We start from the raw sequence: 72,089 nt of genomic DNA on the forward strand, positions 1-72,089 counted from the left end.
CGACTTTTCTTTTGTTGAATTGTAGATTTGAACCCTTGCCTCCAACTTCAAAACACAAGACTCTTCCCAAATGAGCTAACTTGTTTGTTTGATCATATCATTTCTCTAACTTTCTCTTCTTGATTGATTCCCTTTTGTTTTCCTTTCCCCTCTTTTTATAAGTATTTCCATGCATATGGTAATGGCATGCATGTAATGCATGAGTTACATGTGATGCATGATCGCCATTTGGCGCACATGCATTGCATGTGATGCATGATAGCCATCATGCTCATTTGAGCTCCCATGTATGAAAATATATATGGGATATGTATAATGATGGATATAACCTTAAAACAAATAACCTAGCTTAGTGGTGTATGCTTTGTGCTTGATGTACAAGGTTCAAGTCCCTCAATTTTACTTAATACAATATTTAAGTTTATTCTTATATAGTGAAGCACATTCTTGACAATATTTCTAAAAACAAATAGCCTACCCTAGTGGTATATACATTGTGCTTGGTTTATAAGGTTGTGGGTTCAAGTGTCTCAAATACTACTAAATACAATACTTAAGTTCATTTTTATATCGTGAAGCAAATTCTTCACGACACCGTCCCTGCACGAAGCTCGACTACAAAAAGCTAGGCTCCTTCCGTATCCTTGAGCGCATTAACCCAATCGCCTTCTAGTTAGCGCTTCCCCCCACATTTCGGCTTCACAATGTTTTCCACGTCTCTCTCCTCGAACCCTACCATCCTTCTCGCATTCCAGGATGACAACCTCCGCCCGTGGAATTATCAATAGGTGAGGAGTACGAGGTTGACCAGATCCTCGACTCCCGCTTGCGCCGCCGAAGACTTCAATACTTGGTTTTATGGAAAGGTTACCCTCTTTCGGACGCCACATGCAATTCGCGCTTTTCATCAACGATACCCTCATAAATCAGTCGCGGGTGTTAGGAGGCGGCCTTAGAGGGAGGATAATGTCATAGACATATGCCACGGAGGAAGGTAGTCTAGGGATTGAACCCAAGACCTCATGGTCTCTATTGGACAACTCTACAAATTGAGCTACCTATGCATCCTTGTACCAAATCTAACTTCATGTAGTGTAGATTGAACATTGGAAGTTTCTAGCTTGCACACATTCTCTTGCATTCTCTATTGCATGCATCATCATGCATTCTCCATTGCATGCATCCTCATGCATACTCTATTTCTAGCTGGCTTACATAGCCCTACCTTCTTGTATAAATACTCAAGTGTACCTTGATTCTAATCAAGGTGAACAACACCAATTACGAATTCTATAATTTGAGTTCTTGTTCTTTTCCTCTCTCTTGTGTTCTAGTCTTGTCTTCTCTTTGCTCTATTATACTTGTTTGTGACATCATTTGGATGTGGATTCAACATTCATTTTTTTATTGTTCTTCTACAATATATGAATAGGCAACATATCCCTTGAGTTACAACTTCGTCTTCCATAAAGAGAAAATGGAGCCGTCCAGAAGGCAAAGCATCGAAATAAAGACATTCCTGAGAGTTTTTATAACCCATGACCCCCAACAAGACATGTAATTTTATATTAATTTCTGAAACCGTGTTCAATCAATGTAATACGTGATTTCGTCTCTTCCCCAATGAGCACAAGTGTAGTGGCTTTTGTCTTCTTCTTCATTGATATCTTTATTTGCATCCCTTCTCCAGATTATAGTGCCAACTTCCATATCTACATATTCTTGGATTTTGATTGCATTAACTATGTTTCATCTATCAGTTATCTCTACCTTACTATCAAGGATTCTCTTTTCTAAAACCTTTTTGATGTCAATGGTATTTTCTATGTCCATGGCTAGCTTAAATGCAAGGGATGTTTTTTGTTTTGACTTTTCTTCCGCATATTGAGGGAGGTTCCAAAGTTGGCATTTGTAGCTCTTCAACAACCAAAGTAGGTCCTACTATACTTTGACCAATGTTCAAATCTGTAGTATCTCCATGTCTTAACACTTATGTCTATGTAGTCTTATGGGCTCTCCAAGTAATATGCATTGTCATAAAAAAGAAATTTTGGATGGTTTGTCACTTAAATTCATTGTTTATATGGTTGAACTACTCTTCACTTACGTAGTTGAAGTTATCTTGTATTTGGAGATGTGGAGTGATTGTATAAATAACAATGTTGAGTTCTTGTGAATGAATGGTTAGCATGAAATTAATAGTTAAATTCAGATAAAATATCACAAAATATCCATTATATATGTCGTAATTTTAATTATATCCTAGTATGTATTTTTCATGGTAGAAAAGTTAAATTTGGTTAACCCACACTAATACTAAGACACGTTGCATCATAATCAATTAATATGATCTAATTAGGCTACATGATGATATAATTAGGTTATAATGTAAATCATTTACTTTGTTTACATCAATAGCTACATTGTTCACATTGTTATTGTTATATTTTGCCTTATGTAATCAAACAATATTCCAATTTAAAATGACCTACTTGCATAATTTGATTGAATTTTGTAGAATAATGAAATATGACTTTTAGCATGTTGGTATATTTACTTTTTGACCAAGGGCATAAGGCGATATTTTTAAAACAAGATCAAGTAGGATCCCACATTGCCCCTGATATATGGGTAGATCAACATTTTTGTAAATGGATGTATTAGGTGATATTCAAAATAATAATAATGTGTAAGGTTCGGTATTACTCTAAGATGAGTGGAAGAAATTTCAATATATGATCGAAATCATTACATGAGCCAAGACAAGAGAGTGTAGACAGAACAAAACACTAAACTTTGTAATCATTGCAATGTCATGAACATTTCAGAAAAAAACGAAATTCGACATTCCTCTTTTTTCATCAAGAAACATTAAATGCACCAACTCTAAGTGGCATCGCCTGAAAAGCCTTGGATGAGTATCTCATAAAATTCCAAATAAAAAACCTCAGCAAGCATCCACATCTCTCACCATCACAATGGAATAAGCATTTTCCAAAGGGCTTCCCCTATTATATACATATGGACATAATTTGTCAGAAAACAACAAACAAAACACAGTTGTTAGTTTCACTCTTTTTCTTATGCATGAAAAGACATACAATAGTTGTTGTGCTCATGTATTTAAGTGATGGAATTGTCTAGTGTTTGGTGTAGGTATATGGCATTTATAAGATATTAAGTGCCAATGCATACATATTGTGTTCATAGTAAAAAATAAGATGCATCAATAAACCACCAATATATTCCCTAACATTCAATATAAATTACTAACCCCTATGTTTTCTAAATCTACCAAAATACTTTTTAAAAACTAAGAAACCATCTCTCCATTTTAAATAGCAAATAATTAGCCAACGTTTGCTCTAGTTTTTGTGAACAATTGCTTCTAAAGGTATGTGTACCACTCATTAGCTTATTGGTCTCTAATTCAACTAATTATGCAAAGCACTTAGCTAGTCGATCAAAGTATTGATCAAGCACAAGTCACTAACTAATGATTCATCACGTTATTTGTAATTAAGGACAAAATAAGCAACCAACGTATTAATCAAGGTGCATTGTGAATTATTCGCGAGTACGCATCGAGTATGTGAATATATTTAGAGCCAAGTGACCTTTTTTTGGGTCAAAAACATCACAAGGGACATGATGGTGGTTGTTATGATGTAATTTCAAAAGTTACGTTGGATATGGTGGTGACTCTCGAATGGCTTTTTGTCCCCATGTTCATGAATATGGGGACATGCACTTTCCTAAAGGTAATATACATCTTTCTCCAAGATTATGCTTTCTTAAATGCATGTATCTACATGTAAATCATATCTAGTAGCTCTTCATTTTGAATTTTCGGTCCATCATATATTAGTTCCCTTTTTTTATATGGTTGTAACTTGTGAATTGTGATGTCCTTTAAGCTTGTCACTTTTCTCTTTTGTACACTTAAAAAGTCTTGGTAATTCTAATTTTTACAAGATGTATATTCGATGCCTTTGATTCAATGGGTCGGTCACTATTTCCTGAATCCTAACATATATGAGATGAATTTGTTCCTACTTACATGTCTCTTTTCAGTCACATGTGCCCTGTTCATTCAATGTGAAATTAGATGCCCATCATGTACTTGGTTATTCAATTTATCAAAAGCAATATGGTTGCATATCATTCAATTTGTCATATTCACCATGGTTGGTGTATGCTCATAATGTTTTCTTAAATTCAACGTTAAGTGTCATATTAATGATCCATGTGTCCTATCAATAGTAAAGTGCATAACAAGACATTACATAGTAAATCACAATGCGAAAGCATTGCACATATACATGCAAGTTGTTTAGACAAATTCCACATTACACATTCATCGGGTCGCATTACTTTTAAAGTTCTAAAATTCTAATTTGTAAGCATGAGGTTAAGGTTGTATCTTGCCACAATAATGTTGCTGGTTAAAGTCTTCAACAATGATTGTGATTTTTTAAAACGGATCTACAAAATTGAAAAAACATTCCATATGCCAAGATTTATAAATAACATGCTCACTTTAAGCAGGGAAAATCAAGGGCATCATATGTCCTAAATTGATAAAGTAGGAATTGGCGAGTCTAGTTCCAAATAAAAAATGTTTCATCGTACAACTAACATTGCACTAGGCTTAGGCTTAGGCTTACGAAATCCTTCTAATAGTGATCTCCGCTCACAATTCCAAGGCTTCATCTTAGTCACGTGTTTTCGAATGATCCCAACATAATCACGGTGACTAATCACATACTTTACCATGTTTTTGAAGGCTTGCTACCACAATTTGTGAACCCACCCATGATCAACGTGACACTTTTGAACACCCAAACCTTCATAATTATAGCATACATTCTTTTTAAGTAATTAATAGCTCAAACATCTTCTAATAGTGTTGGAAGGACGAAAGTTAGATAAAATAAATAAATGTTTGGACAATACATATAACTAGTCTACATGAATGACCTCATCCTCTTTTACTAAAGTGAAAGGTTGTGAGGCCAAGTGAGATATCACGAACTTCCTAGGTATGATTCATCACCCTTTATAAAAAGGGCGAGAGAGTGAAAAGAGATGGTCGAGAGGTTGAGCTCTACAGAACATTTGCTATGGCACATCTTGTGTTATTTGCCTTCTTTTTCATATCAATCCTATTTCTATACATAAGGAAACTAATATTATTGAACAGTAAAGTACCTATATACTTGTTGGATTATGCTTGTTCAAAGGGGACTGAAGAATCCATGGCTTCTGTTGAGCGTCTCCTCTATTTCTCACAAGAGCTCAAGACTATGTCTATAAAGAATATACTATTCCAAACCAAAGTGACAATGAAATCTGGAGTCGGAGAAGAAGCTTACGTACCTAGGGTCAATCTAGTGAAAGGAAGGTCTATGACCCTAATGGATTCACATGACCAAGCCCAAATTCTTTTAGTGGGGGCAGTTGAAACACTCCTTCGAAAAACACGAGTCTCACCACAACTCATCGACATTCTCATTGTGAATAGTGGAGTGTTTAACCCTACCCCTTCACTTTCATCGATCTTAATCAATCATTTTAATATGAAATCCTCAATAAGATCATTCCATCTAAGTGGCATGGGTTGCTCGGCAGGCTTGATCTCAGTCTCACTTGCAAAAGACCTCTTATCGATTAAGCATCAACGTCGAAAAAATCATTATTGTAGTGATGATTCAACCCAATTTGCACTCGTAGCAAGCACTGAGATCCTTTCTAGCATCTATGATGGAAAAGATCGGTCTATGATGGTCACCAATTGCTTGTTTCGTAGTGCTGGAAATGCACTCCTACTTTCAAATAATCCCAAAGATCGAAATCGCTCAAAGATGGAGCTTTTGCATGTGATTAGGGTCAACATGTCAAGCAAAGATGAAGCCCATAATGCAATCATTTTGAAAGAAGATGCAGATGGTATCGTTGGGGCCCAATTGAGCCCTTGCCTCATTGATGTTGCAACAATGACCATACGACAAAATATAAGGCATTTGGCCCCCAAAGTATTGCCCATAATGGAGCTTTTGAAAATAGGGGTTACTGAAGTAGTCCTAAGAGGATCGCGTCTAATGATGAAGAAATATCATATGAAGAAATCGTATGTGCCCAATTTTAAGCTAGTTTTTGACCACTTTTGCATACATCCAGGGAGCAAGGTAGTTATAGAAGGGGTGGGGAAGAGTCTAGGTTTGACCAACTATGATATTGAGCCATCACTTATGGCATTGCATAGGTTTGGGAACACATCAAGCTCTGGGATATGGTATGAACTGGCTTATATTGAAGCTAAGAATAGGCTCAAGGCAGGCGATAATGTGTGGCAAATAGGGTTGGGATCTGGTTTCAAGTGCAATAGTGCAGTGTGGAGGGTGTTGAGGACAATTGATGATAATGAGCTATTTTTAGGAGATAATCCTTGGCATGATTGTATCCATAGATACCCTGTCCTTGAAGACCTTTCCAAGCTCCCTCATGTAGTCAATGCACTTAGCTTTTTGCAAAAATTGACCTAAGCTTGTCGTAGCATGAAGGGAAGGCTTAGTATATAAACTTGGGTGTTCAAAGTGTTGCCCTATCCACTTTTTTGTATAGGTTTAGCTATTAAAGCACGTTGTTCCTTATGCAACACAACCATTGGATTTCCACTGAATATTTAACTCAATGTATATATAACGACAAAGTTTGTAGAAATAAAGTTATTGCTTGTGGTTATTTTTATCAATCCCATGGTCTAATTGTCTAGACCTTTCTTTATAATCATATCACTGTCTAAGGAAGACAATTCTATTTCTTTCAATTCTCGAGGTGGGGAAAAGAACATGTTCTATTCCTACTTATATCCTTAACTTGACCCAGATGAATAAAATGTTATTGTTTTCAATATTGGTTGTGAAACGTAAATTTGTTATGCTATAATTGAAGGGTTGTTTCATAGTTTAGTAACCAATGTTGCAAATATTTAAATAATTCATAGAAGAAATGGTAAGGCAAAGAAAGCATACAAGTTATCAACACAACTAAGATTATCTTCTAAATAAGTAAAAATGGATCGATTTTCTTGACAAGGAATAATCTATGTTAAAACTTTCACTAGACATAAAAAATGACAAAAGGCAATTGTAATACAGTGATACACTATGCGTGCCGAGCCAAATAGTATGGCGAATCTACAAAATTAACTATGGGCTATTTTAACACAACAATTGTCAACAATTCCTCTTGGTATTAAAGCTATAACTAAACCTATTCTTAGGTTGTGGATCTAGAAGCAAAGAATGATAAGATCAAAGAGAGGCAATGCATTTCTCATGTTTGCATGAGACACAATATATTACCTTCTTAACCAATAAATTCGCTAACAACCTAATCTTTGAATTGATTATTGGAAAAGGTAATACCCCTTGGCTTACTTATCTTGTGTTTAAGGAAATACATAATTCTACCCCTTGTATTATCAAATTAATCAATACTCATGTTTAACTACGAATAAGTCTATAATTACTATAATTAACCATATCAAGTTAAGACAACATCAAAAGTCAAGTCAAATATTAAAATTGTAATTGTAGTAATATATATAAAATAGGAAACCAAGTTTGTTTTCAAAACTAAGGTAGAACATTCACCGATATTACCCCTTGTATATTACAGTAATGTGGATCATATCCTTAGTATTTTTAGCATATAGCCATATGGCTCCAATCAAAAACCGGATATGTGCTCCCTTAAAATCATACTTTCAACGTTTTTCTAAATTAATCACTCCACAAGAATCAATCTTGAATTCATAAACGAACATAGTTTTTAATGACAAATGTAAAATAAAAGTTATAAAAACATTCATACCTACAACAAATACAAAAATTTACATAATGTTCATTAGATATCAACATTTAATTCTGAACACTAGGATCAAGCACATATTGTTCGATAGTTATCAACACTTAATTGTTGGCACTAGGGTGTCATGCCAAATTTCACCACAGTAAAACCATAAGATACAAATGAATGTGAAACTCCCATTGTGTATGCATAACATAAATTTCTAATCAATAGACTTTAAAACATTATTGCGGCCTCTATTGAGGCAACAAGAGGTGGTGGGCAAATGATGAAAAAGGAAAAACGAAGTACCTAAAGCACTCACAACTTCCAAATATGCTTGCTTTTTTTGATCCCATCATGAGCTTTGAACACCATATTTCCGTGACATACATCACTTCTCTTTGAAAGCTATAATAATGTACTACTACATCATTTAACTTTGATTCAAAAGCTCACTCCTTGTCAACTCAAAGATTGTTTTCAATTAGCTAAAGATAGCTTATTTGATTATTTGTGTTCTCAACTATTTGATCGAGGTAGATATGGAAGTGCTTTTAGCACTTTCAAGGTGTAACTGCAATATCCTCTTGGAATGAAAAGAAAACAATAGTGTTAAAGTTGATGTGACTTTTATATGAATTGAAGACAATCAATCCACAAAGGAAAATATCAAATAACATTATGTGTGAGGAGATCAACAACATTTCTTTATTCAATCGGTAAACTAAAAATATATCAACAAAATTCCAACATCTCTCATAAAATCTTGGGGTTTTTACCGTTTGTCACCCCATTGCTACATTTTCCTCCTTGTCTTCCCATCCATCTCAAACATTTGTCTTCTAAAACCACATTGTTGTGATAAGATCAAACTATCAATAGTATTGAAAAAGAGAAATAAATAAGTGACAATGCCATTCCTCCCAACTACCCCCAAGCAAAGGGTTCAAGACAATCCCTAAACCCTAACGACATCCCATACCATTGCGTATGGTCTAAAGATGTACCTTGTCTTAGGTTAGATGATAGGCGCCTTGACACGAGAACCTTCAAACCACCAAGGTCTTAGAGTTTCAACAAGGAGATGATAAAATGAGGTAGCTAATCTCATATGTGCTTATATATGAAGGCAAAGGCCCCTTGACTGCCGCGTAAATGGCTACATGTTGTTGATCATGCTAGGTTGTCTCAAACCCTAGGATAATTATCCTTCCTTGCTTATTTATTTATGATGAATTAGCCCTCCCATTCAGACCTAGAGCTATGACCATAACACACATGTATTAACACATTTCATCCACATAAAAATGCCAAAACTAGAAGATATAATGGTCCACCAAAGGCGAATTAAAACAAGTGATGTTCCAAGAGCAATGACATGAATATGACACAAATAAATAATAAAATCCCCAACTCTTATGATCCTTGCTATCAATAAAAAGCCATGTGGATTTAGAGCATTCAATGTTGTAATATGATTGACACACATGTATAATTTATCTTGATATGCCCATTGAGGAGATTTGTGCATAACATTCCCCGACTCTTCAATTACTTTATTGATATCTTCCATTTGGGTTCAAAACTAGCAATCTAGTTAGGTTTCTAGTAGCCACGATAATTGCCATTATTAATTGCCTCAAATTGTTTAAGAGGTTATAAAGGGTTGTATGTTTATCTTTGGCGACCTCGTTGACATCACGAGACCAATTGATGACAAGCTTACATTGCGACGATTGTAAGGGCATTTTGATATTGATATACATGATAATCACATTAACAAATATATCATTGTTAGAGTCTAACTAATTAATTAAATAAGAAATAAGGATTTATAGACCAAAGAAAGGAAAGAGGGGTGCCAAACCACTCAACCACTGCCAACAACAGGATGAGACGGACCCGAACCTCCGCAATGTCCCATATTATCAAGGGTTTAAGCGAGTCATACATTGGGGTCTGTGAGGATCACACATGTTTAGCTAACAAGAGCCATAGCCACATTCATAGTCTCAACATAAGTCAAGCCTCTTCGATAAGAAGGTGGCTAATCTTCTTATATAGGCAGAAAACCTAGGCCCTAGTGTGTTCACATTTGACTACTTTATGTGAAGTGGTCGAGTGATAACACCACTTAATAGTTATCCCACACCTTATAATTGAATATTACAGTTCACACCCTTGCTCCTTTCATAATTAACCCCCACATAATCATCATAAGATTAGGGAAAACTACATAAAACTTATCTAATTATCAATTATCGTTAAATGCACGTTAACAAATGTACCAACATGTTTAAGTTATGAAGATGAGGCCAATGTGGGTCTATGCATGTCATTTCCATTATCTTCAAGCATAAGGATGATTGTCGACAAAAGGTGTCCCATTTAGGTGTAGATGACAACAAAGGTACTTGCCAATATGTTAAACCGAGGAAGGAAAGTCCCATGAGGATGTGTGAAACAAAATTTGATCTCTTGAGTCTTTAGCATCATGAGAAAATGTTGACATTAAGTGTTCATTTGAGTTTATTATAATTACTATATAAGTTATCCATTCATCGATCTAAGGATGTGATTCTCGTCGCTCGAATGACCAACAAAGGAAACAACCATCTTGTTGGCCAAAAATGCCAAAAAGGGCTACCGTCTCTGAAGGATAAAAGTGGAGTATCTTTCTAGCAAGTGATAATTTGGAGATGTTGTGCAATTTCAGCATCTAAATCCCCAATAAAACCATCCCACTATCCCTCTAAAACATGGACCATGTCTAACAAAATGTTACACACCACTTCAACTTGTGAGACCCTAATTGGCATCCATTTGAGTTCAAACACAATGTTCGAGAAAAAGGTGAGCACATTCACCAAAACATAAGATAGACAAAAGTACTCAAAAAAACGGAAAGAAATCGAACTAAAATTACACATATTATTATTTGTGTGACAATCCTATAAACACAAGCATATTTTCACAAACAAAAGGAAATTTGGGTTTATTAGTAAAGGTTTTCTCTTATGATGAGGTTTGGGGCTTATTGTTGGAAGGGATCGTATTGTTGGCAAATACATGATAGTTAGCATTTAAACATACACATGTGCATGCATACATACATCACATGCATGCATCAACACATGTATGGACATACAAACATACATTGCATTGGGTTTCATATAAAATCAAAATTTCAACAGGGTCCTAGAATAGTCGTTCTTGCTTATCAACTTGATGATAAGCTTGACCTTATGTTATATTCAAATAGTATACACAAATACCATCAAGGACACCAAACTTTAGGGGCAATTCATTTGTTGCTTCAAATCTTCTCGACTATATAATCTCACATTGCTAGACTAAAATATCCTAAGATAGATTGGTTGAAAGCTAATCTTTATTCCATGAGTCAATCACCCCCCCCCAAAGACATTCAAGCCAATTTCATATAGCCAGATGTTATACTTCTTAGACATATATGCTAAACAACAATGAGGAAGTCACATGTTGCCTTGTCTCAAAATTGCAAAACCGCAACCCAAAGGTTGTAGATGTCACAACCAATTACTTATTATAATTTTATTCTATAACGTAGCTATAGTATTTTGTATGCATACATCACAATCGATTATTAGAAGAGCTATTTGTATGATGTGTATATACAACCAACAAAAAATAGTCCCAAAAACACCTTAATTTATAATGCTATCCATTAACGTATTGAGTTGCCTCACGCACAAGACGATACCAAATGCACCTTTTCTGATCTAAGTTCTCTAGTATTAGGTCAATACTCTAGAGTCTACATTGCATCAACAAATGCATTTTTACAACAGTTAAGGGAGAAATACATTTGCCGGGATTTGAGAAACTTACAAAAGGTAGTTGATCTCTGTATACCACTTTAACTCATAATATTGGGCAAGATGTTCAAGAAAAACTTACACTCTATGCTGCTTGAATGTCCAATACACATAATATATGATGAGAACTAAAAAAATTAAAATGATAACAAATTATATGTTTAAAATATCCAAAAGGGAAGGGATATGCTGAATTTCATAGAGTTTTTAAAACCATTGACTTGGTTCTGTGTTCAAAATGGTAAAAAAGTGTATGGCAATGCTATCAATTAGAATAAAGAGATTATATGTTTAGAACGAAGACCACAACGACGACCATTGGGACCATATCCAAAATGAAAATAAAGGTTACCAATTGGCCTCTCTCTCTCTCTCTCTCTTCCCCTTAGCCTATGATGTTGCAACCAAACACACAAAGAAATATGAGTAATCTGATTCCATATGTATTTTTTAATAATTATAGTTAACATGGGGTAGTTGTAGGTAGTCTGGTTAGATGGAGGGGCCGAGTTAGAAAAATGATCACTTGGGTTATAAATTTTATTGGCCTGGGTTAGACGTGACAGAGGTTGGTGAGGGCCGGGTTAGAAATTTTATTGGCCCGGGTTATAGATGTGATAGAGGCTGGAGTGAGCCAGGTTAGTTACGGGCGTGCGCTTTTTGTGGATAGAGATATGAGGGTGTAGATCGCACGTGCCCTGCACCGTCTGTGAGCGTGATTTCCTCACCATGCCTCTTTATTATTTGGTTGCAAACGAAAACGAGCGTGCATACATACATACACATACATACATACATACATGATACATCTTGAAGAGAGCCATATGTTATTGTGAGAGGGACAAATGGCTCTCTCAAAGCTCCACCATACATACATACATACATCTTGAAGAGAGCCATTTGTTCTTGTGGGAGAGACCGATGGCTCTCTCAAAGCTCCACCATTGGTTTTTATACATACATACATGTGTAGATACATAGATACATAGATACATAGATACACACACACACACACACACACATACATACATACATACATACATACATACATACATACATACATACATACATACATACATACATACATACATACATACATACATATACATACATATACATACATATACATACATATACATACATATACATACATATACATACATACATACATACATACATACATACATACGGTAATTTATGAAGAGAAATAGTTTGAGCAGAAAATGATAGAAAAATTGAAAGGGAAAATTCTCGTGAGGAAAACTAGGTCTTTTCTCTGCAACATCTTGGGGCATGGCGCCTCAAAATTTAACACACAGCATTTGGTTTGATCCATCATCAATGAAGCTTTACCTTATCTCAGAGAGGATTACGAATGCAAAACTAGGGCTATAGAAAAAACGACCAAGGGAAAAAACCCATATTCAAAATAGGGTTAGGGTTAAAGGAAAAAAGACTCAAAGGATTGCGGGATTTAAGCCATACTCAAAATTAGGGTTAAGGAACATCTTAAGAAAAAAGATGTATGGACGAGAAAGAGAACAGAGCGTATCTGCTTCGATGGATTCTTCACCACTTTTAGAAGTTTCAAATGCTAGACCTTCTTCTTCTTCTTCTCCTTCTTCTTCAAGAAGAGGGAGGATTTCCAGAATAATTAGATTGATGAGTGGAAGAAGAAGGAACAATGGTGGAGCTTTAAGAGAGCCATCTGTTCTTGTGAGAGAGACAGCAGCAGATCATCTTGAAGAAAGACAGAGTGATTGGGCTTATTCTAGACCAGTTGTTATATTGGACCTTCTATGGAACCTTGCTTTTATCATCGTCTCCATTGTTGTGCTTTTCTTGAGTAGGAAGGAAAGACCCACTAATCCTCTTAGGCTATGGATTGTGGTTTATGGTGCCCAGTGCTTCGTTCATATGATATGTGTTGGGGTTGAATATCGACATCGCCGACCTCGAAGGAATAATATCTCGGAAGGATCTCAAAGACCCTCGGATCAAGGTGTTTCCTCTTATGTTGGAAATCCTCAAATAAGCCTGAATGTGGATCAGACCTTTGATGAAACCGATGTTCATTCACAAATAAGGTTAGTGTTCCCTTTCTTTTAAGGCTGAAGTGATTTGAGTTTATTCATAATGTAGTAGCAGAATGAATGTTCATTAGGAACTTTTGTTCTTGGTTGAATTGCATGATTTGATTTATAATGTAGAAGTGGAATGGATGTTCAATGGAAATGTTGGTTCTGACTCTAGGTGATGTTCTTGATTCAATTTACAATCTAGAAAACTCATAAATTTGTAGAAGCAGAATATACATTAGAAACTCTGTTCCTTGTTTCAAGAGCTTGATTTAAATCATAATGTAGAAGTAGATTGCTCATGTCAAATTGTACTTTTAAGGGCATGATTTTAGTTTCTAACGTAGAAAACTCATAAATGTGAAGAAGTAGAATGTGAATCAGAAAGTTTGGTTCTGATTTCAACTTCACAATTCCAATGCATCACATAAAAGTTGATTATCATAATGTAAAAGCTGAATACTCATTAGAAAGGTTGGTTTTTGTTTCAATGTTAGAGTGCTTGATTTAGTTAATAATGTAAAAGTAGAATTCTCACTAGAAAATATGATTTTTGTCTCGTCTTAATTTAATCGATAATGTGAAGAGACAGAGTGTGTTCTATATAGAACATTATGTACCAGAACTGCTAGAACATATTCAGGTGATTAGAATCCATTCCTCCTGAGGGAAAAAAAATCGCGCCCTTTCTCCTCCTTGTCACTAGAACAATCAACTACATTAAAGTGCGTTTTTTCTCCACTATAAGAGAAACATATGCATACTATTTATTTTATTCGACAATCATAGTTTTGAAAGAAAATGGTGAAAAAGAGTGTAAAGACAAGACGTTGGTAGTTAAATTTTTTATTTTTCTTGCAGTATGTTTGTAAAAGGTCTAATGTCTTTACCATGCTTGATATTATGGAGTGATAATGTTTGATGATTTCTCTACTTCTATAAATCATGTTTATGGCATCTTTTTTGCAGTTTGCATTCTTTGATATTTTAAGAGATGGCTAAACCGTTTAGTCCCTTCTTTCTAGTGGATGATTATAATATTAACGCTAAATTCTGTTTCTTTGTTTGAATATGGCATCAAAACATTCACTTTGGAGCTTCCTTTCTTCATGTTTTGCAAAGTGTAGTTGGTACAGCTTTGGAAAAATTTAAAGATTTTTCCTCAAGTAATTTCTTTCTTACAGTTGCAACAAAAAACTAGTCTTCTTAGGCTAAGTGTTCATTCAAGACATTACCCAAAGTTAGAGTCTTCATTCAAGACATTCCCACGGATAATAGCTGTGCTATGTACTTTGCAAACTTGTATCTCTCTTTGTGCCTGATTTTGGCTTCATAGAGTGATCCGTTCCAAAATTACCCAGAAATGGTTACTGCACATTAGCTTATTTTTTGTACTGACAGCAGCTTGGTGTAAGGCATTTCCAGCATTTTTCCAAGGCCAACCATTTACTATTTAGAGAAAAACAATATTTGAATAACTATCAGGTTCTAGTGTACTTTTATTGCTTTTGTTATTATGGCTTCTAGGCATTGTTTAAAATATCTCGAATAATGATTGTATTAAAATTGATTGTAAATTTGTCATTATAAATTTTTCTATATTCTCTCTCACCCTAACTTGTACATAATTGTAGTGTAGCATCAAACAACGTTTTATCTCTTACAGAAATGAGTAACGGTGTATCCAGAAATGTGAAATGATGTTTCTTACACATGTTGAACCGAGAAATTGGATAGCCTAATCGGTTATATTCAGTTGCTATTCCTCTCTCTTTCAGGCTTGATCTCTCGCTCTCTATTATTGTATATATAGAGAGAGATTGGAATTGGCTGTTTCGATCTCATAGGCTATTTCAACCTCTTAAAGACATGTATATCTTTCTTCTTTTTCTTTCACTCTGACTCCACCTCCACAACCCACTACTCCCTCCTTCCATCTTTCCATCTTTCCATCCCTCCATCTCTTTTTTATTTTTAGAAAGCAGGGCTTATACTACTTGTACTTGTGTAAGTCTGCACACAAAATGCTCCTTCCTTGGGATTTTGGAATCCGTTTTGTTGCTTCATGTATAGCTCTTTGTCCAGGTCTCTATGAAGAAAGCTTTTTAAACGCTCATTTGAATCCAATCTGGTTGTCATGATGCCTCAACCTTAATAAAGTCCATAGTGATTGAGTTTTTCTTTTCGCAATGTCAATGTATCTATGCAAGGAAAAGATATGGCCATATGCATTTCGCATTGATTTAAACCATCTTCTTTTCCCCTTGCCTATAAAGAACAAAAAGCATTCTGACGGTAACTCCTGATGATCAGCTCCCTCAATTTATGTACCCTTTGGCTACTAGTAAAGCCTTATACTTGTGTTGACCATCAGAAGTTTTTACCTTATGTAACCACTTATTGGGTATGGCCTTCCTGCCCTTAGGCAGCTTGACAAGATCCCAAATTTGTTTGTGTGGATTTCTCTAATCTCTTCTTGCACATCAAACTTCTCTTATTTGAAGACTCAGATATTCTAGAATCTTTGACTGTGAGAAGCTCCCCCTTGTCTGCAAGAAAAATCTGATGGAAGGATGGAGTATAACACTGATTTAGACGCTTGCTGCTGTTCAGCAGGCACATTAGCACCTTCAGGATTTGGTAAGGTACTTGGTTGTTTGTTGGCTTCAACCTGTTGTCTATCTTCCTGAGGTGTCATTTCTGGGTCAATGATTGGTATTATTGCTGAAAGTTAAACTTTTTCTTTGGTTTTGAGACATCCATATTTTTCGGCAGCTTTGCCTCATTAAACACAACATTTTGGCTCCTGACCTTTTTTGGACTGTGGTAACCTCACTGTTTCCTAGGAAGATACACTTGATGGAACTAGTATCCAGTTTACTCCTTAGCTTTTGCTAGATGTGAACAAATGATGCACAGCCAAAGATGGTGACTGGAGGTAGGTTTGCTAGACCAAACCTCCTCTGGTATGCCACCATTTAGTGAATGGCGACTGATTAAAAACACTTACTGCAATTTGTACAGCCTCTCCCCAAAACTCATGAGAGAGATTAGCCATGGACAATATACATAGAGCTGTGCACATTAAGTTCTGGATACCATTGAGCCACACCATTTGAGGCTGGTTTATAGAGAATTATAAGCTCCCTTTTAATCCCATATTCAGTACAATAATCTGTGAACTATGTCCCAGTGCACTCACCTCTATTATCTGTTTGCAAGCACCTTAGACTTGAATCAGTCTAAGCAGCGGTAAATGTATGAAACCTTTTGAAGACAACAAGTACATCGTCCTTTTCCTTTAGCAAATATATCCAGCACTTTCTATAATAATCATCTATAAATGTGATAAAGTTTAGAGATTCACCTAAAGGCATGGAACATGTGCCTGAATTTATAAGCTCGTGTGGTGTGAGTGAAAGAGTATTGTACTGTGAGTAGTGCATCTGGTTGTGTGATATTGTAATATCAGCAACATCTGTTGCATATAAGATGTGCTCTATGTCAGACATTTCTCTGATGATGACTTCAGAGGCCACATTGACCTTCTCCTTCTCCTTATATTGGGATTCACTCTTCTTCTCAAACTTATCTCTTTTATTCTTCTTCCGTCTTTCCAGCTATTGCTTGTAGAATCTGCAGTCAGGTTTCATATACCCTTGCCAATTGAACTGGAAATAATTGAAATATTTCCTCTTGCTTTTGTTTTTGGGCCATTTTGTGAGGGATTTTTGGAATAGTTTTCCCTCTTATTGTATTGGCAGAGACAGAAGACTTCCCACTAGTTTTCTTTAGGGCTTTTTCATTGAGGATTGCTCCTCACTTGCCATCAAATGTGGGATTTGTATTGCTGGATAGTGATACCATCTATGCATACCGTGAGTCTGGCAATATCATGGGTAAGAATATAGCCTTCATTTTGTTGTCTCATCAAGTGTATGTTCCGCTGCAGATCTAACCTCATCAAGTCATGATGCATAAGCTCTCTCATATCAGTGGTCAACTCATACATGGCCTCGAGTTTGTCCAGACTTCATTGGGTATAGTCAGCCCCTTGATATCTTAGTACCTTATCTGAGATCCCCAGTGTAGATGTTCGTAATGGCATTGTGGTTGAAATCTTTCATGCAGCCCTGTTCACAACATTTGGGGCATCTGTTTCTAGCACCTGTGCACACCCGTGGAGATAGAATGTGCCCTCCATTCTCTGTAACCTTGTGTAAATCAAATCCAGTCCTATCAAATCTCTTGAACTCAATGACAGTATTCGGAGATGTACCTGCCAATGAATGAAGTCTAGGGAATAGAGCTCCCACTTGCTGAAAGGGGGAAATCAGGCTGTGAAATCTTTGAAAGCACAAGCAGGCTTGTGGAAGCAAAATACAACATCAAAGGCTTTCAAAAGAAAGTGCCAGGTACACGGGTGTCTATTCCTAACCTGTAGCCAAGCTTTGATATAGTTCTAGAATGCCGCATTTATTGCAGAATAGGTGGCATCTAGAGCATTTACCCTGAGAGTAAGGAAAATATTGTATTTCTCAAAATGTTCAATTAAACATGCATTCCATTCGGGTGTTCAAAAGTCAGCAATATCATTATAGTCTTTAGATTTGGTATCCGCCTATGCATGGATTATGGAAAACTGCCAGAGAGTAAGATAATCTCTTTGAACATGCTTTAAATATGCGACATGATGCTTTTTTGTATGAAATCAATGCAAGATGAAGTTTTAATATATTCTATTGATTGATTTGACAGTATTACTAAACGGATAGAATCTGCAAATACTTCCTTCTCATTTGTTTGGTGGGTCATTGGATTCTATTGGACCACTACAGGACCCCAATCTCATGATGCACCGTTTTTGTTCTGGTATGTATGCCATTGGATGGTTTATGCTTGCCGAGTTTTGATTTAATTGCGGATATTTGAGATACTTGTATAACATGGTACAAATACTTATGCTTTTCTTATAACGTTTTTTTTTCTATGATTGGGGTTTTGACAGGCTTTGTGTAGCATTTTTGGCGTTTGATGTCTTTTTTGTTGTATTTTGTGTTACTCTGGCATGCATTATTGGCATTGCCGTGTGTTGCTGTTTACCCTGCATTATTGCCATCATGTATGCTGTTGCAGAGCAGGTAAAATATAGGAAAAGCCTAACATTTCATAATAATCTTGAGTCTGCATGCTTAGTTTTGAGAATGCTAGGAACAGGATATTAGGGTATTGCTGGAACTAAGGTATCAAGAGCACATTAATCTATGGATATCAGTATATTTATATCTAAAAGGCATTCTGTGAGATTGATGGTCTCCAGGCAGTCAAAAGTAACAGATTGTTGATGGGTCATGTAGATGGATCATTGTGTTTATTTACATATAATGATAGGAAAGCAATCTATTTTACTCTTAGCTGATCATGATTATGTGTACAGGAGGGTGCTTCTGATGAAGACATAGACTTGTTGCCAAAGTACAAGTTTCGAAGGATTGGGAACTATGTGACCACTGGAGATCTGTCAAACCCATCTGGTGGAGTAATGAGTATACTTGCTTCCACACCTGGAGCAGGTGGAGAGCGTGTTCTGCTTGCAGAAGATGCGGTAATTCTGATCTGAAACTAAACATTTAATATGCTATTAATTGGTTTTATTGATCATCTTGTGGTATGCGTTCTCTCTAACATTTTATCATGGGTTTAAAAGACAACATTGATCTCTTTACACCCCTTTTACTATGGAAGATATTCTTATTGTGTTCTCGGAGATGAACAAAGAGACTTGCTAGAGTTGTTTTTAGTTGACTAAATCTAGTAAAGCTCCTTCTAACCTTGGGTCAAATTCATCTAACCTCTGGGTTAATTGTAGCTCATTGAGCCAAGTTAAATATTTCCCTGTTGAACCACAACGTAGCACATCTCATTGTAGTAATCTTCCTAAGTTGTAATTATCTCTTTGTGCTAGTTCTGGCCTTTTCTAAACTATGAATCATATTGGCTTTTAATGACACATTTAAGTCATGATGCAAAATGCAAGGTTATGCTATTCTATAATAAAAGCAAATTATGGATCAATTTAAGTCCAAAAATGTGTTTTCTGATCTGAATTAAATAAACTTTTCTGATTTATCTCACAAATTTGCAACTATAAATTTGTCTAGATTTGTTTAGCTTACTTATCATGGTGGAAGACCAAATCATTTTTCGTAGAATTGACTTTTTCCTATGCGTTTTTTTTGTAGGAATGTTGTATATGCATTTCTTCGTATGACGATGGTGTGGAGTTGCGGGAACTTCCATGTGGACACCATTTTCATTGTGCTTGTATTGATCGTTGGTTGCGGATGAATTCCACATGTCCTCTTTGCAAGTTAAACATCTCGAAAACCAACTCTACAGGTAGTGAAGATGTATAAAGAAAAAAATGTTCTTGTCTGAACCTGAATGTAAAAAAGCATTTGTGGCTTATATAGAAGGGCTTCAAGTTAAAAATTGAACACTCAGAAATATGTGCTCACAGCAATATTAGCTACTATTACCGCCCTTGTCTTCTTGCAATACTTTTGATATTGAAGCTTTAGTTTGGTTGCGATAGACAGATTTTATAATTGATATCCTCTGTCTTAAGCTACTTACTCTCTTGTAGAAACAATCACCTTGCAATCTCCATATCTTTTATTTCGTAAAAAGTTTTGCTATTTCATGTACCAGTTTCTTCTGCCAACTGTATGCTAATTTCTTTGGTTTGGGTATCTCTTTGTGGTGTTGGATCATAATCTTGTGGAGAATTACATGGTTTTCCTTCGTTATCGAGATCCTGTCTATTTAGTGACTAGGATAGTATTATCTAGAGCTAGATAGGGGTTCATACCTATATCTTCTTTTGTTGAATAGTAAACATGAACATTTATGTCCAGAAATTATTGATATATTTTTTCATACTTTTGTTGCAAAATATTTCATGTCATGTTTAGCAAATTGTTTATGGTTCATAGTTTTGTTATATGTAAGTTAGCAACTTTTTAAGTGCTATGTCATCGATTGACGATATGATCTCAATGATACTATTATGTGGTTGGACAAAAGCAAAGGCTTATCTTGCATTAATGCAAGGTTGATTCATGCTCTAAGATGTCGGGCTTCCTAAATTTTGCTCATGATTGAATATTATAGTAGGATGGAGATGTACATCGTTCCTAAGAAGTTTAGGTCAAATGGTGTCGAGACTGTTATGGATAAAAAAAGACAGGTATGTCATGACCTTGTTCAAATGTAAAGCATGCAGGAGTACTATATATGCCATTTATTCAAATAGAATGACAAGTACTTCGGTTTGAATGTGAATTTCTAAGAACATGTTTTGAACCATCTAACTTGTATGAAAAACAATAGTAAAGGTATATGGATCACCTATATCTTATGAAAATGCCATAACGCAAGTGAGCGAATTGAGCTGGATCGGATTTCTTGATGTGAGGAGAGAGCTTGTTTATAAATGGGCAATATCTTAGTTCCATGATTTATACACCATACTAGAAATGCAACACTTACTTTCTTCCCTAAATCTAATTTATACTAATCCCTATGCTAGAATGTCATGCCAACATATGGATCTAAGAATCTCATTTGACAAGCCTTAAATACATGTCTAACATGCAAAAAGATCTAGAAAGGCCACAATAAAATAATAAAGTTCAAATGTAGGAAATGGATGACCATGAGAAATTTTCCAGCTTCAATGTGGGCCTCACATACAAACATAGCCTTGGGAACATTGGAACACAACAAATATTGATTTGGCTCAAAGATCTAGAAAGGCCACAATAAAATAATAAAGCTCAAATGTAGGAAATGGATGACCATGAGAAATTTTCCAGCTTCAATGTGGGCCTCACATACAAACATAGCCTTGGGAACATCAGAACACAACAAATATTGATTTGGCTCATGAATTCCACTACATTAACATTTTGCACTCCATGTGTAGCCACATAGCCCAACAAGACTTGAATCTTTGTTGCTAGTCTAGATGACGTTTGATACTTACATTGTCACATGATCAAACTCCTTTTCTAACTCATCAAGGTATTGTGTGCAAACTTTGTGCTAGCCTTAGGGTGAGGAGGTCGATGTCTGGAGACATTTGACTCCAACTTCTATTTTGCTTGAGCATGTCGAAGAAAGTGGTGATCAAAATGAACTTTGGATAGTGCAATAAATGAAATGAATAGGGTAGTGGAGGAGCTCCTGCATAATGTATGCACGCATCCACATGGCCCTTGTGTGAACTAACCCTAAGATGGATCCTATAAACTAGTTTAACCAAATTTCTTTGCTACACCAAAGGTTGAACTTTGACTAATCAATATATAACATGTAGTGGAGAAACTTTGACTTTAGTGTTGCCTGGCATCTTGGTAGCCTCATGGAAATTATTCTCATATATTTGTTTCTTAACATTTCTTGTTGATGAATGGATAAGATGTAGAGTTATTGCCTGCGTGGGAGCATCGGTTGTGTGTAGATTTGTGACAACTTGAACATTGAGAGGCACAATTTGGATCAATAATCATACCACCATGTTTATCTTCCCTAAAAAAATTGGCTCACTTCATTGCAATACTAGCAATGGATATGGTACATCTCTAATATCAATAGCTTCACACACACCTCGGTTTATACATAAACAAGACATTATGCGTTAAAACACATTGGCGATTGATAAACAATACATCACTTGCGCAACACAATCTATAATACCCCCCTTATAAATCAGGAATGCATTGAGATGGAGGAATACTACAATGGGTAGGTACATTTCTTTTTTCACAGTTAAACCATCATAAGGAAAATTTGACGTTACTTTTAATAATAGTACAACTCAATTGTTTTCATGCATATGTTTGCTCAATTATTTAAACCGTTAAGTATGCACAACTATATAAAATGCACTTTTATAATATTGTCCCAAAATTGGCTTCTCAGCACCAATATTATAACTCTTCGGACATCTCCCGTCAATTCATTGATGGAAATTTGGTTTCAAGGCTATCCACAAATGTTTCAAATGTTTTATGTAAGAAGATTACACTATTGTGTTTATGGGGTTGACATATTGTTATAACTTATAATAGAATATTAGGGCTTGATGAAACTAGAATGATCAACGTTATAATGTCCTAGTGGATTTTAGTACATTCTTAAAGAAAAGTGGTCCCATGAAAGTACTTGTAAGTTCCCTAATAGAACCCTATGCATTATCCTTCACATGTTAGATAGGGGTCAATGAATGTCCATCAATTATTCAACATGGTTTAGTATACATTTTAATGTGTCGATTTGCCACACCATTCTATGCCAAGCTATTGCAATGTTTTGTTATTTTCATTACAGTGCACATAAAACTAAAATATATTCTTATGCGTACTTGAATTTGATCATCCAAATGGATGGAATACAAACCTTGAAAATAAAAAGAAATTAATCCTTTCTTCGACCTTCCTTATTATTGCATGTTTTCTGTGATGACATTGACTCGCATCCACGTTATGCTTCGCCTAAGAAAAATTTGTTAAATTGTGATGGATCATACACATTGGTCATTCAAATGTGGGGAAATTCGATCTAATATTGCTTGAGTGCAAACTCAATTAGATGGTTACAAGACTTGTTTGCAGTCCTTCCCCCATATTTGGTCAATGCCAACTTGTTTGCCAGTGGGCCTACTAAGGTCACCACTTGTACTTGATAACCACCACCACAAGACATTTGTTAGTGCATACAATCATGATATTTGGGTGGACCAAGGTTGAACCATCTTATTGTCATATGCAACAAAATATAAGGAAAGAGTATGTTTTATGAATCTCACACAAGAACTAAATAATAAAACATAAAAGACCCAAGAGAGCCATTATTGCGTGTTCTCATTACCAAGTTTATAAGAAATTGTTTACATCAATGGGTGTGAGATCGAGTCATGGGCTAATTGCAAGTTGCAACATGAGATTTACCATTATGATCTAAGAAACCTATTAATAATAAATTTTTGGGATGCTTTACGACATAATGTCCCAAATGAATTGTTGATACTAAAATTCTTTCTTTGTCAACAATTCACCAATGACATTGAGAATATCCATATGCTCAATTTTTCATTAAGTTGGTTTCGCCTCAACTAAAATTCTTTATTCGACAATGCTTCACTAGTAGATGCCGAGAATATACATTAGCTCAACTTTTTCTTAAAGTTCTTTTTGTCTCAAAGCATGTGCCCACTATGGGGACCTTGCAATGCGTTTTGTTGGGGAGTTGCTAGTACTTTGGCACTCGCCTTTTGGATGTTAAGGTAATGTTTTGTTCCAAAGATTACCTTTTCTTTTAATGCGAATTTATGGTGTATCTATACCTTTATCTATATCGTGTACATAAACAAGCAAGAAATTATATGCTAAATCATCATGTTAATGCATTGACTTCATAGTGTGGTACATTATATACAAGAGTGAAAGCATGCACATAAACAAAATTTAGGCGTCCTCACAAGCTATTTCTTATCGATCAAAGAGTGGCTTATGTTATTGAAATTCAAAAATTCAAAAATATAAACATGTGGCATGTATAACATAACGCCAATACTATGGGTTGGCAAATATTGACTAATGGGTTTGAATGTTGTATGTATACATTGCATAACATTCCTCTTTTAAATGCAAAGATGATCAATAATATCTACACACAATATAGACATATGATCACATGTGTTTGTGCACGTTATTAGCATGCGCGCACGCACACACACACACACTACAATGTGAGACAAGGCGATGGGGCACAAGTGATGAGAGTGGTTGACTATGCACACTTTGCACAAAACAAGTATGAGAGTTTATCACACCTTTATACAATGCTCAGCCTTTGATCACATTCAACTATGATTTCCACACATCTTCGTCCAAACCCAATCCTTCCATGAATTTCTCTCATAGTCACAATGTGCACTCTCAATTGCAAATTTTTTTGGTAAAAGTCTTGAACATCGAGAATCGTTATTCACTTTCACATGTATTACGAGAAATGTAATATTTATGGTTCATTGGGTATACTTGACCTCCGAAGGCAATAATAAAATCTCTCTCTCTCTCTCTCTCTCTCTCTTTGGTAAAAGCACACAATTATATTAATTGTATGTAAAATCCACTTCGTTACAACGCTTCTTAGTCTCCTCTACCTATCATATGCCAATGCATGGAGAGGGACGTCTTGTAATGCCATTAAAAAAACTTGAATATGCATTTGAGGAAATGACCCCCACATGCTCTAACATTCAAAAATTCCACACGAGAATACTTGTCAACTGCTTTATATAGGCTTTCACCCCATGTCTATTATCAAACATGAAAGCATTACATATATTCCAATTGTGTTGTAGTCCCCAATAACGTAAAAATTGGAACAATATCTCCATCTCATCATGTGAACCATTTTGAACATATTGAGAAAAAATCCATTATTGAGGTCTCAAACAACAACGGTTTAAAACTTGCCAAATGTCTGATAAGTACTTCCAAATGGTACACACTATAGGACATTTCATGAACCTATGTGTACTATCCTCCAATGCAACAATGCAATCACGCCCTAGTCCTCGTCTCTTTGAGGCCGAACCTAATGGGATCCCACCACTCATGACTCTCCATATGAATACCTTTGCATGAAATGGTAGATGGGAATGCCAACCACATTGTAATATTTTCCACCACCTTGCATCCGACTTACATACATTCCACAACTTCTCTACTTTAGGAGATAGCCAAGATAATGATGCCATTGCATGATGATACAATATATTTGTAGTGACTTGTAACAAGCGTGTACCATCTTGTAACCGCCAATCCACCGAAGTTGCAACATTTGTTTTCAATGGCAAAGATCCTTGCAACAATGGTATATCTTGTAATTTCTCCCAAATAAATCCATAATTTGGGGGAATACATAACCATCACTTGACATCTTCAAATTCCGACAACCTTTGAGATTCATTATCAACCACATATTCCAAATTTACATTTCCCAATTGAAATAAATGATTGAATTGAGATCTCAACTTCTCTTTCCCATGCCAAAACAATAGTTGAGAAGAAATGAGCAATTCATTTTTTGCACCACCTAACCTTTTAGGAGTAGTCAAATGGTCCCATGAAATCCATGAAATCCATGTAACTCCTATCCTTTCTCTTGTCTGCCACAACATGAAACGAATAGGTTGTAACATGTTTTGTAATGCCTTCTTAGTCCAAGGTAGTCATGGTAAAAAATATAATAACATGGGTATCAAGATACATTGCACCACTTTGAGTTGTACATAAAAGGGCCATATATTGAGACTTCCAATACATAAATTTGTCCTTCAATTTACTACCAATCCAATCAATCAATTGACAATTTGCAACATCAACACCCAATGAATAACCCAAATGTCGATAAATGGATCCTCGTGTAACCACTGACCCTTGTCATCCCAAACATTCCAAATCACTCTCCGTACAATAAATAAGGCGAAATTTCCTCCAATTTATATACAACCCTGAAGCCAAAGCAAATTGATCCCAAACTTGCATACCCCTCTTAAGATTTTCTTTTGAGGCTTGTCAAAACATAAAAGACAATGCTTGTACCACCAATTTTCCACCAGAAGGAGAGATCCAAACCCACAATATCACCACTGGCTGCAAGATTTGACAACATTACTACCCAAAACTTCCTTGTGGGATGGGTCGCTTGCCACACCCACTACAGAATGAATAAATTGACAATAACAAAGGATGTGTAACAATAGCAAATAACAATGGGCTTAGGGGACATCCTTGCCGCACGGATCTAGTAAGAAAAACATTCGAAGTAACTCCGCCATTAAGCATCCCACGCAAGGTTGCATTTTGCCCTAGCAAAAAGATAAGGTGACACATACGAGGACCATTCCCATTGTTTATTATTAGATAGAAACACACAAACAAACACACGGACCCACACATGTTCGAGTATTTGCACACTTGTTGTGTTGATGTGTTATCATGCCATTTGTTAAACGATATGAACGTTGCCACGATTTATTACAAACACAATATATCATACGTACGCGACATGCCATCATATTTATAAAGCACATTATGGAAGCATTACCTTTACAGAACATATAAAGGATCTAGACGTCCCTACAAATCTATTGAATAAATCATTGCTTATAGTCTCGAAATCTTACCTTTTTATAATATGTCAATTTACCATTCTTGTCATGCTAGAGGCTAACATTTAGTTTCCACGGTGCACCTATTGGAAATGATGGGCATGCCTTTTATTGCACTCCACAACCCAAGGGTTGGTTGAAAACCATAACACTGCATATATCACTTTCCACAACCTAAGGATGGAAAAAATGTCATCCAAGTTTAAAAAAAGGAAAGCAAATAGTGAATTGTTGAGCTACAAATTAAAAACAAAATGTCTCATTAGTTACAACAATCTTAAAGATAAGAAAGGCATTGCAACTTTTATTGGTTTAAAATGAAGTGGTGTCTTGTGAGTTATAATGGTTCTTTTGCTAACTTGCTTTCGATATTTTCCATAAACACGATTCTTTTATACATGTGCTTATGCTCCTTTTGCTAATATGTTATTGAAGTACTATGAGATCATTCATGCTAAATATTCACTTCTAAAAAGGTGGCTTTATAAGTTCACTTTTCACAACGTAAGGGTTGAACCAATATCACAACCTACATCTAGAAGTGATAACATGGTGTACAAAAAAAGCCACCCTAATAAAATATATGACACGACACGCTCTTGTTTGAAATGAAGTGGCATCTCATGAATTATAATGACGTTAGAGTCTTTTAGAATGGATTTGTGGGTAATGCCAAGAGCTGTTTTTCGCAAATAGGAAGGATTTTTCATCGATGTTATGATGTTTCCTGCATCAACAAAAACTTAAGAACCAAAAGCATTACACCAAATGCCACATGTTTCTCAAAGCAATGGTTGGCATGATATGATATGATTGAGCTAACAAGTGAGTCCATTCTAGACCAAATTGTGTGTGCGCATGTATGTTGAGTGTCATGGGGCTAACAAATGTATAATGTATATCCTATGATAATACATCTTATCCTTTCCAAAATTTATATACGTCAAACGAAAGTGTGCGAGTATGTTGATTCTCACGGGGTTAACATTTGGACCATGTATTGCCTACAGTAGAAAAATAAACATTCTTTCACATTTAACATGCGCACATATGGATCATATATCGATATTCATACAGAGACATGGCTAATAACTTCAAAACACACTCAAGTTTCTCCACAAAACGTCGTCCTCCCTCTAAAGGGAGAAAAACAGATGTGTATAGCATTTTGTCCTCGAGTGTACACGTATATAGTATATGTATAAAACAAATGTATACAGATTTTCGTCCTCGAGTGTACACGTATATAGTCTAGATATAAAATAGATGTATATCGATTTTCGTCCTCGAGTGTACATATATATAGTATACAAAATCCATGTTATGTATACATCGATTGTTGCGAGAGGGAGGGAAAGCTTTGAGATCCTATCAATGCGAGCTTGGTGCTGGGTCAATGGACGTACCTGGGTCAATGGACGGGCAAGAAAAGGAGCCGGATAGGAGGTGGATGGTGTGGAACGAAGGGGCAATTCGGGGAATAAGGAAAAGATTGGGAGGGGAGTATGTATATGTATATGTATATGTGTATCTGTACGTGCATGCATATGCATATGTATATGTATATGTGTATGCATATCATATATGTATATGTGCACAATGCATGTATATGTGTATGTGTATGTGTATGTGTATGTGTGTATGTGCATGCATATCATATATGCATATGTATATGTATATGTGTATGCATATCATATATGTATATGTGCACAGTGCATGTATATGTGTATGTGTATGCGTGTATGTGCATGCATATCATATATGCATATGTATATGTATATGTGTATGCATATCATATATGCATATGTATATGTATATGTGTATGCATATCATATACATATGTATACGTGCAGAGTGCATGTATATGTGTATGTGTATGTGTGTATGTGCATGCATATGCATATGTATATGTATATGTGTATGTGTATGTGTATGTGTATGTATTTAGGATGTACATGTGTGGTGGAAGAGAAGAGTGAAGAGAAGAGAAGAGAAGAGAAGAGACTGATCGAATAAATGAATGAATGAGGAGGCAGGGGAGGGGGGGGGGTCCCTACCAATGACTTGTGAATAATGATGATGAAGAAGAAGAAGAAGAAGAAGAAGAAGAAGAAGACGACGACAGCTCTCTCATCTCCCCATTTCCTGGGTATTTCCCTCTCTGTATTCACTGTTCCTGAGCAAGAAGAAGGAGAAGGAGAAGGAAGAAGAAGAAGAAGAAGATCTGATCCTCATCCTGAATCAGATTTCTTACAGGTACTGCTTGTTTTCCTTTTCCTTGTGTCTCCTTCCTCTCTCAACTTTTTGCTCTGTTTCCCCTCTTCTTTTCTATTTGCATACAACTAACTGATGATATCTCTTATATCTCTCTTCTTGGGTTAACTCTTGTGTCTTGCATTTCTCATATTCTTGAGAATTAGGGGTTTTCCCTTCTCGTGTTCATGTTTATTTTCATTTTCTTTACAAAAACATGGTGTCTTTACATCTCTGTTTTGTCTTCTTTGTATTGGAAGTGTGCCGTCAGAATGGAAAATTCATACCGTTTTCATTGTCGCTTCTGTTTTATCCTTTTTTCGACATAAACATGATCCTTTGCCCTCCTCGGGTAAGATGGTAATAATGTATCGCGGCATATACTGTGTGCAATACCACATTGTGAAGTTAGATCCTTTTATACCCAGTCCATTATGGCACTGATAGTATGTATAGTAGACCCAATTCAGATTTTTGAAGTAAGATTGTAGACATAATGTCTAGTTTCTGGCATCCAGGCTATGGAAATTATTACGGCTAGTTCTTTAGGCTTTTGTTTTGAAGTATATGACCATGAATCAGAGGAAACTGTATGGGTTGGGCTAGGTTATGTACAAGTTATGTCTAGTTTTTAGAGGTTTTTGGACCATGGACATGAACCAGCGGCGATTCTCTTGAGGAAAATATGTAGTTGTGAAGAAAGAAAAAACTACTTTCCTGTATCATCTGCGACTTAGGGAATGGTGACCGTAAAGGATGTATTATTGATTTTCTGGAATCTTGCTTGGTGTTTGTGTCTTTGTATGCTGCTTGGTTCTCAAGCCACCATACACTATGGTGGTGCGATGGAACAATATGTAATTAGAACTTTTACTTTTTAAAAATTTCTGAATCACCTTGGTTTTCAATGTCTGATCAGAAAGATAGCCGAAATGCCTCATAGACACACTCGTGTATCAACACAAAGCAAGCCTCCACCTTCGAGGTGGATGGTTTTGGTCGCTTCAATCTGGATCCAAGCATTCTCAGCAAATCCATACAACTTCTACTCGCCCACTTTGAAGACAGTGTTAAGCATTAATCAGTTCAAGCTGAATTTGCTTGCATTCACGAAAGACTTTGGTGAGCATGCTGGTATTCTTGCTGGAATCTTATGCAACAAATTGCCTCCGTGGGCATTGCTTTCCATTGGTGCATTGTGTGCATTTGTAGGGTATGGTTCGATTTGGCTTGTAGCTGGCCAACAAATCAGCTTTTTGCCTTATCTCATGGTAAGAACAAGTTATGGGCAAAGCACCAAAACACTTTTAACTTTCAATTGTCACAAAAAAGTCCCGAATACCCCTATGTAGTAGAAAAATCTTGCATTCTCCTAACTGTTGAAAATTTAGGAGTATTCTGATAAATAACCAGTAAACTGTAGGGGTATTCCTTGTAAATTGGCTAACAATTCTTAAGTATTTTCGCATTTTTCACAATATATGTGTAATAGCCTCTGTTTCATTGTGTAATCAAGAAGCAGCTCCCATGTGTTGCTGTTTTAAATAAAAATGTGATTTGCTTTGCTTATCAGAGTACTCTGAGAGACTATCCCACTTGTTTGCTGACCTCGGCAGATGCTCATAGCGATCTGTATTGGTCCCAACAGTGCGACGTGGTTCAATACGGTAGCACTCGTGACATGCATGAGGAACTTTCCTCACAATAGAGGATTGATAGCTGGTTTTCTTAAAGGTTTTGTGGGTCTAAGCTCTTCCATTTACACTCTCATATTCACTTCGTATCTCTCCAAGGACCCACTGAAACTACTTTTGTTCTTGGCAATTGGCCCTGCTGTTGTTTCCTTGATATTGATGAGCTTTGTCAGGCCGATCAAATCAGATGAGATGAGAGACGAAGAAGAAGAGCAATCCAACTTCATTTTCGTGTACATATTGTGTATTCTATTAGCAGTTTACCTTCTCATTGCAACCGTTGTGGAGGAGCAGGTATCTTTCCCGACCCAATTAGTGCCAAATGTGATAGCGGGGGTGATGCTTTTGTTCCTTATAGTTCCAGCCTTTGTTCCCTTCCGTTATTATATCGAATGGTCTTTCTCTAGGCGAAGGGAATTAGCACATGCACAGAATGATTCTGCAAAGCATCTTCTGTTATCTCCTGGGAGTGTATCAAGGAGGAGACGAAGAGGAAGGGAAGGTCTTATAAGGCCCCGCCTTTCTGACATTGATGAAGGCGATGAAGAAGCGTTTTTCCTTGCTTTGGCAGAGGGTGCTGTGACAACAAAGAAAGGCCCCAGGAGAGGGGAGGATTTCAATCTAAGGCAAGCATTGGTTAAGGCAGATTTTTGGCTTCTCTTCCTTGCATTCTTTTGTGGTGTTGGGCCTGGTATTGTTACAAATGACAATCTTGCACAGATCTGTGAGGCCTATGGCACAACAGATGTCACAACATGTGTTGCTCTCCTTGGCATTTTCAATTTTCTTGGTCGTCTCGGAGGAGGTTTTGTATCAGAATACTATGTCAGGTGAGCCTTTTTCTTCATTCTTTACATGTTTTATTATGTGCATGTGTCTATAATATATATATATATATATATATATATATATATGGAACTTAGAGAGACCAATGTAGCTTAGTTAGTATGGTTATCTGATGGAGACCAGAAGGATCTTCAACCCCTCCATTGCCCATTAGTGAAACGAAAAGAAAACGAGAGAAGTATATAGCCAGGGAGAGATGCCTCACAAGTGCAAGTTTTGAAGGTTTTTCGGTGGTTCTATTGCAGAATGAACACTATCCCTCGACCAGTTTGGATGGCTATTGGTCAAGCCCTCAATATAGTTGCAAATCTCCTCTTTGCGTTCGGAAGACAGAGCTTCCTTATGCCCGCATCAGCAATCATGGGATTTTGTTTCGGAGTACAGGTTTCGGTTATGATCCCAACTGCATCTGAATTGTTTGGATTGAAACATTTTGGTGTGATCTACAACTTCATCAATATGAGCATTCCATTGTCGTCATTATTATTCTCAGCTCTACTTGCTGGTCATTTATATGACTCGGAAGCTGGACCAGGTAATCATGTATGCTATGGTATGCAGTGTTTTCAGCTCACCTTTGTTACATTGGTTGTTGTGTGCGTACTTGGATTGCTGGTTAGCCTCATTTTAAGTTATCGAATCTGGCCTGTATATAAGACTCTTTATCCAAGTGCAATGCATGATGTTATTGTTCCACAGAGTGATGTCCCATCGTCTGCCCTTCTTCCAAAAGATGTAATTTCATCAAGCCTTGAAGACTTGCAAACCTCTTAAGCAGTCACTACAATCACGCGTATACAACATAGAAATACACACACATTTGTGTGCATTAATGGAGCAAGAAAGATAACTGTTAGCCAGCTAATCTAAGATGCCACTGTAAGGGGCCACATTTTTGGCAAATAAGTAAAGTATCCATTATTGCCTAGCTGCAAATCGAAGCAAGAATTGCTGTAACATTGATATTTTTTGTACTGTGTATAGATTTGTTTCTCCTTGATGAGGAAATCGAAGGTTTGATTAAGTAACTAACTTGGGTTTAGATTTAAATCTCAGCCTCAAGAATCTCACTGCAGTAATAAATTTCATGAAACAATTGATCTTTGAATCTGCGGGAATTCTCTATTGTTTATTCAAAGAAGTACTGATTTACTGCACTTCTGATCAGCTAATCATTAATTTATGATATTTTTATTCTGCTTTTGTATCTCCTGGTTCAGCATGGGAAAGGATTGGGTGCACTGTGCATATTAAGGGATATTGGTACTAGTTTTGTTATGAGATAAACACCATTGTGCTCCAACAACACTCTTATAGGAAATAGCATGAATCATTGCTCTGGGCAAGGCAGTGCTAGAACAAACTTGCGAAAAAAAAGAATGGAATGTGCAATATGAAAACATTAGTACAAAGAGAATTTACATTTAACTCAATTGCAATAACAAAAACTCATATAAAGTCATGTAACTTTATAATAGGGAATTTTGATAATTCAGTCTTACAGCAATGAAATGTATTTACAAAGAAATAATCAAAGAAAATTGCACATGCTTACATTCTTTTTATCCATGGCTTACTTGCACTAAGATATGTTACCATCGACAACTTTCTCCTGGACTAAGGAACTCATTTCCAACACTCTACCTTCCTCTGTGGCATGTTCTTTAACATTGATGGCTGTATCATAGGAAGCATGCAAGCCAAAAAGGAAGTAATACACGAGCATTATTAGTGTCCACACAGCAAACCTTATGAATGATAACTTGTCTATCGAACCCAGCAAGAAAATATTCATGATAATCGAAAGGGATGGAAGCCAAGGTACGAGAGGGCAACCCCAAACTTGTGGTTTCCTCGCTGTTGGGACAAATACTGACAACCCTAAAGTAGCAAGAAACCATATCGGTAATGTGATAGCATAACCAATCCATCCATCGCTCACGGCCCAATAGTAGGCAGTTCCAGCTGACGAAAGCATGATAATAATCAGAAACAATTGGAACTTCCGGAGATTAAAAGCCGTGGTAACAGTAGAAACATAGTACCGCCGCACGAGGAGGGCTACGGCCACCAACATGAATATGAAGAGTGTGCTAATGGACAGCAAATTCGCCAGAATGTCAAGATCGCTAAAGAAGCCAACTACGGCACTGGCCAAGATCATGACTGTCGTAGCTCGTATGGGGGTGCCGGTCTTTTCGCTCACGTGGGCAAACCACGGGCTTATCATATGGGTTCGTGAAATGTGCGTGAGATACCGCGCTTGACCCACGGCACTAACTAGTAGGACGGTTGTCATGCCTTTTAGCGCGCCCAAGGCAACCACATACCGAGCCCAATCCCATCCTGCACGTGATGCAAACGCTAGTGTGAACGGTGCATCAGGGTCGATATCAGTATACTTTTGCATCATGGATAATGTCAAGGCCATAAGCCCATAAAGCACTGTTGTGATGACCATGGAGCCCAACAGCCCAATCGGAATGTCTCTCCCTGGATTCTTCGTTTCTTCGGCCATCGTAGCAACTGCATCGAATCCGATATACGCGAAAAAGAGTACCGATGCTGCCTTGAAGACGCCTCTCACACCAAACGGTAAGAATGGGGTCAAATTCGAAGGTTCAGCTTTCGATAAGCCCGCGATTATGACGAATAGAATGATGAACATATTGGCTAGAGAGGCTGTCCAGTTGAGGAGGGAGCTAGCTTTCGTGCTCCATATTGCAATGATGCCGGTTATGATGAGAATCGCGACTGCGATCGGATCGAGTTCGTTGAAATTCTCTGCTAGACTGGTCTTGATCCGAAAATCATCGGGCAAATGGTTACATAGAGTAGCAAAATAGGAGCTCCATGACCTCGCTACGGCCGCCCCACCGATCACATACTCTAATATGATGTTTCCGGCCGCGATGAATGCGATGAAGTCTCCTAGCTCCACTCGAAGATAGGCGAAAGAGCCACCTTCAAAATAAAAACAAAAACAGATTGATGAGCAGTAAGGTGAAAGAACAGTCATCTTCTTCATTTTGGAAATGATATGGGAGGAAAAGGAGATAGAAAAAGTTTATTGACTCTTGCATCAGGAAATATCCAGTCAATCATCATGGAAACTGGACCCAAAATGTCTACCATGTCCAGAAACTCAATGGAAAGTAGTAAAGCAGAAGAGGTGTAAAAGTCATCTGATAACAACACCATTGAAACTAGGAAACAGAAGGGACATACATACTGATACATACATCATTGAAACTAGCAAAAATCCTAAAGAGGCGGAAACAAAAGTCCTCTGCAGGTGGCCCCATGGAACTAAATCCATCCATCAAATCCTCATTGACTATGCTTGGAAACCCTAAAACCATCACTGAAAGAAAACTAAGGAAAATATGAAAGTGTCATTGAATACCTAACATCAGAGAGAGAGAGAGAAGCCCCAAAACGCAACCTGCATGCATGATGTCTATGTAACTGGTAACGCTACCATTGAAATTCAGAAGAAAATCGATGAAAAATTCCCCATAACGCACCCAATGTTAACTCTGTAACCCTAAAACCCATAACTGAATTTAGAAAAGTAGAGCCGAAACAGCAAAACCCTAAAACCCATAACTGAAGTTGGAAATGCGCCCCATGCAAAACCCTAACAGCAATGTTGAAACTTGGGAACGCAATAGATAAAAGCTTTGCATCCCATTAGATCAATGCCCAGAAAACCCTAAAATCAATGTCATTAAAAACTAGTAGGAAAAGAGATTCAAAAGTTCCTTAAATGTGAGCTGCAAGCAACTATTTGCATCCCATGCCAAACCCTAAAAAGCAATGTTGAAACTTGCGAAAGCAATAGATGGAAGCTTTGCATCCCATTAGATCAATTCCCAGAAAAAAACCCTAAAAAACAATGTCAGTAAAAACCAGTAGGAAAAGAGATTCAAAAGTCCCCAAATGCGAGAAATCCTAAGACCATCATCGAATCAATCAAGGGGGCAGAACAAAAGAAGAAGAAGAAGAAGAAGCAAGCCCTTACCGGCAACAGGAATCTCAATGGCAAACTCGGTGTAGCAGAATACGGAGAGCATGGCGGAGATTCCGGCAGCGGTATACGAGAGGATGACAGCTGGACCGACCGTACCGTGCGCCTCCTGGCCGGTAAGGACAAAGATTCCCGCCCCCACGATCGCACCAATACCAAACCACATGAGGTCCCACCAATTGAGGGTCTTCTTCATGCTGTTGGAGCTCCTCTTCACCATGGCCTCTGTTTCCTGGGCGTCAGAGGATCTGGAGAGGAGGCGGTTCCAGAAGCGGGTGTGCGTGGAGCCAACAGCTTGGCGGTACGCTCCCCATGACTCGAATGATGGCTCCGGTAGGAATGCCGCCTTGAATCGGTTGCGCAGACCACCACCACCACCACCACCGATCCCCACCACAGTCTCCTCCATATATATATATATGTATATGTATATAATTCGATCAAGGGAAACCTAAAAACCCTAACAAGAAAACAGAGGGTTTAACCACAAAATGGTAATGTGATCAAGGAAAAACCTAATAAAGTAACAAGAAACAGAAGGTTTAACCACAAAATGGTAATTTGATCGAGGAAAAACCTAATAATCTAACAAGAAACACAGGGAAAACCCACCACAAAATGGCAATTTGATCAAGGAAAGCCTAAAAAATCCTAACAAGAAACAGAGGGAAAACCCACCTCAAAATGGCAAGTTGATCAAGCAAAGCCTAAAAACCCTAACAAGGAACAGAGGGAAAACCCACCTCAAAATGGCAATTTGATCAAGCAAAGCCTAAAAACCCTAACAAGGAACAGAGGGAAAACCCACCTCAAAATGGCAATTTGATCAAGCAAAGCCTAAAAACCCTAACAAGGAACAGAGGGAAAACCCACCTCAAAATGGCAATTTGATCAAGCAAAGCCTAAAAACCCTAACAAGGAACAGAGGGAAAACTCACCACAAAATGGTAATTTGATGAAGGGAAACCTGAAAACCCTAACAAGAAACAGAAGGAAAACCCATGTAGGGGGGGGGGGGGGAGGGGTAGATGGAAATATTATAACTCAATTAATTTGTTTTCCTTATAAATGCAATTAGGTTCAATGGTTTGGGACAAGCAGGAAAAGCACACAGTGAAGGAAGGAAGGAAGGGTCACTGGGGAGATACATACATGGAAAGCTTCTTTTCAGTTATATAGCAAAGGATAGCAGAGCAGAGAGTTTCTTTGGGGGGTGGTCACTGGTGGTGGTGGGTCATCTTTCACTCTCTTCATGCCTTTCTGGTTTACTAAATTTGGAGGAGTCTGCATTTTTCTTTTGACCATATATACATATGGTTGGTTCTCACATACACACACACACACACATACATGGAACCTAACTACTTTGCCCATTCTAATTCTACAATTGCCTTCCCTACCCATCTATGATGTATGTAACTTGTAAGTATATATGTATGTATAATGTATGTATGTATGTATGTATGTATCTAACTCTGTGTGTGACCATCTACCTATGTATGTATGTATGTATGTATGTATGTATGTATGTATCTAACTCTGTGTGTGACCATCTACCTATGTATGCATGCATGTATGTATGCATGCATGCATGCATGTATGTATATGTATGTATGTATCTAACTATGTGTGTACAATGTGACCATCTATCTATCTATCCATGTATGTATGTATGTATGTATGTATGTATGTATGTAATGTATGCATGTATCTATCCATGTATGTAATGTATGTATGTAATGTATGTATGTATGTAATCTATCCATGTATCTATGTGTGTGTGTGTCCATCTATCTATATATCCATGTATGTGTCTATCCATCTACATATCCATATGTCTATGTTGTATCTATCTATGTATCTATATATGTATGTATCTATCTCTACAAAGGGAACCGCTCCTGGTTTCTACCAAGTCGATTGCCCAATCCATCTACCCCTTTCGTATGGACATTGTCTTCTTCCTACAATTCCCCCATCATCCTAACAAACATGCCATGTTTCCTACGACCCCGCCATCTGGTATGTTTGTTGATGAATTTGCTATGCCGTCGTCTGTCCTCGAGATTATCGCTCTATTCGTTGTGTCTCAACTACATTGTCTCATGTTCTTCTAGTAGAAAATCATTGTGTTCCTACGACACTATCACCTACCTATTCAAAGAGAATTGTACTACGATAACACTTGAACATTAATATTTCTCTCTCTCTCTCTCTCCTTGAAGTGTGTACCGCTGCTGGTGAATGAAAATCTACCTTTTACATTGCCCTTCTCATTGAGCAACTCTCACAACCCCAGAATCTTGATTCAATACAACTTGTGTTTTGAATCTCGAGAAAGAGAACAATGTTTTTCCATATAATTTGGCGCAATGCATTCTTAAAGCTACATACCTATGACTCATGCATTGCACAAGGTCTTTTGTCAATAAACTTTGCGTCTTTGAGGATAAGGGTGACGTGTAAGACGATGACTTTTTTTAACATGCTTGAGATTTTGTGAAGGAATGAAGTTCCCACATGCCAGTGACATACATTTTCCTTGTCTTTGACTCATATCACTCTTTTGGAATTCAACGGTGTTAATGAATTTAAGAATAAAAGGAATAAAGCAATACTATACACTAATCAAATATATTGTGGCGTTTGAGTGTGGAACTATACCATTACGAAAAGATGGTGTAAACATGCTTATATATTATCACATTCACACCGTTAGCATTAGTTGTGGAGTCGGAACATGATGTGTAATGCGGGGACACTATTATGTATGAAGGCTAGTCTTTCACAACGTGCTTTACCATGTAATGTTTTGTCATTACGTTAAAGAAGGCTTCAATGTTTGTTTTTGCTCTTTCGCGTGCTCGTGTTTTTGTCTCATTGACCTTGAAATCAATTTAGTATTAAATACATTCTTCGAATTCAAAAACTTCCAAAGTTTCTGGAAAATGCATTAAAAGAAGTCGTGCGGTTGTGTTTGAAGTTGCTGATAAAGGTCAAACTTGGAAATCTCGACGATCACACTAAGAAACCATAAAACATATAATAACAAGAAGTCTCTTGTTTATAGCAATGCTCGTGCATCACATGGGGAGACTTTGTTCTCGAGACTCAAGCGATGTATTAATTGATGACACGTATAAAGATAAGAGCACTTAACACATTTTCTCTCAAATTTAGAACACAAAATAGTACATCTCCATTGCTAGATAGAATTATGACATCAAAACTAATAAAAACATTGAAGGACTTTTCTCTTGCATAACATGGCCAAACTCTCCTTCTGAAATAAGCAACCTATTAAAGGATAATCGTAAGAGAATTCAACACATTTCCACCCACTTTCAAAACGCAAAATAGAATTTTATTTTTTCAAAAAAGGAGTTGCTTTCCCCTTTAGTTAGGATAGTTTTTTCTTTACAGAAAAGGTTGCACAACTCACATCAAAATTACTGATCGTGCTGTCTGTTAAAGAGACTATTCACCTTGATTGCTAACTAGAATTATGGGTTCAAATTATTACAAACTCATTAAAAAAATCGAAGGACTTTGAAAGTAACCAAAGTCATTGCTTTTTTTTTATCAAGATTTCCAACTTAGAGTAAAGAAGTTAAGGTCCATGGCACAAAAAATATATTTATGAGAGATTAAAGTATTATGGTATGTCCATGCAAGATGAGTGTAGTTCCTGTACATGTGTAGTCAATTTTCTTCTAGAAGGTATGTAGAAAAATCAATAAGCTAGCTAGTTGAATTGGTATAGGCCTTCAACATTTTTTAACCTTCAAAGAGAGAGATCTTTACAAACCTTCAAAAGTTTCAAGGAGTTATGTACTTAAATCCCATATAGAGGCAAGGGATACCACACTAATGGAAAAGGATGAAAACTTATGACATTAAATAAATGTGCAAACGAAAACATGTATAAATACACTAATTTCATCGGCTATTAACTATTGTTTTTGAGTATTGCATTGTTTTGAGAGACTTTCTATTTGTCACCTTAGTATAGAAACTTCATATTACAATGGTCACTATAATGGCATTGTTAGTTGTTCTCATAGTATTTAAAAGCAAGTTTTAGCATAACAACCCCAAATCCCCCCCCACGCAATTCATCTTGACTCCACAATTACTAATAATTGTTGAATAATAAGGACATATTAAGAGCACAAATGCACATGCAAGATACAACAAATAAATTTTCTCCATCCAACTAAATCTCCCATTTTTAGGCCTAGTAGGTGGTATAAGTTATTCTCGTAGGAGTGAATATACTTAGACCTCGAGAAGTGCTTGTGCACCTTCAAGGAAGAATGTTAACCTTGCTATAGGGAAATACAAAGTTCAAAATGTCAAACAACAAGAAAAACCACATGTTTCGGCCACAAAGACCTTGTCTTTTATACAATAATTAAACCGGGTCGATGTTTTGATCCAATGTTGATGGTATTTTATGAGCACATATACATTGGATTTGGATGTAAAATTGAACTTGTATGTACTTTTAGAGATGTTTTATGCTTGGAGAAATATTTTACAATGCATAACTAGAAATATTCATTTGTGTTTTATGAAGGATCATTTCTAGTGGAGCATTGTTGTGTAGTGTTTGGCACTTGTGGTGAACAATGATGATATTGATGGTTTCACGTTGAGTTAAAAGGGGTGAATGGAAAGAGGAGATTTGTAGAAAACAAGGATAGCAACCATGAAGATGGACATCGTCTTTCTTTGGCTTGTGCTTGCCTTTTGTTCGGCTTCATTCAGCTGGGCCACCACCCTTATTTCTTTAATGACTCTTGTAGTTTATGCTAAGACAATGTGCGAGGGTGCATGGTTAGGTGCTCACAAGCTACCTACTTTTGTATTCAAATACGTGCTTAAGGTACCTCAAGACGAAAGTAGCTAGGTGAAAAGGAGTTTGTATAAATAAATAGAAAGGACTTCAAAGTAAACAACAAACCAATGATACATTAATTTGATTAGTTCTCTCAATATTTCATTTTAATAATAACCAAATGTGAAGTGACTCCGTTTAGGAGTAGCCAAAAAATAACATCTTTTGACTCGGTTAAACGATTAAAAGAAGGCATTGAGGAAATTTGGTCGATGCTTATCTCAATTTTAAAAGGTCAATATGACTCATTCACTAGTAACGAAGATATCATTTTTCTATAACAACAATCCTTTAAAGGCAAGTGGAAAGATTTGTTCGTCTTTGTAGAGAGAAATCATCAAAACTTAAACTTAATTAAGAAGTGCATTGAACGGTCACCTTATTCTCAACATGTAGGATACTTCTTAATGCTTTTCCTACTTGTAGGAGCTTGCATTATATTAGTGTTTGCTTGGTTGTGACTCCTCCCTACTTGCAATTTGCCACACAACAAGATGTAGCCAATTGCTTTTCTTTAGATAGTTTCCTTTCTTGTAACCTACTTTAAAGATTGTTTGATTGTTGTGAGTCCTAATGTGAAATTTATTCTTTCAAAGATTCCTCTCTTTGAAGGCTCTTCATAAATCGTGGAGAGTTTCTTTGGGATTGGTTCTTTCTCGCAAGTGAATGTTCCAATGGTTAATATCTTTTCTATTAAATGTATGTCTAACAATATTTCTTCTTGTTCTTTTCCAACATAATCATAAACAATGCTACTATTGCTCAGAGAGAGAGAGAGAGAGCGGGGTGTGGAAGCGGAGCAGCAGAGTGGCGAGCCAATCCCTGGTGGAGGTCTGCAGTGTGAGCGTCTCACTAGGAGGCCCGACACAACGGAGCAGTGGCGCAGGAGGTTTGACCCGCGCCAGTAGGCAGCGGAAACGGAGCCGGATCAAGAGCTGTTTTGAACTGCGAGAGTGCAAGGAGGAGGTCTGCAAATGTGGGGGTCCAGAAGCCTCCCACTGCTCATTTCGACATAGACGCCTCTCCTCCCCGCCGCTGCTGCATCGCCCTCCTCCAGTTTGAGGAGTTGATCATTTAGGGTTTCCCCTCCCCCAGTTCAAGGAGTGGGCACAACTCGAGGAGTGACCCCACCTCCCCACCCCCAGTTCGAAGAGTGGGACACACGTGACACACTCCCCCTAGCCCCTAGTTCGAGGCGTGAACCCCTCCCCCCCACCCACAGTTTGAGGAGTGGGACACACGTGACAGACTCCCCCCAGCCCCCAGTTGGAGGAGTGGGACACCTACTCCCCCCCTATCTTGAAAAGTGGGTCCCCCCCACCCCTAGTTCGACAAGTGAGAACCCACCAAACACAGTTCGAGTAGTTGGGCCCCCACTCTCGTAACCCCCCCCCCCCCCCCCCCCCCCCCCCCAAAAGAAAAAAAGAAAAAAAAAAGAGACGCAGTCCGACTCTGTCACTCATGGCACTTTCGAACATTGCCACTGTCGAACACATAGCACAAAACAGGCCCCTCGAGCGATAACGGAAAAATGCAAGATAAAAACATCTTTGATAGCGGGGGTCCTGTTGAGATTATTTTCAATAATGAAGAGATGCTTCTACTTGAGAAAGAGATAGAGCGCCTTGAGTGAATAACGCTCATATGCTGCGTGATGGGATCTCAACCAAACAGAGGGTTGTTGCGAGATATGTTGCAAGCTAAATTTCATTCACAACTACGTGGTATAAAAGAAGTCCAACCTCTTGGTAAAGGCTTTTATCAAATCATACTAGAAGACAAGGATTCTGCAACAAACCTCATAGCACTATCTCCCTGCCAGGTCCGAAATACATGGTTGTTCATGCGTAAATGGACACATGGTTTTAACCCAGAGAAAGCCACACAACAGGATGATTCCATGAAAAAGGTAACAATGTTGTTTCCTGGACTATCCTTAGAATACAACATGTTACTTCCTACGATTGGCAACTCCTTTGGTATGATGCTGGATGAGGAACTAACGCTAGCAGACAGGCTAAAGAAGCACCTAGGCCCTCCCTCTATCCGCCTCTTGGTGCAAGACATCAATAAACTTCCCTCCAAGATCCTCATTCCCGGGAAAAACGGAATGCGAATTGAACAACGCATAGAAGTGATTGGCGCACTGGGGCAATGTTTTGTATGCAAAAAACTTGGTCATTTAAAAAGGAACTGCCCCACAAGACGTATTAAAGATCCTACAAAGGAGACTCTGGAAGGTCAGGACACCATAAGACATTAGAAGCCTCCCCCACCATGACCTGACAAGGCTGCGATGGAATGGCGAGTGGTGGAAAAAACCCATATCCTTCGAAAAACATCATCGGCACAAAATCCTCCATCGCCTATGAGCCTCAATCGATTTGATCTACTACAAGAGCTCCCCCCCATAAACGAGCATTCCCCTAGTTCTTTCTTAAGCCCCAAGGAATGGCCTAAGGTGATACCAAGCACACAAGAGAAAGTTCTCATTAAAGCTTACAAAACAGGGAAGCGAAGATGAATAAGTCATGTAAAGACCTTAATAAGGAGCTTGAGTGGAACGGCACCCAATGCAGAAGCAACAAACCAAGGCAGAAGTGTGAATGTCACGCCTCAAATCATAGTCTTCCCGGACACAAATGAGTGTGCTTTCTCTAGCCAAGACCTTGAACCACACCTACAAAACGCCTTGAAATGGCTAGGTATAGGGCTCAAGATAGTGGAAAAAATAAGGGTACATGTATCATTAGTACACAATAATGGAGTTCCGACGACCTCAATCTCCTTTCCACTCTTGCTTCCGACACAGGAAGATTGGTCGAAATCCAAGATTAAAGATACGTTATGTAGCCAAGCAACGTGTTTTGTAGCACAAATAAGAGATGATGAGCTCATGAACGAACTAAAGCAACATTGGCATAACACTGAATTCTGGTGCACCATGGATGAAGAGGAACCTCATCTTTGCCACATCCACCTGCGGACTATCATAGACACCCAACTAACTCCAAGCTTTTTCTATTTCTATGAGAAGCATGAAGGGGCGATTGAAGCTCACAGGATAGCCCACAAACTCCACTCATGGATGTGGACCACTATTCCATCCCTGGAAATGACTGGATGTCTAAATAGTGAGTGCTCCCCACTCACGACCTGCTGTACAAAGCACCAGGAACAACTGGCAATCTCCCACCCCATTCCATGAGTATGAAGATTATAACATGGAACGTGCAAGGACTCAAAAGTAGACTAGACCAGCAAAATAGATGGAAACTGAGAAGGGATCTTGAAGAATATTTACTAGGGAGTGGTGTTGACATCATCATGTTGCAGGAACACCACCTCGATAGCACACAATTAAAGGAAGTCAGAGACCTTCTACCAGGATCATGGCGAACGATTTGGGAGCCAGCAATTGGGGAGGATGGAAATCATGGTGGTATTTGCACTTTGATCCAGGAACATCTAGCCCAAGGCCTAATACACCAAGAATCACTTATACCTGGTAGGGCACATTTTTGCACGTTGGCCATCCAAGGGCAACGATGGAACTTCATGAATGTTTATGCTTCAAATAGCATAACAAAAAGGGCAACATTCTGGGACCGCATTTGCATACAAGTAGTGGGTGCGGAAGAGTGGTGCATTGGAGGGGATTTTAATATGATTGAATCCATTCACGATAGCTCCAACAACAACCCCATAGTTCTACAAGGAAGGGAACGTAAACAATGGGAGAAGCTATGTGTCCACCTTAACCTGCGAGACATCTGGCATTCTACCAACTTCCAACGAAAAGGGATTCTCTCCTATTCTCTTGATTAGATGGGCAGACTAGTGGACCCACCCTATCTCGCATTGACCACATTTATGTGGGGAAGGCTCTAGAAGCGAAGGGAGGGTGGTGTCGCATAATTCCAGGCACGACTTTCTCTGACCATTACCCAGTAGCTGGTCATTTTCAATTGCACCAAAAATGGGGTCCATTCCAGACTCGCATCCCACACACTATTTACACACGTATAGACATGAAGGACCAACTATCCAACCAATGGTCATTACCCATCAATGGCTCATCAGCATCAAACAAACTTTTAGCTAAATTAACAAGAGCTTCTACTCTCCTACATGAGATTGTCAAGACCAGAAGCAAGAAGGCTCAGGAGAAGCGACAGAGGACCAAACGGGGACTAATAGCCTTACAACGACTCCAACAGAGATACCCGTCCTGTATTTGGATTGCAGGACAAGTCGCCACGACCAAACATGAACTTAGCATGGCGGAAAAGGAAATATATGACATGGAGTTTCATGGAAGCATGAAGCGATGGATTCGAGTAGGGGACAAAACCACAAAGGAATTCTTCCGCTCCAAAGGCCCGAGGCATGCTAGAATTGTGATGCGCAGCCTCAACCAAGAGGATGGAACGACCACTGAGGATGGCGACGAAATGAGGAATATTGCCACAAGGTATTATAGCCGCCTACTTACCGAAGACATTATAGCTATAGGGGAAGACATAAGAGAAGATATTATCCTCCATAGCATACCCGAGAAAGTCATGCCGGAAATGAATACATCGAGATATGGGAGGCCCTCACTGATTTAGATGCCGATAGCTACCCCGGAATCGATGGTCTCACCCCGCACTTTTTCACATGCCTTTGGGGCACTATTAAAAAAGACCCCCTCCAGGCATATGAGGAGATCGTCACCTCTGGAAGCATGCCAGAGGAATTTTGATAGGGGATGATACATCTCATTCCTTAAAGTGGTGGGAATGCCAACGACATTAGCAAGTGGTGGCCCATAACTCTTCTCAATACTGTCTATAAGTTGCTCGCAAAAATCGTGGCACGCCATTTAACACCACTTCTCCCTCAACTCATTCATCCATCCCAAATAGGTTTCGTTAGAAATCGGAGCATCGAAGACAACCTCTTCTCATTCTGGGAAGCAATAGCCCTTGCCAAGCATACCAACAACAAGGTAGCGGTGGTGCTACTAGATTTTGAGAAAACATATGACAGGGTATGCTGGAACTTAGAAAGTGTGATGAGGAAACTCGGCTTTCAAGAGACATCGATCAAAGGCATTGCAGGACTTTATAGGAATGACAGCAGTTGCGTTTCGCTAGCAGGTGAAAGGGGCCCCTTTTTTCGAATATCCCGATTTGTACAGTAGGGATGCCCACTAGCGCCATCCTTATTTCTATTATACGCCGAAGCACTCTCTTGCTTTCTCAACTTGCGGCATCTCAACCTACATGGTCTTCCCGTACCTCATCCTCACCAAAGCATCCTGGATATAGAATTTCCAGATGACACAACAATCTACTTGCAAGGGGACTTGGAAAACCTCCAAAAGCTAGAAAGTGGGCTAGCTATATTTTGCAAGTGATCCAATGCCATGATCAATTGGCACAAATCTTGCGCAATATGGCTCTCTCAGGAAACACATCCGGCGTGGCACCCACATCCCGCTTTCAAATGGATCAATCAAGGAGCAAGCACCAAATATTTGGGTTTCCAAATTGGTTTCAACATACCGCCGGAGACTATGATTGCACCCGTTATCCATTCCATTCGACAAAAGTTGATACATTGGAGCTCGAAAAAATTGTCGCTAGCAGGCCGCATCATAGTGGCAAATCAGGTAGTACTCGCAACAACATGGTACAGTCTATCATGCTGGACAATCTCCAAGGAAACTATACATCAGATTCAACGACTGGTTCGCAACTACATTTGGTCCGGTAAGGAAGACCATGTAGCTCGCGCCAAGGTGGCGCGACCTATACTCACAACGCCTAAGTCGAGAGGGGGATTGGGTCTTATTGATCCCCTTTCACAATTGAAAGCCTTACTTGCCAAATTTGTGGTGCGAGGACTCCAACCAGGAAATGATTGTTGGAAAATGGTATTGAGGTTACGTTTCGATTACTTTAGGCCATGAAAAAGGGTTAATTGGGCCCCCCAAACAGGATGGATTCTAAACATGGATCTCAAACCTAGTTTCTCCCGCCAATTGGAGGATAGATTTAGTGCATCCATGTGGAAGGCATGATGTGACATATGTCGAGGGCTCAAGTGTGATCAACTGAGATCCGAGCCTGCCTGGCTCAGTCAACGTATCCTATGGAACCCATCTTTCAATGATGAATCTAATCAACTACGGGGATCACGTAAGGGGTTGTCATGGGGATACATTGTAGAAGGTCCAGGAAAAAGTATAGAATGTTGGCGACGGTTTATGTCAATGCCACTACAAGATTAGGCGAACATACTCCATGGAATCAGGGGTGGATGGACTATGAGATCGGAAATCATTAACGCTCTACTGATTAGGGAATCTGCTACTCAAAGGACGACAATGTAGAAATGGATAGGCCATGAGGAGGAGGGATCTCTGATCCCGAGAGGTAGGGGACCACCAGACAGACTCGAAGGCTCTGAATTGCGAGACACTGAGACACCAATACAAAATAACGCAATTCGAGTACTCGCGTATACTGGTGATAAATGGATTGTAGATCCTGATCCGATCAAAGTACAACCCGATTGGCATATATGTACTCATGAAAACACATGGCTACGTAAGGTAAGTTGGGACCCTTTGCAATGGACATGGCGTGATCCCTACGTGGAGCAAGGAAGCAAACCCATCCCTTTCTTCCAATTCACAACTAGATTGGGTCGCCACATTCTAGCCGCTCAAACCGCTCGAAAACCGGCTGTTGCGAAGGTCTAGCACACATTTCAAGTTCCTTCCACAATAATGACCAAGTTTTGGCAGAAAATCTGGAAACAACAACACGCGAGGTGAATTACCACGTTCCAATGGCTATTAATACATAAGTCCCTACTGGTGGGAGCATGGCAACGTGGGAACCTTAGCTCTACTAATTGTGTAGAGTGCCCACATGCGGTAGAATCAATACGACACGCTCTATGGGACTGCCCAACGTCCCATCGAATATGGCGGGGGGTTGGCCGCTTGTTGCAATTATGCTAGGTACAAGGCTCAATCAAGTGGGGAAATATATGTTGGCTATCATGCAGGTTGCAATTGGCAGATACGAGCATCAGGAGGAGGGGATGACTTTGGTGATAAAACCACAAGAGGTCCTTTTCTCCTCCGGCGGCAATGTCCACTCCACTCCTCTTAATGACAAATCTCAAGAGGTGTTGGAATTGGTCAACCCAATAACCCTTTGGATTCTATGGAAACAATGATGTAGGCGAGTCTTCTCCAACCAAACCGTGCATCCAATAAGGTTACTGCAAGAGATATGGAGTGAAATTGTAGCCACTTTGAAGAGCCAATATGATGGCCTTAAGGGCGGCTCCTAGGGAGTTGAAAGACAACGATTAGCCTTCATCTAACAATGGTCATCCTCTCCCTTTCTTGAGTCAGTGGGCATCCACATAAGATGGAACTATCGCATCCCTTCAGGGATTTGTACATAATCGTCTCATTTGTAAAATATTATAACTAATGGAAGGAGTTTTATTTTTGGAAAAAATAAATAAATACACAATGCTACTTCTTGCTTGCAAATTAGTGGATTGTTTTCTCTACTTTGGAGTACATAGATTTGTTTCCTCAACCATTGTCTCACACAAGACAGGCTTGGGGAAAAAATACTTTGAATTTTGTAGCTGTTATGACTTTTTTATACAAGTTACAACTAATGGAAGGATATTTTGTTTTGAAAAAAAAAACAAGGCCACCTCTTTAGTTTGACAAGTAGGAAATTAATGTGTTGTGTTATTCGTCCCAATATTGGGGTCTAAACCTTATTAAGGTGCAATTCATATTGTGACTCATGATAGGGCCATCCCTCCAATTTGTTGGTGTGTGTCTCTTCAATTTCACTTCTCATAGCCATGTTCATCCATTCGTTCTTTTTCATTGGTCATTTAATCCTTTAGTTTTTCTATTTTATTCTCTTTTTGTTTGTTCATTAGTGCGATTATTGTTAAATTTTATCATACAAAACTTTCGTCTCTAGGACTTGTATTCGTCCCCAATAGTTTTAATCTTGTTAGGGACTTTTGTCCGTCCTTAGGCTTTTGTTTCTCTCGAGATTGACTCATCCCTAGAGCTTCGTGTTTGTCTCCAAGAGCTTTGATAGTTGTTTTTTGATCATTTCTAGAACACTTATTCGTCTCTAAACTCTTGTTATCTCTAGAGTCTTTGGTCATTTCCAAAGTTTTGACTTGTCCTTACAAGTTTGATTCATCCCTAGAGCTTGTTATTTGTTTGTAGGAGCTTTGAAGGTCACTAGGACTTTCATTCATCCTTGAACTTTTTTATTGTTTTTAGGACTCTTATTTGTCTTTAGAGTCTATGTGCACCTAGAGTTTTGGTCCCTTGTTTTTAAGGGTGACCATTTATTGGTTGACAATCCCTTTCCTACCTAAACTACTTTCTCTACCTAATATTGGGGTTTGGTAATCACCTAATTAGCTAAAAAATAAAAACCCTAAAGATGGTTGAACTTTGAAAACAAATTGTTGAGAATCAAGCTCAACCTAGTGCAACGTGTGAACACACCCTTTGAGAATCTATGATCACACAAAGGTCAAGAGTCACACCACTACGCTCTACACATTAACTATGATTCTATGACACATAACTAATGAGTTGCATATTTCCCATGACTATGAGTCTTCACATTCCCCAAGAGAGAGTAGATGTTGTAGTGCGTTAATAAAGAGAGAGGGTGACCTTATATAAAGCACCCTTCTCCTACTTCATAGAGTGTTAGTTGTGACTCCTTGTAATGCTACATTTTTGTATCTCATATTCTCCTTGTGAATATACACCTTCTTTTTGAGTATTCTATTTTCCATTCTATCTAATCTATCTTGTGTTTTCTCTTCTTTTCTCTCTTTTCTCTTACACATACACATAGCACATATCTCTTCCGCTACACAAGAATCATATCCGATTCTTTACATGGTATCAGAGCGGTTTGATAGCTCGATCTAGCCCATCCACGTGTGTTGTGTGTTCTACGCCGACGTTCGAGAAGAACCGATTAATTGCTATCGTAGTGCGACTACATAGCTCGTGTTCGAGAGAGAAGGAAAAGAAGAAAGAAAGCTTCATCGACAATGAATACTCAAATGGGGAGCTGTCATGGACATGAAAACAATCATGTCATGATTCAAACTCTTGACCTACTGTATTTAATCGATATGTTTTTAACCAATACATTCAATACATAATCATGTTACCTTACTAGATTATTGTAGATGATCTATTTGACATGTAGGATTTTAGAAGCTTCCAGAAAGCTCTAGAAGCTAGAACATTCTAGAAGCTTGTGCATGAAAATGAGTCTTTGCATGGGGCTACATTTAGAGCCCATAAACATGTATAAATATGTAAGGGTTTACCTTGGCCTTAGTCAAGGTGAACAACACCAATTAGGGAATCATAATTCAGTTCTTGTTCTCTTGACTACTTTCTCTCTCTCTTTCTTATTACCTTGTCTATGATCTCACTCTCACTCTCTTAGTATTGAGCCTCGTCTACTTGTCCGTGACAATTTGTTCAGCTTTCATCTCCAAAGCCTCATCATGTCAGATTCTACCGAGAACATAAATCTACTATTGGCAGCCATGCATCAACTTCAACTTGAAAATGAGAATCATCGGGAACGTCTCCAGAAACTCCAAGCTAGGACTCCAATGGAATTGGAGAATGAAGAACCCAAGTGCCGTCCTACATCAAGGAATCTCCAATCTATAGAGCTTAACCCCTCGTCAATCCTCGCTCCAATTCCTCTTCACCCCACTTCAACTATAGAACCCAATGTTAGTTTACCCGACAAGTTCAATGGCATAAGGGCGTGATTCCGGGGTTTCATAAATCAAATCAAGCTTATTATCCATCTACAACCCCAAAGATATGCGAATGATTTTTGCCGAGTTGGCCTCGTTGGGACTCTCCTCTCAGGAGCTGCACAAAGCTGGTTCGCACCTTTGGTCAAAACATCATCGCCACTTCTTGACAAATTTTTTGCTTTCCTAGATTCTAAAGAGTTTGTGGCGACATTTGGGGATACAGATCAACCTCGAACAAGCCTTACCAAACTCTATTCATTACATCAAGGTAAGCGTCCAGTGTCTGCTTATGCATCCGAATTTAGACAATTGGCATGTGATGTTCAGTGGGACGACCAAGCCCTTTGCAACCATTTTCGTTGGGGCCTTCGAAGTGATGTTAATAATCTACTACTAAACTTCCTGGAGCCGACTTCATTATCGCAAGACATCAAGCAAGCAATCAATTGTGACAACCGCCTTTTTGAACTTCGACAAGAGGAACGAGCGACTTCCAAATTGTCGCCCTTTCTTCACGTTAAACCTATGGTACAACTCCAAGTGACTTCGAGATCTTCTTCAACGACATCGTTCAATGATCCTATGCCGATGGAAATTGATCGAGCTCAAGCCCCACTCACCACAACCGAAGGACACCATCGACGAACCAATGGGCTATTTCTATACTGCAACACCTCTACCCATCTAATTCGTTTTTGCCCACTCAAAAGCAATCTGCGACAAGTCTATTAGGACAATCCAACTATTGGGTCCCAACATTCAGAAAATGATGATGTCCAACTACAGTAGGAGCCATGCGGTTGGACAACGTACATACATGCTGCTCCCAAAGTTCTATTAACGACTTTTCCTTCGAGGTAACTCTATGTTTCCAGTCTATTTCAATTCAATCCTTAGCGCTACTCGATTCCGGGGCCACGACGTGTTGTATGGACGAAACGTTCGTTAGTAAACACAACTTTCCTATTATCCGGTTGTCCAAGCCTATCCCAGTCGAAACTATCGATGGGCGAATGCTCTCCTCTGGCGCAGTCACCAATGCCACGGTCCCCCTCATTTTGCAGCTCGGGACCCATCAGGAGGCCTTATTATTTTACCTCATCACTTCACCACGGCATCCAATCATACTTGGGTTGTCTTGGTTGAAAGCGAATAACCCTGTTATAGATTGGCACAACCACTCACTTACTTTTCAATTGCAAACTCACATGGAGGTTGGAGCGGCTTCCAATGTCGTTGTGTCAGAATGTCCCGAATCATTTTCTGTTGAGCATTCCTCCATTCAACTCGGACCAATGCACTCGGATGTTCATCCCCCAGTCACAATGCACTCCATCTCAATGGGCAATGACTAAGAGTCGAGCACCCTAGCTTTGGTTCCTATGAAAGCTAATCTGGACTCGCTTCCATCCAAATATGGTGACTTTGCTGATGTGTTTGAGAAGAAGAATGCAGATCACTTACCGGAGCATCGACCATATGATTGTCTGATCGATCTATAGGAGGGCACATCTCCACCCTTTGGGCCCATCTATGGTCTCTTTGAACCAGAACTAGAGGCTCTTCGCACATATCTCGATGAAAATTTGGAGAAGGGCTTCATCCAACCATCTAAAGTCACCAGTTGGGCCCCCCATCTTGTTTGTGATGAAAAAGAATGGATCGCTGTGTCTATGTGTGGATTACCGTGGCCTCAATAAAATCATGGTACGTAATCGATACCCTTTACCCCTCATCCTAGAGCTCCTCGATCGCCTTCGTTGTGCACAGGTCTTCTCCAAGATTGACTTGCGGGGGAGCATACAACTTGGTTCGGATTAAACCTGTTGATGAATGGAAGACGACATTTCGTACGCGATACAGACACTTCGAGTATAAGGTAATGCCTTTTGGACTCACGAATGCTCTAGTTGTTTTTCAACATATGATGAACGACATATTTCGAGAATATCTCGATCACTTTGTCGTTATCTATCTTGATGACATTCTTGTCTTCTCGTCAAGCATTGAAGAGCACACTCACCACGTTCGATTGATTCTCTCGAAACTCAAGTAGCATGACCTCTATGTGTCATGGCAAGACTCGAACCCATGACTTTATGCTACATGGGTCGAGCTCTTACCATTAGATTAGGAATTGTATTTTGTAGAATATTATTTTCATTTATGCTTTATCATAGAAAATTGTTGTATATTCCAGATCTCTCTGGAACATTCTAGAAGCTTCAAGATTATTCCTAAAAACACTATAAAAGGAGGCACAAGGCATTGTTTTGAACCAAATTGGTTCAACACCAGTCTTAAGCCTCTTAGCCGATTTGTACTTATCTTTCATATAATATAAGAGCTGCTGTCATCATCCTATTTCTCTCTCTCTCCTCTTCTCACTTCCTCTCTCTCGGGAATCTTACGCAGTCCTGTCTTCTTAGTACTAATAGTACTACTCTTCTTAGTACTAATTCCATCTCTGCTTTAGTACTATTCCTGACAGTTTGAACCAATTTTCCCTCTAGCCTACTTGTCACTCTCCCTCATCCTCCTACCCTTTTCCCTATACTATGGCTACTGTTAGCGCCCAAGAATACCAATTCGTTTTCTCCGAGCTACAGTGCCTAAAAGAAAAGTTTGTTGCCCTGGAACAAGAAAACCAACGGCTGATAGGGGATCTGCAACAAATCGCTCTAGAAAAACAACAAACGCAACAACAACATGGGGAGTTAGCGTTACGGGTACAACAACTCGAAGCAGCGTTGCAACAACAAGGATCCAGTCCCCAAGGATTTCATAAAGAGCCCAAGATTGGACTTCCTGTGAAATTTGATGGAACGCGTTCGCAATTCCGGGGATTCCTTAATCAGGTACGCTTAGTCATCCAGATGCATCCTTCCCGATATCCCACTGATGCATCTCGAGTCGGCCTAATAGGCACGCTACTTAGCGGCTCAGCCTTGGCATGGTTTGCTCCGCTTCTAGAAAAACAATCACCCTTACTTAATAACTTTGAAGATTTTATTGGTGAGTTTAAAGCCTGCTTTGGAGACACCGACAGCATCAGGACGGCGATCAACAAGATCCGGCGATTGCGTCAAGGCGATCGTCCAGCCTCTGCCTACGCGGCGGATTTCCGCCTACTTGCTTCAGATATACCCTGGGATGATCAAGCACTAATGGAGCAGTTTCGCTATGGCTTGCGAAACGATGTCAAAGATCTACTTCTAACTTTCCCCGAAGAACCAAAGTCTCTTACGGAGGCAATCAGTCGAGCAGTTCGATGTGACAACCGCCTTTTTGAACGGCGTTCAGAACGTCAATTACAGATACCACGCTCTAGGCCAGAGCCCACTTACGCCGCAGTCGCGGCTAAACCGTTTGCACGAGACACACCTCAAGCAAATACTTCGACACCGATGGAGATCGATACCATGCGTCGACGCGGCCCGTTATCGAAAGAAGAAAAGCAACGACGACGTGCCAATCGATTATGTCTTTATTGCGGTGGACCAGGACATATCGCCATCAATTGTCCCCATAGGCCAAGAAGACAGGTAAATCAAATCGTCGCCTGTACTAAACCCGAGTCAATTCTTCCCTTTGGAGTGTCTGATAGTATTAATAGTACTAATAGAGTGTCAGATAGTATTCATAGTACTAATAGCCCAAGTATCTCAAATAAATTTGAAATCCTTAGTCAATTAGATGAAGAGTTAAACGATTGAGTCCAGCCAAAATAGGAGCCATTTGGTTGGACAGCAGCCCTAGATCTGTACAGCCCATTAGTGGTTCCATTCCTTCCAAGCAAGTTAGCAATGTGTTCCTAGCCCAAGTCATTGTTAGTACTAAAAGTACTCCCCCAGTACCCGTCCTAGCACTTTTAGATTCCGGAGCTAATTCCTATTTCATGGATCGAAATTTTGCCCAAGCTTCTCAGATATCCTTAAGAAAACTTCCTTGTCCCGCATCTGTAGTGGTCATTGATGGTCGTCCCATTGCTTCCGGGAATATTGTAGAAGAATCAGAACCCATTCAAGTTGTCCTAGGTAGTTTTGTGTGTATAATATCATTTAATATAATTAGTAGTCCAGAGCATCCCATTGTCCTAGGATTACCTTGGCTTGAATTACATAATCCAGCCATAGATTGGAGAACAAGAGAAGTCCGATATCGACCACCCCAAGAATCAACTCACCGAGTTTCGACCATTTCACTCCATCAACTACGCGAAGAAGGACCCAAGGAGGCAATGTTCCTATTTTCCATATCAGTACATCCTTCTAGCACTATTAAGAAGGACTCCTCAATACAACTTCCGGCAAAATATCATCCTTATGCCGATGTATTTGACAAGGTAAAAGCCGGTACCCTTCCTCATCACCGTCCCTATGACTGTCCCATCGATTTACAACCAGGAACCGAGCCACCATGGGGACCAATTTACAACTTGTCACCCACCGAGTTAGAAGTCCTTCGAGCCTACATAGAGGAGAACTTGGCAAGCGGGTTCATCCGTCATTCGAAATCTCCGGCCGGTGCACCCATCTTCTTTGTCAAGAAGAAAGATGGCTCACTTCGTCTTGTCGTTGATTACCGCGGATTGAATAAAGTCACCATCCGGAATAGGTATGCACTTCCTCTTATATCAAGTCTTTTAGAGCGAGTTAATGGTGCCAAGTTTTTTACTAAAATCGACCTACGAGGAGCGTATAATCTCGTGCGGATCCGACCGGGAGATGAGTGGAAGACCGCTTTTCGCACGCGGTATGGGCATTTCGAGTATACTGTTATGCCGTTTGGCCTAACCAATGCACCCGCAGTCTTCCAACACATGGCAAATGATATATTCAGAGACCTCTTGGATATCTGTTTGATCTCTTGATTTATTCGAAGACCCAGGAAGAGCACGATTCTCATGTACTATTAGTACTAAAGCGACTCCGCGAGAATGGTCTTTATGCCAAGCTAGAGAAATGTAGCTTTGACTGCAAGCAAGTGGAATTTCTAGGCTACGTCATCTCCTCAAAGGGCATCGCCATGGATCCAGCTAAAATCCAAACTGTACTAGAGTGGCAAATTCCACGGTCGGTACGAGATGTACAATGTTTTCTAGGCTTTGCTAACTTCTACCGTAAGTTTATACAGGATTACTCGAAGATTATTTTACCTCTCACACAACTTACGAAGAAGGGCCAAGCATTTCTTTGGTCCATCGAAGCAGATATGGCTTTTCGGCATCTTAAGAAAGCCTTTACATCAGCACCGATTCTAGCTCATGTGGATACAAGCAAACCATTCATCATGGAGGCCGACGCATCAGATTTCGCCCTCGGTAGCATCCTTTCTCAACAAGGCGATAAAGAAGAGTTGCATCCGGTGGCTTTCCATTCGCGCAAATTCAATGTCGCAGAAATCAACTATGAAATACATGACAAGGAGTTATTAGCCATCGTGGATTCATTTGTACAATGGCGGCATTTCTTAGAGGGCTCTCCACATCAGGTCATTGTCTTTAGCGATCATAAAAATCTTGCTTATTTTCAGAACGCTCGCGTACTAAATCGACGGCAAGCTCGGTGGGCGCAATTCCTCACGCGTTTCAACTTCGAAATCACATATCGACCGGGGAAGCAGCAAGGAAAAGCAGATGCACTATCACGGCGTTCATATCTTGCACCTCGTCCTGGTGACGCAACATTTGATAATCAAAAGCAAGTAATCTTGGGACCAACACGATTGCACACGACGCGGATTTTTCACACCCCGATGGATTCACGGATTACCGATGACATACGTGCAACCTTGAAGACAGATAGTTTTGCTCAAGACATCCTGGCGCACATTGATACTTCTCGGGCATCCTGTTCTCAGTCTCAACAACCAGGTATTGACTACCGACAATTCGAATATCATGATGGTTTGTTATTCTTTAAAAAGCGCGTATATGTCCCCGATTGCTCCTGTCGCCTTCAAATCGTCCAACATTGTCACGACACCCATACGGCGGGACATTTCGGTAGTACCAAGACGTTGGAGTTAGTGCAGCGATCTTTTTGGTGGCCCCACATGCGCCGTTTTGTCGACGACTACGTTCGGACCTGTGATGCTTGCTGCCGAGCAAAGATGCCACGACACCATCCATATGGCTTGTTGGAACCTTTACCAATTCCAAGTAAGCCATGGCAGTCTATTTGTCTTGATTTTATTACAGATCTGCCGGTCTCGAAGGGGTTCGATGCTATCCTAACCGTCGTCGATCGATATACGAAGATGGCACATTTTGTGCCATGTACTAAAGCCATCACTAGCGAGGAAACCGCCGCTCTTGTTATGCGTGAGGTATTTCGGCATCATGGCCTACCAGACAGTATTGTCAGTGACCGAGGCCCGCAATTTGTCTCCAAATTTTGGCAGCATCTCTTCAGGATGCTCAAACTTTATTACTTGGTCGATTGGCTCGGTTATAGTCCGAGCGAACGTACTTGGGAACCCGTCGAGAATGTTGCCAATGCACAAGATCTTCTTGCTGATTTCCACCGAAAGTATCCGGACAAACCCGGTCCGCAGTTAGCGCCGACTCGTTCCACTCGTCGTCTTTAAGGGGGAGATAGTGTCATGGCAAGACTCGAACCCATGACTTTATGCTACATGGGTCGAGCTCTTACCATTAGATTAGGAATTGTATTTTGTAGAATATTATTTTCATTTATGCTTTATCATAGAAAATTGTTGTATATTCCAGATCTCTCTGGAACATTCTAGAAGCTTCAAGATTATTCCTAAAAACACTATAAAAGGAGGCACAAGGCATTGTTTTGAACCAAATTGGTTCAACACCAGTCTTAAGCCTCTTAGCCGATTTGTACTTATCTTTCATATAATATAAGAGCTGCTGTCATCATCCTATTTCTCTCTCTCTCCTCTTCTCACTTCCTCTCTCTCGGGAATCTTACGCAGTCCTGTCTTCTTAGTACTAATAGTACTACTCTTCTTAGTACTAATTCCATCTCTGCTTTAGTACTATTCCTGACACTATGCCAAGAGAGAAAAATGTGAGTTTGATTGCAATTCCATAGAATTTCTTGGTTATGTTATCTCCCCCTAGGGCATCACCATGGATTCAAGGAAAATCAAGACAATTCAAGAATGGGCCTCTCCAAAACAAGTAAAGGATGTACAACCGTTCCTTGGTTTCACAAATTTCTATTGGCAATTATCAAGGGGTTCTCCGTCATAGTCTAGCCCTTGATTGAGCTTACTCGTAAAGGGATGTCGTTTCAATGGATTCCATCTAGTCAACACGCCTTCGACCTACTCAAGGGAGTTTTTTCCTAGGGTCCAGTCCTCCTTCATTTAGACCATACTAAGCCTTTTCAAGTTGAAACAGATGCCTTTGACTTTGCCATTGGTGCCATCTTATCCGAACCTGATGATGACATCCTACATCCGGTGGCGTACTACTCCCGAAAATTTACAGCTCCATAAATAAACTATCCCATCTATGACAAGGAGCTCGCGACTATAGTGGCAGCTTTCATGGAGTGGAGACCTTACTTGGCTGGGGCGCAACATCAGGTTCAGATATTAACAGATCATAAAAATTTATTGTATTTCTTAACAACCCGTACTTTGAATCAGTGGTAGGCCCATTGGTCAACTTTGTTAGCCGACTATGACTTTGAAATTGTCTTTCGGCCGGGGGCATAAAACATGAAGCCTGATGCTCTTTCACGACGGTCGGATTTTGAGTTGAGCCCAAGGGATGATGCCTATGCTCAACAATCTCAATATTTGCTTAAACCAAATCAATTCCAGCTCTTTGCCACATGCATGCTCCATGACGACTCTCTGATTGAGGAGATAGCCAAAGCATTTCCCACTGACAAATTCGCCAACACAATTCAGGAAGGTCTTATTGATCCGTCAAAATCCAAGACCAAGGAAGACCTTGATCACTTCATATTTGAGGGGGGATTGCTTTACCGAGAACAACTCTTATATGTTCCGGAGGGCCGATGTCAAACTCAAGTTCTCCAAAAGTGTCATGATGACCTCTTGGCTGGTCATTTTGCCGTTACAAAGACACTCGAATTAATCTCATAAGGATATTGGTGGGCTCAACCATGGAAGTTCGTCAAGGAATTCATCAAGACATGTGATACTTGTGCTAGATCCAAAGTCGTCCACCATAGGCCATATGGGTTGCTCCAACCACTTCCCATTCCCAACTGGCCTTGGGCATCAATTTCCATGGATTTCATCACTGACTTGTCTCTTGTCCACGGATATGACACAGTGCTCGCCATGGTAGATTGTTTTACAAAGATGGCTCATTTTGCCCCTTGTGCAAAGACTATTTCAGTAGAAGCAACAACCGATCTATTTTTAAAGAATGTGGTGTGGCTTCACGGGGTTTCGGATGATGTCACCTCAGATCTCGGACCCCAATTTGTCTCTCATTTTTGGCGGCGTGACTCCTTCAAACATTGGGCATAACAGTGAATTTGTCTTTGTCCTATCATCCTCCAACTGATGGCCAAACGGAGCGGGTGAACCAAATTCTTGAGCAATACCTTCGATGCTTGCTTAGCTACCAGCAAGATGATTGGGTTGACCTCCTACCCTTGGCAGAGTTCACATATAATAATACGCTACATGGTTCAACTGGGATCACCCTATTTTTCGCCAACTATGGTTTCCATCCTCGCTTCAGTATTTCCATCCTTGGCAACTCTGTCAACCCATCAACGGAAGGACGTGCTCGTATTTTAGCCGACATTCATCAAGACCTCTCCCTCGAACTCATCCTTGCAAGGGATTGGTATAAAGCGCAAGCTGATCGAAATCGTTCCGCTACACCCGCCTTTGCAGTTGGTGATCAAGTTTGGCTCTTACGTTGCCATGTTGATACTACTGACCTTGCAAAAAGTTGGATTACAAGAAGTTGGGGCCTTTCCGCATCATTGAGTGTGTCAATCCCGTCACTATTCCTGGAAGACACTCTCCACCTCCACCTCCAATTGAGCTTTCCACAAGTGAGGAGTATGAGGTGGACAAGATTCTGGACTCTCATTGGCATCGATGACAACTTCCATACTTAGTCCTATGGAAAGGGTATCCCATTTTAGAGGCAACTTGGGAACCAACCGAACACTTGGAGAATGCACCGGATGTTGTTCATGCATTTCATCACCAATATCCACAAAAACCGGGGAGGCATCTTCGGAGGCGGCCTTAGCAAGGGGATAATGTGATGGACATGACAATAGTCATGTCATGATTTGAACTCTTGACCTACTGTATTTAATCGATATGTTTTAACCAATACATCGAATACATAATCATGTTACCTTACTAGATTATCGTAGATGATCTATTCTACATGTAGGATTTTAGAAGCTTCAATAGATTGTGGTATTCTCTAGGAATCAACCACACAAATTCGACTCGAAGGGTACACATATGCTGACTGGGCCGACTATAGAGCCGATCAACGATCGAACTCCGGATTTGTCTTCTCGCTTGGCAGCGGAGCAATATCTTGGAGTAGTAAGAAGTAGCCTATCGTCACACTTTCTAGCAAGGAGGCCGAATATAAGGGCGCAACCGTGGCTGCATGTGAAGCCAAATGGCTCAAGAGGATTTTGAAGGATCTGGGCATTCCCATCAAGGATCTGACTCCCCTTTACTGTGACAACATGCGCAATATTTATCTGGCTCGGAACCCAGTGTTCCACGCACACACAAAGCATATCGAAGTGCACTATCACTTCATTCAAGAGCGCGTTCAGGCTGGAGAAGTCGACCTTCAACACATCAACACGAATCTTCAGACATCTAACATCTTCACCAACGCCCTAGGAGCCGACAAGCCTCGGCAATTCATGTCAAACCTTGGATTGACGATCCCTGACTTTCCAAGCTTGAGGGGGAGTACAAGAGAGAACCAGATACTATTCGAATTGGGTACGAGCCGAAGCGGACACCGGAGATCCTCCGAACCGGATACCAGTCGAAGAGGACATCAACCGAAAGGAACCGACTTGAGTTGAGCTTGAGGGGGTGTGTTGAGAATCAAGCTCAACCTAGTGCAACGTGTGAACATACCCTTTGAGAATCTATGATCACTCAAAGGTGAAGAGTCACACTACTATTCTCTACACATTAACTATGTGTCATAGAATCATATTCTATGACACATAACTAATGAGTTGCATATTTCCCATGACTATGAGTCTTCACATTCCCCAAGAGAGAGTAGATGTTGTAGTGCGTTAATAAAGAGAGAGGGTGACCTTATATAAAGCACCCTTCTTCTACTTCATAGAGTGTTAGTTGTGACTCCTTGTAATGCTACATTTTTGTATATCATATTCTCCTTGTGAATATACACATTCTTTTTGAGTATTCTATTTTCCATTCTATCTAATCTATCTTGTGTTTTCTCTTCTTTTATCTCTTTTCTCTCACACATACACATAACACATATCTCTTCCGCTGCACAAGAATCATATCCGATTCTTTACACAAATAAACCATTGAACATTTGATTAAAAATAAAAAAATAAAAAATGAAAAGAAAACATTTCTCCTCTTGCTTGGTGTTCTTAGCCTAGGGAGCTTAAGACAATCTTGATCCATTTCTTACAAGCGTTCGTTGAGTCCTCAACAGTAGTGCCAAGTGCCAAGTGCCAAGCACCGTTGCAACTAATTAATGGTTTTCTTCCGGTTTAAATCATTGTCAAGTTTGGGAAAACATACACCCACACCCTCTTGTTGGAGAAGGATGGGTGTCCATAAACCTTCAAGCGTATTTACTAATCACCTTACGTTTGTTGGAGATCTTTTTTATTTATAGCGCTTAACCTTTTCATTTTTTTTCTTGGAAAATATCCTTCCATTGGTTATAAATAGTTATTACAAGAATGTTGACCTACTGTCAAGCTACCCTTGGTATGTTGCACTCTTCCTTGGGTCTCCATCCCTAAAGGATAACTAGTATCAACACTCCACCACTCTATAACCTAGTGTTAATAATTCAGTAATTAACTAGGGTTATGTGTGTAGTTAAGTAGCGGAAGGTTATGTGATATGTGTGTGTATGAGAAAGAGAGAGAGAGGAAGTTACACTTATGAACAATAACACAAATGGAGGATAAAGACCTTTCCTCTACATTAATAAGTATAATCAAATACAAAAATACCCACAATGATGTACATATAGATCTTATGTGTAAGGGTGCACATTTGTGAGGAGAGTATAGTGTGAAAGTGTTTTTAGAATTCAAGCTATTGAAAATTAGAAGAATATAAGGTATGGAGCATTCACATTTGGAGGCTAAGAACATGAACCAAGACCTTAAGAAGACGTCAAAAGTAAAAGTAAGAGACATAGAGAAAAGTAAAAAGAGAAAAAGTGGGACACAAAAAATAGTAAAAAAGGAATGGTCATAACTCTTTCGTTTGTAACCCAAATACCATGTTGAAATATGGGTTAGAAAGCACGTAAAGAGAGCTATCTATAACGTTTTAAATCTCTAAATTTGGAGCTTGGATGAGGGAGACATGACGATTAGAAGGTCATTGTGTCTTAACTAAAAATAGAAGATAAAAAGCTTCTAAAAATAGCGTGAACGAGGACGAAGAGGAAAATTATAAAAGAAGAAGTGATATCTTTAAAGAAAGAGTTTGAGTGGAGAAACGGTCTTAGTAGTGGGAAGAAGGAAGCATAGTTGAAGGAAGAAAGAGCTTAAGGTAGAATAGTGAAAGACATTTGTAGGTTTAGGTGATTGGAAGTTAAGAAGTTGTTTGGTTTTTAGTTGAATTTAGAGTCTATCCCCTTTGTATGGTCTTGATAGTTGAATATTATAACATTCTTATCTCTTTCTCATCTTCTCTATCTTTTTGTATGGTCTTGATAGTCTCCCTCTCAAATTCATAGTTCCCTTGGTCTTTATAATCTATTTTAATTCACAACTCTCTCTAATCGGCTTGGTCAAGCCCTCATATTGTGTATGACTATCCTTTGTCTTATATACTCTATCATTTTTGGCGCTCTCGGGAGGGTGAATCCTTTCCGTTGTCGTGAAGATCCGTCACTACGCGCGGATCGTGAGGCGGAACCGCCGGGGTTCTGGACCGGAAGGATTCAAAGTCGGTACAAGCTTTGGCGTAAGCTTTAGTGAGAAAGTACTTAAGATAGATTGGGAAAGAGAGAAGTTGAGATCACATGATTGAGAGAGATTGATTGAAGTTTTAACTTTAGATTTAAGAAACAAGTTACACGATCAATTTGATAACGAATTTCTTCCTCTTAATTTTCATAAAAAAAACCGTGTTTTTTCTCCTCCCCCTTCCCTCTTTTATAGATGCTCTCATGCATATGATGCATGTGAGGGTACAAGACATGCATAATTGCATGTTTGCCATTTGGCGCTTAAGTATTACATGTGGTGCATGATAACCATGTCACTCATTTTAGCTCTCATGTATGAGAATTTACATATAAAAGTACAATGATAGAAATATAGTTTCAACTAAATAGCATGGCTTAATGGTAAGCCAATTGACTCCTAACTTGGAGGTGCAAGGTTCGAATCCTTACTTGCCCTCCTTGTATATGCAAATATGTATATATATTTATATATTTATTTATCTAGTCGCCGGTTTGCCGGATGCCGTCGGTTACCGGTGCCTCACCAGATGCCGTCGCCGCTGGATGCTGTCGGTTCACCGGCTCCATCGCCGGATGCTGTTGCCGAATTGCCGCCAGATCACCGGCTCCATCGCAGGTCCGGTTTTGGTTGGCCAAAACCCTTTACGAGTAGCTAGCCCACCTCCACTCTTAGTTCAAGTTACCTTGAACTCTCTATGCTCCACACATAGACACAAAGATAATATCTTTTGCTCTACCTTATATATGATGAGAGCTGTATTTGTCGTGCTTATGTGGGATATCTCATAATTTTCTCTTTTCCTTTCACAAACTTTATACCCTCATATCTTGACATTTAGTTGTCCGTTTCTCGTGTAATAAAGTGCATTCGAAACCTCCATCATTTTGTACTTAGATATTAAATCTATTTAAAATGTTATCTTCACAATTATTGTACTATGTGATTCATACTCGATTTCGTACGTTTTATGGGATTTTCACACTATTGCCGAAAATCTTCACGACACCGTATAGGAGGGAGGTCCTATTCTTTCTTGGTGTTAGTGTATTACATTAACCTAGCAATGCAGTTCGCGTTTTCGGGTGAAAGAACACAAGATGTTGGTGTGTTTTTGGCATCCTTTGAGCATCATGCCATCTCTATTGAACGCATAATCGACAATGAAAAGTTGTCGTTGTTGGTAGCTACATTCTATGGTCGAGCTCGAGATTGGTATGACTCTCTTCCAACAAACGAACAAGGAGAATATCAATTGTTGGTACACCAGTTTCTTTCCAGATACATTCCACGACGAAGTGCAACAGAAGTAAGGTAGGAGCTTTTTCAGCTAAAGATGGAATCACCTTTTGGTTTCATACAATATGAAAGAAATTTCAAGGATTTGTGGATGATGTGGATTCGTCTTCGTGGTGGCATTGAAGATGAGTGGTTTAAGATGGAACAATTCAAGATGGGCCTTGACATGCATTTCTGTTTGGAGGCAAGCTTGAAGGATCCAACAACTTTTCAAGCTCTTCTCTAAGTTTGTCAATGTTATGATTGGCAAGTGAAGATGCTGAGTTCCATGGGGTTTCCCCAAATGACGGCTTTGGATGCAAATTTGATGCCTCACACCAATCTTCAAACCTCATCTTTAATTGTGCATGGTGGACAAATGTTTCCAAATGTGTATACAGCCACAATATTAAATCCGAAAAGTGTATCTCAAGAAGTGGAGCAAGGAAAAAGTGAAGAAGTTACTATGGCCTTGGTGAATCAGCGCTTTGACGAAGTGATGGCTCATTTGCGACAATCCCAAGCAATTCACAACTCTATTCCCAAGGGTGGTGGCTCTAGAGGGCATCAATGAGTAATTTGTTATTATTGTCAAGAGGAGGTACACATCTCAACAAGATGTCCTCATCGACTACAAAGAAGTATGGGAAGAGGCATGTATCAAGTGCAAAGGAATGGGCAACGACCTATCAACAATGGAGTAGAAGAAGGCGATGCCATAACACTTTCTATGGCTTAGGTTCCTACAATTCCTCATAATGTGAATCTTCTTAATTTAATTGATGATAGTGATAATGTTTCCGAAGTAGCCCATGTGAAAAGGACAAGAGCCTCTCAAAAGGAGAAAGATGTAGAAGGAGGATCTAGTGCATCAAGACACATGAAGAAGTCGAAGGAGAATGAGGAAGAGGAAAAATTGAGAAGGAGACACTCCAAAAGGAAGATAAAGATGGAGGATATTCCTATGGGAGAAGGTGCAGAATCTTTCAATCTGAAGCATGAATTGATATCAAGTGGACCAAGGATAACATGGCCACAACTTCTCCAATTATCTCCCACATTACGAAAGGAGTGGGGAAAACTTGCAAGTATAAGCCAAAGTCGGGAGACCGTGCATTACGTAGGGATCGTGCGAGTAGAAGATCGAAAGGAGATACGGCCAACCATACCCATCTCCATGAAGGGGTTTCACATCAAAGATGTCTTGGTTGATAGTGGTGCTAGGGTAAGCTTGATTTCTGAATTTGTGGTAAACAAAGTGGGAATTCCTATTAGTAGGTCATCTTCAACAAAGGTGGTTGTAGCAGATGGTGGAGTGGCACATTGTATTAGCATAGTGGAAGATGTGGTTATCGAGTGTTTCAGAATAAGAGGAGAAGATGGCATCAAACACTACATCAAGCTGAAGGAGAGTGTACCAATTTCCCCAAATCTTCGGCAATTGAGTGTTGAACAAAAGGAAGAATTTATGCAAGAGTTCAACACATGGTTACAAGAAAGTTCCAATTATAAGATGGAAGATTTGAAGTGTGTGTCATCTATGGTTTTGGTTCCAAAGAAGAATACGATCGATTTCAAACCCTTGAATGATTCAACCAAACAAGACCAATTTTCACTTCCCTTCCGAGATCATATTGTAAATGAAATGGTCATTTATACAAAACAAGGTAGTGTGGACAATGTGCTGTGCCAAGAAGGAATTCATGTGGATGCTTCAAAGATCAACGTAATTCAAAAGATGACAATTCTAACATGTCTCGAAGCTTTGAAGGTATTTGTGCAAAAGGTTCGCTCGCTCGAAAGATTCATTCATATGTTGACATGCTTACTTCTATCAAGAGTTATATATCCCATGGCCCTACTTGTGTTTGGAGAGTTGACGAAGATATAATAATTGTGGTAACCTCTTTCTATGTGTTGACAAGGAGAAAGATGGTGGTGAGAATTGTCAATGTGTATGTGTGTCTAGAAGTGTGAGATTTTTTCCTACAACGTAATGGGGGTTTTTTCTCACACAATAATTTGTTATATTTTTAGTATTTGTACTCCTTCATTGTCTATAGACTACCATAAGGCGAAGGAGATTCTTTTTCTTTTTTCTATTCGGCTCACCATAAATGGTTCACTCAACAAGTAAGGGGGAGGGCTAAAGTACATAATATAAGGGCTTGACCAAGCCGATTAGAGAGAGTTGTGAATTAAAATAGATTATAACGACCAAGGGAACTACGAATTAGAGAGGGAGACTATCAAGACCATACAAAAAGATAGAGAAGATGAGAAAGAGATAAGAATGTTATAATATTCAACTATCAAGACCATACAAAGGGGATAAACTCTAAATTCAACTAAAAACCAAACAACTTCTTGACTTCCAATCACCTAAACCTACAAATGTCTTTCACTATTCTACCTTAAGCTCTTTCTTCCTTCAACTATGCTTCCTTCTTCCCACTACGAAGACATTTTCTCCACTCAAACTCTTTCTTTGAAGATATCACTTCTTCTTTTATAATCTTCCTCTTCTTCCTCATTCACGCTATTTTTAGAAGCTTTTTATCTCCTATTTTTAGTTAAGACACAATGACCTTCTAATCGCCATGTCTCCCTCATTCAAGCTCCAAATTTAGAGATTTAAAACGCTATAGATAACTCTCTTTACATGCTTTCTAACCCATATTCCAACATGGTATTTGGGTTATAAACGAAAGAGTTATGACCATTCCTTTTTTACTATTTTTTGCGTCCCACTTTTTCTCTTTTTACTTTTCTCTATGTCTCTTACTTTTACTTTTGACTTCTTCTTAAGGTCTTGGTTCGTGTTCTTTGCCTCCAAATGTGAATGCTCCATACCTTATATTCTTCTAATTTTCAAAAGCTTGAATTCTAAAAACACTTTCACACTATATTCTCCTCACAAATGTGCACCCTTGCACATAAGATCTATATGTACCTCATTGTGGGTATTTTTGTATTTGATTATGCTTATTAATGTAGAGGAAAGGTCTTTAACTACACTCTAGTTAATTATCCGCCTTTTGTGTTATTGTTCATAAGTGTAACTTCCTCTCTCTCTCTCTCACACACACACACACACACACACACACATCACATAACCTTCCATTGCTTAACTACTCACATAATTAGTCGCTAATTAACCCTAGTTAATTACCGAATTATTAACACTTGGTTATAGAATGCTCCATATCTTATATTCTTCTGATGTTCAATAGCTTGAATTCTAAAAACCCTTTCACATTTAGGTACGAATATGTAAGTCCTATATTAAATGTACTTGGGAGTGGAGGATCTAGAATGAATCCCACTTAAGTATAGAATCCTATTTAAGGCTTTATAGTCAACACTTCTAACTAGATTCTATATAGGTAACCACTAAGTTACATGGTTGACTAAATAACTAAACCTAGTTGAGCTTGATATCTCAACACCTAGGTATGTGATTGGTGGTGGGAACAACCATACTGGTGGTGCTAAGCACCACACGGGTCTTGCATTATGTAGTGTGAGAAAAGGGGTCTTCTTCCAATAGGCAATAAATTTGAGGTGTTGCAACACTGTAACATCTGTCTCGCCTTTAATTTCATCATACCGCCCTTTCAAGGTACGCACAATCTATATCCGGACATTTCGTACACTTTCCACTGGATGAATAATAGTATTATCAAACACCTTAGAACATCTAGCAGTCCAAATAAACCACATCGTGGTGGTGCATAACAACTACCATACCTCATGCATTGCCTTTAACATGTAAGGAGCTTCCATATGACTTCGTTGCACCACCTTATCCTTCCTCTTTGAATTGTAATAATCTCATAATTTGGATATGCCTCATATGGCCACATCATTTGTGCCGTCGTAGCCCATACCCCACGAAAAACTGTCATCCCTAAACATAAAGGTTAGAATTCAGATCACTCGTCTCCAAACTTGTTTTGTAGCTTGACATTCCCACAAGCAATGTTTCAATTTCTCCATCTGGCAACTACAATAGATCCATGTAGTCAGTCTAGTTGATTGTTGCAGTCACTGGCCGACTGGTAATGCTCTATGTATTACTAGCCATTGGAAGACATTTATTTTCATATCTTGTTCCCTTTCCCATAATGTCCTCCAAAACTTTGCTAACCCCTTGATGGGTCCAAAATTGATGTCTTGATGGGTCCAAAATTGTGACCCCTTGATGGGTCCAAAATGTCCTCCATTTAGATGTGACCCCTTGATGGGTCCAAAATTGTCTAGCCCGTGATGCAGTCCAGCGTTGAGCTGCCAAAATGTGTCATCCAATCTTAACGATGTTGTGAAGATTTTCGGCAACGATGTGAAAATCACGTGGAAAGGAGAAAAACGAGAAGGTGCAATGTGCACATTCATGAAAGGGGTGATGGTTACACTCGTATATTAGCACATTAATGTGCACATGGGTTTTGAACCTTACACCCCAAGATAAAAAACAATTGACATACCATTAGGCTAAGATGTCTCTTTGAAGTTTATTTTCATCATTATAGTTTTCACATGTAAATTCTCATACATGAGAGCTTGGATGAGTGACATGGTCATCATGCATCACATGTGATGCATGAACACCAAATGGCAAACATGCAAACATGCATTCCATGCATTGTATGCATGTCTTGTATCCTCACATGCATCATATGCATGAGGGCATCTATAAAGGAGGAAAAGAAAAATCATGAAGGGGAAAAATGCTAGGTATTGAATGAAGAAACTTCTAATAAAAAATCTAGCTATCTTATTGGTGATGTATCTTCTGCCTCAAAATTGAAGTCAAGGGTTCAATCTCTCTCTCTCAATCTATCTCAGAATTGGAATCTCCGTCTCTCTTCATCTATATGTCTATCTATCTTCAAAACTTTCTCGCTTACGCTACTAAAAGCATCGAATCCTTCCGGTCTAGGACCCCGGCGGTCCCGCTTCATTTCACGAATACGCAAGGATTTTCTTGACATCTTTCTTGGTGAACCCGACGTGAAGAAGGGGTAGGAAGTATCAAGACGAGGATCGAACGATACTTCGAGATGGCATCCTCAAGCAATCAAGCGGGAGAGTTCGAAAGGATGATGGTAATCATCGAACAAATGATTAGATCTTGGGATAACGATGTGAGCGTGGAGAAGGTTGTCGACCGTGTCGTGGAGATCGAGGGTCAATTTGATGGAATGAACATTAGGAAGTTCCTTGATTCATACAAAAGGGAGACGAATCAGTGGGACGCGTCTGAAGCACGTCAAATCTCAAGTTTCAAGAGAGTTGTCGCCAACAACGTCCAAAGGCAGGTCATCGAGCTCCAAGAAGGGAAGACAACGTGGTCGGAGTTCGAAAACGCAATATTAGCGGAGTTCGTGACTGAGGATTTGTCGAAGATGACTCGACATGTCTTGATGAAGGATAGAGAAGAAAAATAAGAAGATGAGCGCCTCGAGGGTGTATGACAAGTTTGACCAGATGTTTAGTCGTCTCCCCACCACAGACCAAGTGTTGCTTGAGGAGGACAAGACTTTGTACTTATTGAAAGTTGTGGAAATGAAGGATAGACAAGAATTGGGGACTCTCCTCGAAGATGATGCCCAATCGAACGAGCTTGTGACAAACTGGATTGTGGTGAAGCGAGCATGCATGCAATAGGCTTGACAAACGTCGTCAATGGCTTGATGATATTGACTTGGTAAGGCCAAGCGTAGAAAAAACAAGACCATCTAAAGAAGTCGAGCCGTCTAAACAAAGCAACTGGGATGAAAAGAAGATTGATGATCACTCAAGGACGGCGAATGCCACTTCAAGAGAGGATGAATGTTTTGGAACACGTGTCGTGTTCCAAAACATCGGATGATGAAGGAGGAAGCCTAATGGAAGCTTGCGTCAAAGGAGATAAAGAGTGTGAGGCTGGCATGATTGAGGATCTAGCTACTAAAGACGACATCAAGGAGGTGGCTATCAACAAGACAACAAGGGTGGCCAACGAACATGGTGAGACTTTCTCCACACTTGTTCCGGAGACTTGGGCAGTTGCATCTACGAACCAACGTGAGACCCAAGGGACGGATGGTAGCAAAGAGGAAGAGAAGGACCAAGACAATACAGACAATGACATCGGCCTGAAGATGGCAAGAGAGAGAAACGACCATGGAGAGGATTCCTCCACACTTGTTCCAGAGACTTCGGCAGTTGCGTCCGAGAGCCAACATGAGACCGAAGAGACGAAAGGCGGTTGCAGGGAAGTGAAGGATGAAGCCAATGCGGATAACAACATCAAGGTGAAGATAGATATGGACGAGTCGATGGTGAATGGTGGTGACAAGACTTTCCCCCACACTAGTTCCAGAGACTTGGGCAGTTGCGTCCGAGAACCAACATAAGACCCAAGAGACGGAAGGTGGCAACGAGGGGAAGTTCAAATCCGATGTGAAAGATGAGATCAAGACAAAGGTGTCAGAGGCAATTGACCAAAGACAAATGGATTCCTTCGCACATGTTCTAGAGACTTGGATAGTTGCGTCTCAAAGCCAATGTGAGACCCAAGAGACAGAAGATGATGGCGGGGAAGCGAAGGTCCAAGCCGATTCAAATAACGATGTCGGGGCATGGCCGACAAATACATATGGATCTCTCCACACTCTTTATGGAGACTTGGGCATTGACCGATGTAAGACCCAAGAGAAGGACAATGACGACGAAGAAGCAAGGGTTGAAGCTGATGTGTGGGAGGAAGAGGTCAAGCAAAGCATAGAGGCAAAAGTTGATGCGTACAACAAAGATTCCGAGCAAAGTATGACAAGGGATGATGATGGTCATGCGAGCCATGAGGATCCGAAGGATGTGATCAAAACATCTAACAAAACCACTAGTGTGAAGATTGTCAACTCTAACATGAGATTGTATCATGAAAGTGGACAAAGTCAGAAACACAGAGCATGGTCACGTAAGGATCTTGAAGTGGGCATGCACTTGAAGATACTACATGGGGTAGTCAATGTCATTATACATATAAAGGCTTGGGGAGAAAGACAAAACAAAAATGTGTGACGGGTCAAAGTGCCTTGAGTAAGGAGATGATCGGGACAAAGGTGGAACATGCATAAAGCCTAAAAGGTTATGCTCGGAAGGAGAACAAGGGCCCATGACAACTGGTCATGGTAAAGCAAAAAATGAGCGAATGATATGGTGGATTGGGTGGCGACAATGGTTCGAGTGAAAGGAATGGACATGCTTGAGATGGAGGAATCGTACTAATTACTGTAGCCAAAATTTCACACACTCTCTTCTTGGCACATACTAGAGGATGTGTGGTTTGGTGGGGGTGGATGTCATGAAGATTTTCGGCAACGGTGTGAAAATCATGTGGAAAGGAGAAAACTGAAAAGGTGGTGTGAAAATCATGTGGAAAGGAGAAAAATTAAAAGGTGCAATGTGCACATGCGTGAAAGGGGTGATGATTACACTCGTATATTAGCACGTTAAAGTGCACATGGGTTTTGAACCTTACACCCCCAAGATAAGAGATAATTGACGTATCATTAGGCTAAGATGTTTCTTTAATGTTTATTTTCATCATTGTACTTTTCACATGTAAATTCTCATACATGAGAGCTTGGATGAGTGACATGTTCATCATGCATCACATGTGATGCATGACCGCCAAATGGCAAACATGCATTCCATGCATTGTATGCATGTCTTGTACCTTCACATGCATCATATGCATGGGGGCATCTATAAAGGAAGAAAAAGAAAAAGGATGGGGGGTTCAATATGTAATATCATCATCATCACCATCAATATCATATCCTTCTTCTTGTTTATCTTCTTCTCGAGTGTACAAATTTCCGATCTTATCAAGTGTAGCATTGTTTCCTCGAATCTTACATTCACATCGTCCTCTTCTCAATACCTTGCATATGTCCTCCCTGGTTCGAGATCCCGGTGGTCCCGTTCAAGAGAAGCATGCACGCACACGCATCTTCACGACAAAGGATCACTGAA

General features: G+C 39.2%; 3 protein-coding genes and 1 pseudogene across 4 annotated transcripts; 3 read left to right on the forward strand and 1 right to left on the reverse strand.

The window, feature by feature from the left end:
* Positions 1-5,258: 5,258 nt before the first annotated feature.
* On the forward strand, positions 5,259-6,545 carry LOC147852511 (3-ketoacyl-CoA synthase 13 pseudogene; annotated as a pseudogene).
* Positions 6,546-12,917: 6,372 nt separating this feature from the next.
* LOC147852512 (E3 ubiquitin-protein ligase At1g12760-like) lies at positions 12,918-20,499 on the forward strand. Its single transcript, XM_087334037.1, has 5 exons — positions 12,918-13,801; positions 18,551-18,664; positions 18,801-18,933; positions 19,230-19,397; positions 20,035-20,499. The coding sequence occupies exons 1-5, from the start codon at positions 13,236-13,238 to the stop codon at positions 20,206-20,208; spliced, it is 1,155 nt and encodes a 384-aa protein (XP_087190163.1). The 5' UTR covers positions 12,918-13,235; the 3' UTR covers positions 20,209-20,499.
* Positions 20,500-29,080: 8,581 nt separating this feature from the next.
* Positions 29,081-33,035, forward strand: LOC147852513 (protein NUCLEAR FUSION DEFECTIVE 4-like). Of its 2 annotated transcripts, none has more exons than XM_087334493.1 (4): positions 29,081-29,294; positions 30,215-30,562; positions 30,908-31,815; positions 32,077-33,035. In XM_087334493.1, the coding sequence occupies exons 1-4, from the start codon at positions 29,112-29,114 to the stop codon at positions 32,603-32,605; spliced, it is 1,968 nt and encodes a 655-aa protein (XP_087190619.1). In that variant the 5' UTR covers positions 29,081-29,111; the 3' UTR covers positions 32,606-33,035. The 2 variants fall into 2 exon arrangements, with proteins under 2 accessions (XP_087190619.1, XP_087190620.1); XM_087334494.1 differs by having other exon boundaries at positions 29,165-29,294; positions 30,211-30,562.
* A 245-nt stretch (positions 33,036-33,280) lies between these two features.
* Positions 33,281-36,252, reverse strand: AAT1 (amino acid transporter 1). The gene is made up of 2 exons (XM_087334495.1): positions 35,856-36,252; positions 33,281-34,795 (listed from the first exon to the last, which is right to left on the reverse strand). The coding sequence occupies exons 1-2, from the start codon at positions 36,079-36,081 to the stop codon at positions 33,414-33,416; spliced, it is 1,608 nt and encodes a 535-aa protein (XP_087190621.1). The 5' UTR covers positions 36,082-36,252; the 3' UTR covers positions 33,281-33,413.
* Positions 36,253-72,089: the final 35,837 nt, after the last annotated feature.

The sequence above is a fragment of the Azolla caroliniana genome, unplaced genomic scaffold, assembly GCF_043228905.1.
Source record: "Azolla caroliniana isolate FFs.n. ecotype wild unplaced genomic scaffold, voAzoCaro1.0.p SCAF_18, whole genome shotgun sequence".
Classification (NCBI taxonomy): domain Eukaryota; kingdom Viridiplantae; phylum Streptophyta; class Polypodiopsida; order Salviniales; family Salviniaceae; genus Azolla; species Azolla caroliniana.

What these genes read in the sequence shown, in the direction of transcription:
- AAT1 (XM_087334495.1), bottom strand. Translation starts at nt 36,081, where the DNA reads ATGGTGAAGAGGAGCTCCAACAGCATGAAGAAGACCCTCAATTGGTGG. An exon ending in CATTGAGATTCCTGTTGCCG is followed by an intron (nt 34,796 to 35,855) that starts GTAAGGGCTTGC and finishes TTTATTTTGAAG; the next exon opens with GTGGCTCTTTCGCCTATCTT.
- LOC147852513 (XM_087334493.1), top strand. Translation starts at nt 29,112, where the DNA reads ATGATGATGAAGAAGAAGAAGAAGAAGAAGAAGAAGAAGAAGACGACG. An exon ending in CTGAATCAGATTTCTTACAG is followed by an intron (nt 29,295 to 30,214) that starts GTACTGCTTGTT and finishes CTGATCAGAAAG; the next exon opens with ATAGCCGAAATGCCTCATAG. An exon ending in GTATCAGAATACTATGTCAG is followed by an intron (nt 31,816 to 32,076) that starts GTGAGCCTTTTT and finishes GTTCTATTGCAG; the next exon opens with AATGAACACTATCCCTCGAC.
- LOC147852512 (XM_087334037.1), top strand. Translation starts at nt 13,236, where the DNA reads ATGTATGGACGAGAAAGAGAACAGAGCGTATCTGCTTCGATGGATTCT. An exon ending in GATGTTCATTCACAAATAAG is followed by an intron (nt 13,802 to 18,550) that starts GTTAGTGTTCCC and finishes TTGATTTGACAG; the next exon opens with TATTACTAAACGGATAGAAT. An exon ending in GATGCACCGTTTTTGTTCTG is followed by an intron (nt 18,665 to 18,800) that starts GTATGTATGCCA and finishes GGGTTTTGACAG; the next exon opens with GCTTTGTGTAGCATTTTTGG.